The 72,089-nt window shown below is 34.9% G+C and overlaps 5 protein-coding genes and 1 long non-coding RNA gene across 6 annotated transcripts; 4 read left to right on the forward strand and 2 right to left on the reverse strand.

Annotated features, from left to right (window-relative positions):
• Window positions 1–5,508: 5,508 nt before the first annotated feature.
• LOC111394817 (protein UPSTREAM OF FLC-like) lies at window positions 5,509–8,172 on the reverse strand. Its single transcript, XM_023020829.1, has 5 exons — window positions 7,802–8,172; window positions 7,612–7,681; window positions 6,823–6,935; window positions 5,936–6,716; window positions 5,509–5,811 (listed from the first exon to the last, which is right to left on the reverse strand). Exons 1-5 carry the CDS (start codon window positions 7,989–7,991, stop codon window positions 5,691–5,693), a joined length of 1,275 nt encoding a protein of 424 aa, XP_022876597.1. The 5' UTR covers window positions 7,992–8,172; the 3' UTR covers window positions 5,509–5,690.
• A 15,915-nt stretch (window positions 8,173–24,087) lies between these two features.
• Window positions 24,088–26,806, forward strand: LOC111394818. The gene is made up of 2 exons (XR_002702742.1): window positions 24,088–24,437; window positions 25,251–26,806. It is a non-coding gene; the product is annotated as an uncharacterized LOC111394818 (long non-coding RNA).
• Window positions 26,807–28,744: 1,938 nt separating this feature from the next.
• Window positions 28,745–29,849, forward strand: LOC111394304. The gene is made up of 2 exons (XM_023020053.1): window positions 28,745–28,922; window positions 29,155–29,849. Exons 1-2 carry the CDS (start codon window positions 28,745–28,747, stop codon window positions 29,847–29,849), a joined length of 873 nt encoding a protein of 290 aa, XP_022875821.1.
• Window positions 29,850–29,858: 9 nt separating this feature from the next.
• On the forward strand, window positions 29,859–32,809 carry LOC111394305. Its single transcript, XM_023020054.1, has 2 exons — window positions 29,859–30,105; window positions 31,989–32,809. Exons 1-2 carry the CDS (start codon window positions 29,859–29,861, stop codon window positions 32,807–32,809), a joined length of 1,068 nt encoding a protein of 355 aa, XP_022875822.1.
• Window positions 32,810–34,284: 1,475 nt separating this feature from the next.
• On the reverse strand, window positions 34,285–35,828 carry LOC111394975 (putative ETHYLENE INSENSITIVE 3-like 4 protein). The gene has a single exon (XM_023021012.1). It carries the CDS (start codon window positions 35,825–35,827, stop codon window positions 34,418–34,420), a length of 1,410 nt encoding a protein of 469 aa, XP_022876780.1. The 5' UTR covers window position 35,828; the 3' UTR covers window positions 34,285–34,417.
• A 28,684-nt stretch (window positions 35,829–64,512) lies between these two features.
• Window positions 64,513–70,090, forward strand: LOC111394819 (nitrate regulatory gene2 protein-like). Its single transcript, XM_023020830.1, has 5 exons — window positions 64,513–66,413; window positions 66,543–66,620; window positions 67,038–67,243; window positions 68,716–68,939; window positions 69,245–70,090. The coding sequence occupies exons 1-5, from the start codon at window positions 65,396–65,398 to the stop codon at window positions 69,921–69,923; spliced, it is 2,205 nt and encodes a 734-aa protein (XP_022876598.1). The 5' UTR covers window positions 64,513–65,395; the 3' UTR covers window positions 69,924–70,090.
• Window positions 70,091–72,089: the final 1,999 nt, after the last annotated feature.

Here is a 72,089-nt window from a genome sequence, read left to right on the forward strand (position 1 = left end):
ATGAAATGGGAGAATGTGCTCAGGAACTTCCCACTTGGCTTCATTCGGCAAAGAAAATATAGTCTCGGCATATGTTGTTCTCCAAGATTCAGTCGTATAATACAAAGAGCATAACGTTCTCGCAGCAAAGTCTCGATATATGACCACCGCAACTGCATGCTCACATGGAAAACTCTCCAACTGAAATCTCGTACAAGTGCATATCTCGTACAAGTGCATGTGTTATCAGTCGAGTCCACCATATATGCCATATTACATGCACATTGCACGGAGAAGCGAAACTCATATAGTGCTTCCACATTCAACTTCCTCGCAACCTCTACCGCCTTAAACAGTTTCTCCTCTTGAGCTGAGGCTAACACGCTAGTGCAACTCTGTGATGCCACACGTCGGTCACGAAACCACTGTTATAACTTGTTACGAATGTTTTCAATCATTGCGAGAATTGGTAACTCTCGATCCTTCTTAAATAATGCATTGAGAGACTCCGCGTTATTCGACGTCATCATGTTGTATCGACGTCCTGGAAAGTATGACCGCGCCCAATGTTGGATCCCCATCTTCATAAGATACTCCAACGCTGGTAATGATTTACTTCCTATCTCGAGCATGAACTTATTACACTCTTCAGCACTGTAAGTTTCGATTGCTCTCCTGAACAATGAAACGATGCATGTACGTCGATACCTAGTCTTCAAATTACCTTGTATATGGTACATGCAATACCCGTGATGTGCCTCGGGAAAAACTTCAGCGATACCGTTTATTATAGACTGTCCTCGATTTGTTACAAAGGCAAGGTCTTCGACTTCCTCGATCACTTCCCTCAGTTTAGAAAACAACCAACGCATGGACAAATCATTCTCGCTGTCGACTATGTCGAATGCAATACGGTAAATTTGGATGTTGGTATCTTGACATGTAGCAATAATTAATTTGCCTTGATATTTAGCTTTCAGAGTTGTACCATCAACTAGAATTGCGGGTCGCATTGCATTTCAAAAACCCCGAATACATTGTCCGAGAGCCATAAAGAAATACTTAAAACAATTATCGCCCCCCGTCTCAATAAAAAATACCGTACCAGGATTAGTTGTCCCCATGTTATGGCAATACCTAGCCAATTTAGCATAGCTCTCTTCAACCGATCCCATTAAATCCTCCAACGCACATTCTTTGACCTTCCACGCTTTCTGGTAGCTCATGACCACTCCGTACTCTCGACGGACGTCGTTAACGATGTCCGAAGGTCTGTAGATCGTCCGTGAATCCTGATACTTGTGCATTATCTGTCGACCAATAAACCATGCTCGAGTTTGCCTGTGATCGTTTCGAAGAAATCCCACTTCGCAAGTATGTTCCCGTGAATACTTGCGAATTACGAAGCACTCATTCGTGTTCATCTTAGTTGCTCTCAAGCGCCAATTGCAACTGTCTTCGATGCAAGCAACTGTCAACAATGACTTGTTTAATTTCTTTACCTTGAACTCAAAGTTATATTTTAATATCAGTCGGTGCACAGCTTCCTGCAAATCTTTCTTGGTTTCAAACAGTTGCTCGACCTGCAAGTCCTCATCATCGGGAGCCACACGGGAAGAATTGGAGGACGGTCCACTTGTTCCAACCTGTGAGCTCCCACCCGGCTCGTGTCTCTGTCGGGATAAAGCAATCGAATTCTCATTTGTAAACTCGTTTATATTCTCATTGTCTTCAACTGTCTACGGAATTTTGCGCATAACAGTGACATTACGATCAGAAGCAACTGTCTCAGGAATACCCACATCATCCGTAGGAACTATCTCCACTGTCTCCCAAAAACCTCAATCATTGTTATCTGCCCTATCTGAATCTTCGCGTTCACCTTCGATAACATCCTTCGTAATTAAAGTCACACCAAGAATAGTCGGAGTCCGATGCATTTTATTCAATTCTAATAGATAATTCAATTCAGCATCATTAGTAACGAATACCGGTGGCATCGGAATGGATGAATCTCCATAACCGTTGAATAGATATCTCAATTGCATATCATATTGAGATTGATCGACATTCAGCTTATTTTGCAAATCGTGGTACATTTTTAAGTATGGTGTACTCTCTGTTATGGGAATTGCAATACAACCACGTATGTCACTCGTCCATCTCCATTCCTACCGATTATTTTCATTCAATTCGAAATCATCGAAATAACACACGGGGATTATCATATCTACATGAGGAAATGGTTTTAATCAACTTCATTTATTAATTATAAGAAAAAGGCCAACAAATATCAGTGCAGAGTCGGTTAATTGGCTGTTTAACAGCCGAACAGTCGGCTGTTTACAACCAAGTAGTCGGACTATTTTCAACTGTTTGGCTGTTTGTTAAGCCAAAACACCCAGTTTGGCTCTTTTTGCGCATGAGATTACGGTTCTAAAGTTATACATCTGTTCAATTTTTTTTGATAGATAAGATCTGTTAAAAAAAATCAATGCTAACTACTTTGTCGACATAAAATTTCTCTATTTAAACGTATACTAATTTATTGAAAACGAAATTAAACATGCGTAAATGTACTTACCGATTTGAAGTAATTGATATAAAAAAAATTTCCGGCTTCAACGTTCCAAAGTTTTTCTAGATTTTGAGGTTCAAGCAGATGAAAAGATGAGAGTTTTTCCTGTGTTGGAAGCTCGTTTTGAAGTTTTTATAAGTGGGGAAGTGTTTGATTTTCAATTATTAACTAAAAGGGTAGTATAGTCCTTTCAACAATATATTGTTTTGTAATCGTACAAAATATTTAAGGGCATCTTTGTCTTTTACCATATAAAAGGCCAATGTCATAATATTTATGATTTTGGAAGTCAAAGTGGAATTTAGGTCTTTTGACTGGGTCAAACTTAAAAGTATCCCCTTTGACAGAAAGGGTTTGGGAGGTTATTTACGTTGGGTAATGGCCTCAAAAGTCAAAAGTTGGAAGACTTCTATTACAAATAATAAAAGATAGTTATTGTATGAAAGAATTCTAATTAAAGTTCAGAGCAGAATCCTTGCAGAATTTAGTCTCCAATTTACATTCGATTTTGGAGTCTTGCACATGGAGAAATCCTTGTTGAGATAAAGGAGTCTTGCTTGAGTTTAAATTAAACTCTTCTACTTGGTTATTGATCCTATAAATAGTGGATGTATTTCATTATCTTGGGTTTGGCCAGAGAGTTAATTTGAGAGAAAAATATTGTGAGCCTAGTATCTTGAGGCTTTTCGTACAAATGGTAAAAAAGTATGTGTGGCAAAGTTCGAGTTTATTTTATCTTCGTAATACATGGGGATTGAGTTGGTGAATGAAATTCTATATGATTGTAACAATTTTTCATATAGTGAAAAGTTTTGACGATCCGTTTAATTTATGTGTTATATTCTTTATTTTTCTTATTTGCTAATATTCTTCTAAACAACAAAAGATTCTAAGGGTAAATAGAAATAAAGAAAATTGGCGTAAAATTCTCAACAAGTGGTATCAGAGCGTAAGGCGATTCGGAATATTGGAGTAACTAGAAAATATGTCGACGTTTAAATATGACGTAGAGAAATTTGATGGGAAAATCAATTTTGACTTGTGACAAGTACCTTGAAAGGAAAACCAGCCAAGAGTTCTGGCAAGGAAGCTGAATCCAGTATGAGCAATGAAGATTGGCAAGAATTGGCTTTGAAGGCTGCAATCATGATACTTCTTTGTCTAGCTAAAAACATTCTTGTAAATATTTATGGAATATCTGCTACAAAGGAACTATGGGAGATGCTAGAAGAACTATATCAAACGAAGAGCCTCTTAAATTGGTTGTACCTGAAGGAGCAATTTCATTCATTGTGCATGGAGGTATGTATGAAAATCTCAAACCATCTGTGTGTTCTCAACGTGATTGTTTCACAACTGGAGTTTATTAGAATGAAGATAGATTATGAGGATAAGGCACTACGCTTATCTGGTCTCTTCCATCTACCTATGAACATCGCAAGCCAATCTTGATGTATGGGAAGGAAACTGTGAGTTTTCCAGAAGTGACAAGCAACTTGATCTCAGAAGAAAAAAGATTAGGGGGATAGAATACTCCATCTGACAAATGCAGTGCTTGTGATTGAAAATGAGAAGAATGGCAACTCAATAAAGAAGAAAGTAACTTGTTGGAACTGCGGTCAGATTGGCCACCTGAAGAAAAATTGTCCAAAAGGTAGAGCAGGATTGGCTAACTGCTTGGGGTTAAACAATACGTCTTTCCTAACAAAGGAGAATGTGGATGTGGTGTTGTAAAGTAAAATGAGAACATCCTTATAGCATGTTATCAGCTGCCATGATAAAGGATGTGCTCTTACTGGCGCGATTAGCATATCTGTTCATAGCATTGACTGACATTTGATGCAAGGTGTATAGGTATGTGGTGGTGTTGTGATGTCGATGACTGATGAGCTCTATGGAAAAGTCAATTGGAGAGTTGCACCACAACTATCAGTAGGGTTGTTTCAACATGTATCCAACGAAATGCTCGGAGTTCACAAATAATTATGAGTAGTTATACTCATTAGGTGGAGTATTGGACCGTTAAAGTGTGTCAAATGCTTATCTTTTTTTTCTAAGTACTGGAAAAGATGACAAGATTTTGACTCGTTTTCGACAAGGTGGAGATTGTTGGATAATTGCCTCAAAAAGTCAAAAGTTGAAGGATTTCTATTGCAAATAATAAAATGTAATTATTATATGGAAGATTTCTAATTAAAGTTGAGAGCATAATCTTTGTAGAATTTGATATCTAATTATAGCCAATTTTGAAATCTTGCACATGAGGTAATTCTTGTTGAGTTAAAAGAGCCTTGCTTGAGTTTAATTTAAACTCTTCTACTTGATTATTGATCCTATAACTAGTGGATGTATTTCATTATTTTGGGTGTGGCCATGGAGTTAATCTGAGAGAAAAATATTGCGAGCCTAACATCTTGAGACTTTTCGTACAAATGGTAGAAAAGTAAGTATGGCAAAGTTCAAGTTTATTTTTTCTTTTTAATACTTAAAAATTGGATTGGTAAGTGAAATTCTATATAATTGTAACAATTTTTCATATATTGAAAAGTTTTGATGGTTCGTTTAATTTTTACATCATATTGTTTATTTTTCTTATTCGCTAATATTCTTATAAATAACAAAAGATCTTGTAGGTAAATATAAATATAGGGAATTGACATAAAATTCCCAACTATTTAAGGGTTTATCTAAGTGATACCTCCATATTAATTATATATATATATAGTACCCTGCCTATGAGGCAAAATTTGAACCACCGAAAAATAGGAAAATATAGATATAGAGCTCGCAAACACAAATTACTTCTAAATCTCACACGAAGAAACAAGCATTTCACCTTTTTGGTCCTTGCATATTTTCCGATTTAGGACACTATTCTTTAATTTCCACGGTATTTCAAGTTATAAGAGAATGAATGAATTATGATTATCATACGTAATCAACCACAATAATTTCATTTTAGCTCTTATAAAACAACTCATATAAGCATCTAAAATCAGACTTCATTCTCTCCACACATGACGATTTCGACATTTACCAAGGTTTTTTTGCTTCTCAAATATTGCAAAAAGTGGAACAGTTTAATAAATTTGACATTAACTCTTCATAACTCTGTTCGGTGTTGAGTTGTTGGTTACTTCTTGGACTGTTTGCCGGATGATTTCTTCCTTGGAATACATTTTCCTTTCACTGAATTCTCTTTTTTCACTTCCTCCACCGCTGCTTCTCCACCTCCAAGTCCTACCTTTTTGCACCTGATCCATGGAAAGGTTTCCAAGTTTTAAAGTAAATAGCTTTTTTATTGATAAAAGTAGAAAATAAGTAACTTACTTTAAACTTTTCTTGATCAAGATGTAATTGAGACTAGTAGTTATTCACCTTTCTTCATTGAAGGATGATGATTTCTTGAACTGAGGCTGAACCTCTACTCTTTCCTCTTTAATCATGGACTCAACAATGCTCCCACTGAAGTAATCTTTCTCCTCAGATTGCAAATTCCAGAAACGTGGATTCTCCGACATACAGCCAATCATTTCATTGTCCTCCACTGCCACTTTCACTGCCTTGCACACCACTCCTCTATGTAGATTGCCACCGCAAGTACTCTTCCTAGCCACCACATTTTCCGGTGGCTGTTTCGCATTGGGTGATGGAGCAGTTTTTCTGAATGAGGTTGAGCCCCCACATGCAATCAAATTGAATAGCATAGAATTTCTACTCAATAATGGCTCATTCGCAACAGGATCCCCATCTTCAAACCTCTTTGAAGTTTCATTGTTTCCCTCATTACCGTTGTCCAAAAATTTAGCTGATTGAATTTGTTGTGATGAAAATGAATTTCTACCAATCTTTAATTCAGTGGTAACAGATTTTTGTGTTTCTTGTTGTAACTCATAAATTTCATCTGTAGAGACTCCTCTAGAGCATTTAGACTGGGGTGTGTTTGAGTTTGTGTAGCTCGTTTTCTCCTCGTAGTCTTCTTCTTCCTCGTCTTCTGCATTAATATCTTCTTCTTTATTCACATGGTACTGGTTGTACACGACTTCCTCGGGCTCAGGGTATCGTTTTAGAGCTATAGATTTGCGTTTTGGCTGGAAGTTCAGGTCCTGTACCGGTTGAAAATGTTGAACATTTCCAAGTTGAAGGTGTTGCAGTTTCTCTAAGTACATGGATTCAAATTACAATTATGTAATTATACATAGACATTTCTAAGTTAAAATTAAATTAGATCATTAAATATAGGTGCAATGGTGAAAAGAACTAACCAGTGCAACCCTCAATTAGTTCAGAACCTTTGAGTACATACTCAGCTCCTTCTGATGGATAAATGATATCATTCTCTGATAAGTCATTCCATACATAGCCATTCTTGTAGCTCCTAAAACACACAGAAATAATTAATCGAGTGCTGAAACCACGTTAAGTGTTATCATAACATCCACATTACAGTGTGTTGAGAATTAAACCATAATTTTATTCCACCAATCAATTCGTAGAAGAAATAAACACACAAAAGATTTAGCCCGTGTTTGATGGCTAATATAAAGAGAAATTGGGAGGAGAATGATGTTTTTAAAAGTGATTTTTTGGAGTTAATTGTTCCATTGGTCACTGAAGTTTAAAATATCGAGTTTTGTTCACTGAACTTAGGTCAACGTCGTCTCACTGAACTTAGATTCATATTTTAAATTCCTCGTTGAAATTTAAAATGTCGAATTTTAGCCATTAAACTTTGAAATATGCCTTACATTAGTCACTAGCATAACTCTTGAAATTTGAAAAATATCAAGCTCGCAATGAGTAATTACATTTTTCAAAGATATGTGACTAATGTACCAAAACTCGACTTTTTAAACTTAAATCACGCATGGATCTAAGTTCAGTAACCATTTAAACAATTAACTCGATTTTTGTTCGAGGATGTATGATTAAAAAGTATCGAAAAGAAACCATATATAAAATTCCACATTTCATACAAAATGAACTCGACTAAACTAATAGGAGTGGACATGTCGAAGATAATAATTCATACGAAGGCCGACGCAGGGACATACCTTTTGCAAGACCAAGAATAGAGTGAAGGCATGCCGTTACCTCTGAGGCCAGTAAGCCGGTCCATAACATCTGATTTAAGTGTTTCAAATAGTTAATAGATTAAATGTTAGATTTTTCATTGGCTATGTTATGCGACGGGCTGTTAGAATTTACAAAGAGAAGAGGAGAAAAAAGGGAAAAAATTGATACCTTTCAAGCGAAGGTGTTGATGAGCTAAATGGGTTACTTCCATGTAATGTGGGTGCTCCAGGTGCCCATTTCTTGACAGATAGTAAACAACTTGAACTTTCTTGAATTTGGGTCGGATCATTCTGGGATGAACGCACATTTTACCTCTTTCTGGGCTTAATTTTTTACAGTTCCTCCCAGAAACCTCCATGGCTAAGATTCTCTCTCTTGTTTCTCTTTCTACAGCTCAAAGTGAAAACCCATTACCCCTTTCTTATGATATGTTTATATATATGGAGCGCGTGCGTGGGCGTGTGAGGTCAAGGTCACACAGATTTGACTTTAATTTGGATAAATTTGCTTATGAGGTGAAAAAATGTAAAAGGCAGATCTTTTTGCAAGAAAATTTACTCTAAGGCACTGTTCATTACATAGCCATAGGCAACAGCTCCGCAGAATCTTAGGACACGAAAAGATCTGCTCACTAATTAATGCGATTTACTTTTTGCATGTTTATGTCAACACTTTTCTATGCATATTTGTCCCCTTTGACAATGAAGGTCATGTCATATTCAAAACAATAATAAATTTACAACCAAGAGCTTTAATCCTGCAAAACGAACCCGCCAAGAATTTGATCGTTCCATAAATTGTCATCAAAATTTGTCTCTATTCATTCTAGAATAAGTCTACTCCTACAAAATTGGTGTACAAAAGTGAAGTGCCAAAATATGTTGGCAAAATTTGGATCCTTGATTTCAAATGATTTAAAAATCCGTTTTTAAAATGATTGGTGTAGATTTGATTTTGTAACCTAACTTTGTCAACCCCTTTGTCTTGTAGCATAGCTCATTCATTCTATCAATTTATTTTATTTTTTTTAAAACTCATTTTTGGCTATAAATTTTTTACAAAATATATTTTCTAAAAAAATGGGGAATGAACACAGAGTTACGAGAAACAGAAACCTAAGAAAAAAAAAATTACGAGAAACATGTTTATTATTAATATTAACGTTCAAAGACTCGATTCCATTTGTTGTTAAAATATACCTAAAACGAGTTTTTTAGATGAGTCAAATGACTAAGTTGTAGTATAACAAGGACAAAATCTAATTTTGCACTATTTTGTCGTATTTTGGTGAAACTTCGTTCAATCATGTTACATGTACACGTTCTTTCACATTATTTTTTACATTGTGTCACGACGATACATGATTTGACAGTTTAAAAATAGCACTTTCCTATCCAACACTTTCTGAATTTCTACAGAATGTACACTAAGACATAACACATACACTAAGTATAATTCAATTTCATTTAACCTAGGGACGGGGGACCTAGCTGTGCGGACTGGTAGCAATTGTAATGGGTGAAATTTTGGTTGGTCACGAAACTAATGATTCCCAATTATTCATATCTGTAAAAGTTTGCATATATATAATGATTCAGAAATTGTATTATTGCAAATCATTCAGGTTTAAATTAGCTCAACAGCCAATACATATATTTGATATTGAGACGAATTGACTCAATTATTATCTATTAATCTATAAATGAATATGGTTGAAACTATGGTAAATTTAGGAGTGTCAAAGGAGTTGAGTTGCTTGTAGGTTTGGTGCATCCCAACTTGACTCGTGAATGGTTCGAACTAATATTGAAATGAGTTATGTATTGTGTCGAGCCAAAATCAATTTTTATTTACAAACTCACAGTCAGATCATTTATTAATTTCTTCAAAATGACTAGGCTCGTGGATAGCTTAACTTGGGTCCATGAATCCCACAAGCCAAAGGATCAAGTCGAGCTTAATTTATGAACACAAGTCGAACATTGGTGTCTAAGAACTGAGTCAAGCTCGACTTGATCCATTACCACTCCTAGGTAATTTAATATTCCATACAATTTATTTGAAAAATTGAATTAGTATTCGAAACAATTTAATATTCGATACAATTTAATACGAAATAATAGTTTTGACAATTTGACCTAGCCTTTTATTATTATCCCTTTGCTAATGATACTCTTTGGATGCCTTGTAATTATTTACCTTTGCTTTAAGCTTTAATTTACCTTTTCTTAATTATTCATTATGACTTCTAGTAATGGTGCTTCTTTTCCCCATTGATAGTGATGGATTACCTAGTGAGATTCTGGCATATCCGAAAAACAAAATGCACTTCTCTGTCAAAATATTTCAAAGAAACGAGCTTCAATATTGTAGGTCACTTAGCCCCTATTTTAACTCATCTTTTTGAAAATTCACTGTCAATTATATATATATATATATATATTATTTTTTAATTACACATTTTTCAAAAGGGGCTTATGGCCCGTTTGATAGGAATTTTGAGAATTGATTTTTTGACCGTTAGAATAAAAGTGGGGTCCACATGTGAGAGAAGAAGTCAAAAATTACGGCTTGAATAGTAAAATAACGGTCAAAAAATCAATTTTTTGGGGCAAAAAATCCCTACCAAACGGGGCCTCATTCAAATAGTTATCAGTAGGAGGAATAGAAAATATCTTATTTCCCTTTTTTTCCTTTCCTTTTCTCCAAAGTAGCAAGCTATATTGAGATATTAATTTGATGAGGATAACTTTACTTGTGATAAAGGTGAGGGCACAAATGTCACATAATTGAACAATGTTCGAATTCGTTGTTGGAGAAACTTTTGGTAGAAAGTATTGGGGTTCGGTTGCTTGTGCTCTTTCAGAAGAGTACATGATTAACTACCACAAAGACATCCAATCCCGTGGCAAAGATAGCGAGTTTGACATGAAATCACCAACACTTGTTGGTAAGCTTTCACCCAAAGTTATTAAGTGAAAAGCATACATCTACACGGTTTCCAAATATCTTGATCATTTCACATTGCATCTTTCATTTCAATTTATTTTAGGAGCATTTTTAAAAATATCCAATTTTAAGGGAATGAGATGAAAAGTGTCCACTCAATTGAATTTAGTGTCAACTTGTCTATTATGCCCTTAGTGACAAGCTACATTTTAAAATGGTATTCTCTACATTTTAAATGTCGTTCTCAACATTTGATTTTTTTTATTAATTTGTCACGAATTTTGAGAAGTGGCTTCTATGAAAAACTACATTAAAATAATGTTTCTCAACATTTCATATGTCATTCTCGACATTTGAACACCGTTTCATTTGTCTAGAATAACATTTTATTTTGAACATGACATTTCTCTACATTTAAAAATATCGTTCTAGACATTTCTGAATCAATGAAAAATATAGTATTTATTGTGATTTGACATGTATACTTTTTGAAATAAATATGGCAGGTTATATGTCAAAATTTTATTGGCTAATAACAATATTGCAAAAAGGTCCATTTTTTTATCTTAGTATGGAATTATAAATTGTTAATAAGGGTATTTTGGTCTAAATTTTTCCAAATTAGACATTTTTGCAATGATGGATATTTTTGCAAATGACTAAGTAAAAATGGACATTTTATGAAATTTCCTCTTTATTTTATAAATGTGAGAATTAGATACCCTAGTTTTATAATCAAGAGCAAAAATTGTAGAAAGAAAATAAAAAAACAAGAACATACAAAATTTATAGAAGTTCTTGTCTCAATAAAAGACTCCGTCATCTTTCATCGTCACAATAATTCACTTGATGAAAAGAAATTTACAAGAGAAAACTCGATCTCTTTTCAACTTTAACTTCTCTCTCTTTTGATGATTATACAGAATTCTAATGACGACTCCATATTTATAAGCCAAATTAAGGTAAAATCAAAATTACGCATATTATCTGTGTAGAACAATAATAATTAGAATACACATTTTAACAATAAAGCTATAAAAAAAAATATGCATATTAAGCTTGTATTTTCATTTCCTATGACGAGTATGACAGCAAAGAAAAGTCGAACGTGCCTTTTTTTTCCCTCGTCATAAAACATAATTATGATGTATATATCTGGAATATAAAATATATAATACTTTATCAAGTGTATCTGCTCAAAGCTAATTTAAGATTGGCAAAGTGATCACATTGTTCCTCAGTAGACTGGATTTTGTAACTAAATTCAGGGCTTGAGTTTTGAAACTGCTACACAATCACTACCTTCTCTCTTAAGAGAATCTCGATATCCTCACTAAACACAAAAAAATTGGAAATTGAAAGCCGCTTCACATCACAAGTGAGGAATGGTTTTTAGCCAACGGTGACCGGTTTTCAAAAAGCACCTTTGGGCGATTTTGCTGTGGAATAGAAAGAATTGCCTAAAAAACCGAAGCCTTTACTGAAAGTGGAAGATCGGCGGCATTGGGATTCTCAGCTGGATCCGGGCCTCTTGTTATTGTTCGGCCTGAAACAACTATATTTAGTAGAGAGAGAGGGCTTTTTCGAAAGGCTATCAACTGAAACGGCCAATGCAAGACACTTTTCGCTTGACGCGGATCTGGTTTTGCATCTTTTGATAAATCTGTAGAAGTTGGACTGCAAAAATATTAGAATAGAATCCTTCCCAGTTTTGAATATGAATCAGTCAATATACATGTGTGTGTGTAAAAACGTCCAACTATTTTTCCAATTCTCCACATTTGGTTGTCCTTCGCTCTCTCTAAGTTCTGATTCTTAAGGCTCGTGAATATAGTCCAATGCAACAAATTATAGAAAAATTCCTTGTTCCCGTTTCTCTCTAAATTTAGCCCCTAATTGATAATCATTATTTTCAAAATTCTTTATTCTACATACACATTTTTAACCACACATTCACGTAATAAAATATTTTGTATATAAACTCAAAAATTTTGTTTATTCTTTATTTACACATTCTATAAAATTCACTTTTCAAAATTTTATTTTTGCGCATAATGGCTATCGAACAGGGCTTAATTATGTTTTCCTCTGTTTTTTTTTTTTTTTAATTTCCTTTTCTAATTTTTTCCCCTGATAAGTCTAAACTCCAAAAAGGACTCGACGTTTTCATGATATGTAAAATTATATAGAAATAACAATATTAGGTGTTGACATCCGAACTCTGACTCATAATAGTCGTTTGCAGGCCCCATCTCAGACATATTTAAGTTCGGTCAAAAAATTCAAATCTGCATAATACCGCCATAATTTCAGGAAACATCATGATTATCTCCTATTACATCACCCTATTAATCACATACACTTGTAGAGGGTGACGTCCCCACCGGCCAAAACCACCAATTCGAGGCCTCAAATCTTCAAATCACTTGTAGGTCATCATTACTTGAGAAAATATTGATACATGACCACCGACGTCGTCGACCAATCATAGGAGAATTCGACGACCCGACTTCCGAGCTCGGTCCTGTAACTTATTTGATTGATTTGATGTAATTTCGGCTGGACTCATGTATAAATAGTAGAGAAATAGTTTTCTTAAACACAAGTTAACTTTCATACAAGTACATTACACAATTGAATCTTCTCAAGATACATTTATAATCTTTTTCATAATAAAGAAAAGTCGTCCTCTTTTCTTAAAGTTGACTCGAGATTAATCCTTACAAATTTTGACGTCGACACTAGGAGATTAGAATTTTACAAGTTGGCTTGAACAACGAAATTATAAAATCACAAAATCAATCAAAATCGTTTTTTTGATACCGTTAATTTTGGTCCACGTGAATCCATCAACATTTTGGTTGTTTGGTTTAGATTTAAATTTTTGCAAACAATTTCAAATCGTTTAAAACAAATCTGAAACTAAATTAATTTAAATTTTATTCAAAATAATTAAAATTTAACACATCCAAATTTAAAAGACAGGTCAATATTAGACGCATTTAATTAAATTTAGTATCCACATCAATTAAACTCAATACTTAATTAGAAAATTATTCATCACAATTAATTAATTAATCATACCTAATTACAAACCAATCGTCACAATTGAGAATTGAAAATGCCCCTCAAAAAGACTGAAGTGCTGGACGAGTGCTCCTGAATCATTCATATTTATCGATTGTCCATTACAATTGTGTAGACAATTAAATCTAGATTTTAATTTAAATTCGTGTCATTTCTTATCATTCTATTTATATTTTTCTCGAATTTCGGTCAATTTGCAAGTCAGTAATATTTGATCTTTCGAAGAAATACATTAATTGCTATTTTCTTATCTTTATACAATATACATAGAATGAATCAAGTGTTATAATTGGAGATGTTGCGTCGATTAGTATTGAGTAAGATGTTAGAATTATACTATTTTATAATGTTCTTGTATTGTAATAATTAGAAGTGTATAATTTTGATTGGTAATATTTGTAATGATATATCTATATTTTAATATGAGATATCAGACTAATATTTATGATTTAACATATTCGATATATTTTATTTGTTTACTAAATCATAATTGTAAATCAAACCAAAACGAAAAAGGTTGTTTTACTTGGTTTAGTTTGATTTAAAAAGTTTTGTTTTTTTTTTCCCTTTCTGCAAATCGCTTAAAGTGATTTGATTTAAAAATTTGTCATAAATAGTTCAAATCAAATCATATTTACCTCTAGCTGTGAGCACATAAGTGTTCAATTCATTTAGGATACGACTTGGGAGGATGTAAGCATAGACATAATTCACAAGGGTATCGGCACAAGCATTTCTTTGAAGATGAAAGTCATTTGATGAATTTGAATTCAGTTTGTCCAAAGCAATGAAAATGTAGACGAGCAAAAAAATCAGATTATTAAGAACGAGATTTAATGATAATATTGAATTATACTAGATCACACAACAAAAACACAAGATTGAATTTGTAAAGAAAGAACAAAAAGGATAAACGCAGAGGAACGATGTTTATTAATTCAACAGTATGGAGAATACAAGACTGTCTAACAATACTGCTTCTATGTTACTCTTTCTACAAACTGACTAGAGGAGTCTCGTATTTATAGACCAACCCTAGAAGAGTCCTAAAAGATAAGAAAATATATTACAGTTAGGAGACTCAATTTCAACAGGATTTTGTTTCCTTATTCAACTTAGTTTCCTTAAACCCTAGGTTAATATTTTTCTAATCCAAGTCGAATACACCTTTTTAAAAGACTCATATTTGAGTCATACTCCTAACAATCTCCACCTTGACTCAAATTTCGATGCTATGAACGAAACTCCTAGATTTCAAATTCATCTGCGTCGAAATTAACTGGCCGAATTTTCTCAATACAGTAACCACTCCTTATAAGCCAAACACTCGCCCTCTACCCAGCGTTCACAATCGACACCTGAACCTAATCCCCAAGGTTCCCAATTCCACTAAGGAGTTAATGTTGATAACACAAGGTCGAAGCACACCCTGTAGCAAGAACTAAACCAGATGCTTGATGAGAAGGCTCCTTATTGGAACTGTCGCCTTCAACATCCCTAAAAGCATCCTAGATATTGCTGACACCACGGTACCTACGCTCAATGAGTCCTACCCCAACAATTGAACATAGTGTACTCGTTGAAATAGGTGGCAAAGCGGAATCACCAACATTTTCTCTAGTAGTGTTCTGAATCAACTCAGAGCCCAATACAATAGGTACTTTACCAAGTTGAACTTCCACCACGGTACTAAACTTTTCCAAATGTTTCATCTTAACTGGTTCTGCACTCCCTTGCAAAATGTGCAATTGGGATCTTTTCCGTCCTTTCAATACAACTTGGACTCCCTTTCGAACCTTCAAAATTCCACCTCCACTAGAGAATTTATACCCTTTTGCTCCAAGGTACTCAGCAATATGAGATTCTTTGTCAAGTCTGGAACATGGCGAATCTGATCAAGTGTCCTCACTGTCCCATCTTGTAGCCTCAATTTGATCCGACCGATCCTAACAATATGGCAAGATTGGTTGTTTCCCATTACAACTCTACATTACTGAACATCCTCATATATCTGAAATAAACTCCTATCGAAACATATATGGTACGAACATGCTGAATCAAGAATCCACTCCTTGTCAGGGCTAGATTCCACATCAGATACCACGGTCAACATCACCTCTTCGCCATCTGAACAATTCTCAACTACATTGGTTTCGTCTGAATTCAAAGATTTCACCCCACGATTTACAGCTAAATCACATTTAGCCTGCAACATATCGCAATCCTTCCGCATATGTCCCTTCCTTTTGCAGTAGTAACAGGTAATATTGCTAAATCTAACTTTTGATCTGCCTCTTCATCGACCACCTTGAGATGCAAGAGCTTCCCCATCCCTTGATGTAGCTCCAACCAAATGCTTCATTTTCTCCTTTGAGTGCAAAGCATCATAAACATCTTCTATAGTCAAAGTATCTTGACTATACCAGATGGTATCCTGAAACGACTCATAAGATCCAGGCAGCGAACATAACAGGATCAAGGCAAGATCCTCTTCGTTGTACTTAACCTCCAACGTCTCCAGATCTGCAACTATTTCCTTAAATACGGCAACATGGTCTTCCAACGACTCTCTTTCTGCCATGCGATGTGAATACAACTTCTACTTGAGAGCCAGTTTATTTGTAAGACTCTTAGTCATACACAACTGCTCCAACTTCAACCACAAAGCAACCGCCGTTTTCTCCTTCAAGATATCCTGTAGATATTATTGGATAAATGAAGATAAATCAATGAAATAGCCTTCCGATCCTTCAGTTGTTTCTCCTCCGTTGTCCAATCAACTATCATCCTTTAAATACCTAGCAACGCATCATCCAAATCCAACTGCACCAAACTAGCCCTCATCTTTACTTGCCACAACGAGAACCTTGTATTGTGATCTAACAGTGGAACATCATACTTTAACCTAGCCATCTCGAAAGAATCTCAACCAATCCACAGAAAATCAACAACCTCGCTCTGATACCGCTTGTTGGGGCGCGAAAGCTCCAATAACACACGTTGATTCCAAACCGAATTATAAAGAACATGATTTAATGACAATATTGAAATATACTAGATCACACCACGAAAACACAAGATTGGATTTGTAAAGAAAGAACACAAAGGGTAAACGCAGATGAACGATATTTATTAATTCAACAATATGGAGAATACAAGATAGACTAGTAATACTGCTTCTATATTACTTTCTCTCCAAACTAATTAGAGGGGCCTCATATTTATAGGCCAACCCTAGAAGAGTCCTAAAATGCAAGAAAATATATTACAATTAGGAGAACCAATTTGAACAGAATTTTGTTTCCTTATTAAACTTAGTTTACTTAAACCCTAGGTTAATATTCTCCTAGTTCAAATCTAGTACACCTCTTCAAAAGACTCATATTTGAGTCATACTCTAACAACAAGTTGACACGAGTGAAACAACTATTTGGAATTGTTTCAAACGAGCTTAATTGGGAAAAATTAAAACAAACAGGAGAAATGAGTCTCATGTAATGTATAAATAATAAATGGACAATAGTAGTAAATATGTTATTAAAATTGATGTTTGACTTTGACTTTAAATTTATAAGAAAATTATTATGAAACCTAAACAAGCTTTAGCTTAAGCATTTGAGTGTGATCTGTGATCCACACACCTTCTTCTTCTTCTTCTTCTTCTTCTTCTTCTTCTTCTTCTTCTTCTTCTTCTTCTTCTTCTTCTTCTTCTTATTATTATTATTATTATTATTATTATTATTATTATTATTATTATTATTATATTATTGTTTTGTTTTGTGAGAGGAGAGTGGATAGAAGGAAGATACTAATTCTTGAACCATGGATTTCTATAATGAAAACAAAATTTGTTAACCAACTAGTGCCAAGTTCATTCGTAACTCGTTCTCCAAATTTGTTCCTAAATAATGTTAGGAAGAAATTTGAGAGGTCAACAATTAAATGGAGTTTAAAAAATTTACATTCAAGCAACTTGATCTATTGACTCGTACTTGATCTTGTTTACTGTTAAAATGTGCCTCACTTATTGAGCAGAATTAAAGAAAAACGTTTTTGTGAAAGGGATTTTAGGCATTGTAAAATACTTTATTTGGACCCTAAGTGTGGCTGAGTCATGGTTATTAGAAAGATAACTTTTGGGCTGTCTCTTTTATAAGGGCTCACCCTTATTTCTCACATATTAGTGTGTGCACAACATTTTGCCTTTTCTTTAATTTTCTTATAAGTGCGTTTTCGTAGTTATTCAAGCCTATTTACTAAGCTTTTGTGGCATTTAAGTATTGAATTTTACTTAACTTGGGTTAATTTTATTTTGTTTCAATTTTGGTTTCATTTTTAAGCAATTGAAAAAGAAAGAAGAATCAATTGGCCAATGGATGAAAGTTTGGGGACTAATATGCATTTGAATAAAAGTTGAAGGATCAAAATTAAAGTAATTTAAATTAGAGGACCGAGATGGAAGAAAGAATGAAGAAAATGGCTAAAAAGAAATTTTAGAAGTTTTTGTAACTGGGCATCGGCCCAGTTATATAGGTCGAGCGGCCGCTGGCCCTTAACTACAAAAAAGGGGCCACCTAGTATGCCTGGACGGCCTTCCCATTTCCTACCAGGCACTTTCCAAGGCCAATTCGACCAGAAGATTCTGCTTCCTTCAAAATATAATGCTAATAAGGAAACTTCCGTTTGAGTCATGATATGTACAATTTTCAGAGATATTTTGGGACTCTTTAGAGTGACTATAAGTACCAATTCTCAAAACATAATTAGGGCGAAAGAATCGATTGCAAAAAAAGGTGAAGAATACATCAAGATTGAATTCAAGAATTCTGAGTGATGAATAACTTCTAATTCTTTTTCTTTCTTTTTCAAAACATATTAGGCTAAACAAATATAGTGTTAGGATTATATGATGAATCTTATATCATGAACCTTTAATTCTTATTTTTTATTATTATTATTATTATTATTATTATTATTATTATTATTATTATTATTATTATTATTATTATTTATTTATTTATTTTTGACATTCGAACATGTTTTCAATTATTGAATGGTTTTCTTGAAATTATCTTCTTTACAATTATATGTACAATGATTGTATGAATATTGTAGTATGTTTTACCCTTGAAAGATGGAAAATAAGTTAGACATGGAGCTAATCATTGTAGAGTCCGATAAAGGATAAAAAGATATCGCTATACTCTACGTGATTTTTAAGTATTCATAAAGCTTTAATGTGTTTTTGTATGTTTGCATCCATCGTAGAAATATAGTTGGGTCACGTGTTAAAATATGTTTAATTCTACTCAAGAAAGATTGTTAAATAACTTAGAAATATTGATCTTCATAATTGAATCGTGTTTTCAAATAGTAATGTTAGGATTAAAAAGGATTGACACAAAGAAATTCCAGATCCTAATATATTTTTTATCATTATATATTAATTATATTTGCAGTCATCATAATTTTGTATTGATTTTAGTTAATTTAGGTCCTTCTTACATGAGTAGATTAATTAATTAAAATTTAGTTCTAGAGAAACTACAAAATTTCACGGTTTCAGTTAAGGCTAAGTTATTTTGAATTCAAATCAATACAATCTCTGTGATACAATACTTGGACTCAAGTATATTTTCCTACTTGTTAACAAATTGTGCACTTGCAGTATTTCAAACAAAAAAATATTTTCGTGACAAATTTTTGGCGTAGATGTCGAGGATTGTATTTTAATTTCATTTCATTTCATTTACCTTGACACTAATTCGAACTTTTTGATTTTATTTTTATCTTGTTTTAGTTTTTTATATCAATTTATTTTTGTGCTTCTATTTTCTCTCTTTCAGGCATTTTCTGCTAAATTTGAGAAATGATGAGTTGATACAAGTTGAAATGGAATTTGAATGTACTTTTCACTGTAGGCAATTAGAAACAAGAGAATCACAGCTCATAGAGATGGCTAATGCAAGAAGTAATCCGGTTATTGAAGTGAATGAAAAGGTAGTGGTCGATTAAGGAAATATGCTAGTTAGGGACTTCATGACTCCACAAATTATTCAGAATCAATCTAGCATCGTTTATCCTCATTTTGGGTAGTCGAATTGTCAATTGAAAACCAATGTCATCTAATTATTTCAGAACTGATATCAATTTTATTGCAGAGTTGATGAGAATCCACATACACATGTCTCTCAATTTTTGGAGATGGGTAAAAGCAGTTGCATTGTCGACTAACACTTTTATTGTAAGTTTCTTGAAAATGTACGGTTTCACTTGTTATGGTACACCCCGTGCAATTATTAGTGATGGGGGTAAACACTTTTACAATCGTCAATTTGAGTCCTTGTTGGCTAAATATGGCATTCGACATTGTATAGCTATCCTCTATCATCTATCCTTGAGGTGATGGTGAGTTCTTCAAGAAAAGATTTATCTAAAAAACTTGATAATGCCTTATGAACTTATAAAACAACTTTCAAGACCCCTATAAGCATGTCTCCTTATTGTTTGATTTTTAGGAAAGCATGTTATTTGCTAGTTGAATTGGAGCATCGAGCTTATTGAGCAGTTAAGAACCTAAATTTTAATTTGAAAGTAACCGATGAAAAGAGACTGCTTCAACTAAATGAGATGGATGAGTTTCGATTGAAAGCTTATGAGAACGCGAAATTGCATAAGGAATGCACAAAACAGTAGCATGCTATTCATATTTAAATAAGAAAGTTTGAAGTTGGACAACAAGTTTTGCTATACAATTTACGACTCAACCTTTTCCCGGGCCAGTTGAGATTACGGTAATTGGGACCGTACACAATTACTCAAGTTTTTCCATATAGGGCTGTTGAGATTACTTATGAAAGCAAATGAACATTTTAAGTTAATGGACAATAGTCAAAGTTATATTGGAGCGGTGGATCCTCGAAAGAAAAGTCTACGGTTCATCTTGTAACACCAAAGTAAATAAACCACAAGTAGAGCTCTAGACTATAAATCGAGCTCTTGATGGGAGACAACCCATTTTCTCATCCCTCATCTTTTATTTCTATTGCTCATTGCATTGCATATAGTTTTAGGATTTGTCTTAGTATTTTCGGACCCTATTTAGAAAGTCAGCATTTACATGATTTTTAACTCGTTTTAGGTAGTTTCAAATTCATTATATGTGCACAAGCACTAAATTTAGGCTTAAATGTATAATTTTAATCATAAAAGCACTTAAACATAACACACACAACATATAGTTTCAAAAAAAATCAGCTTCTGGTTAACTGGACGGGTCCCAGCTTTAACAACCACATGCTCGCCCAGCCAAGTTAAAGGCCAGCAGGCCCTTAACAGCCAAATTGGGCGGCTACCCACAAGAGAGAGAAAAATTTAAAAAATCGATTTTAAAAAGGAAAAACTAGGAGTGGATGTGGTATAGTTCATTTCGATTCCAAAAAGAACCGAACTTCGAACCAAACTGAGGTGAGTACGATTGTGGATCTTATTAATGGAACCATTGGCTCTGTATCTAACTATGGAACTGAATCGGACCCATACCAATAGGTTTTGGTTTGGTCCAGTCTGGTTCTTTACATTGAAATTATATAAACAAAGTGTTCACTAATAAAAAATTTGAAAGTTGTTGCTTGCTATTAAACGAAATCGAATAAGTGGTTTAAGCCACATATTTATCAACATTGTCAAATACATAATTCTACACACTATTAATAGAATTCAACTATTAAACGAGCATGCTATTAATCAAGAATTCCAATTAAGTCTACTTCGAAGTTGCAAATTCTCAGTAAAATTGCTTTCAAATTGCAAATTTCCAAGTGACCAATGCAGCTTGGATTCTAAATTCAAAGCAATAAGTTAACAATTAAATGTTTAAATCCTATATTGCAATAAAATTAACAATCCACCATAACAAAATTAAACTTAAGAACTCTTCAATGTCTTCTCCAACTATTTGCATCCATAGTTATCAGACTCAACCTTATCATTGACTTGGATAAGTCATTGGGTCACTAGGTTACTGGTTCAACTGTATCATTGCTTATTTATAGATCCGAACAAAAAATATTTCTTAAGTGAAAATTTTATATTTTTAAGGGTATTTTTATAAAAATGTTGTATACTTATTATATGTTATTATTACTCTTAAATTACACAAAAGTTAAAATGGCATAGTGACTAGCAAGAGGATCAATTATAAAGTTTGTACAGGTTTGAATCCAAAACTTGCATATTTTTGTATATGCTATATAGTGTTTGCAATATGGGCTTGATCGGGCCGTGCTGATGTCTAAATTTTATTAAAGGGAAAAATTCATAACTAAGAGGTTAAGAATCATCCATTTCAAAACTAAGAACAAAAGTTACAAATTTCAAAAATCAGATATTTATTAAATTTTATTTATGATTTAATTAATCAATTATGCCCCAGTTTAGCCCCCATTCCCATTCTCATTCTTTTTATTTCTTTTATTTTCAACCACATAAATTTTCATAAAATAATATTATACACAGATAAAAAAAATTTCATTCTTTTTCAACCACACATTTTTCAAAAAAATACTATTCCAATCATTAAAATTTGACAATAATGGGGGCCAAACAGGGACTATATATTTTATTGATTAAATATATTAAGGTCACAGATTTATGTAATTTGGTCACAAATTAACGATTTAGTTAGTCACATATTATTTTTGGTCACAAATCAAAATTTTTATAAGTCACAAATTATTTTATGGTCACGATTCAAAAATTTTATAGGTCACAATTTGTTCATCGATTGCAAGTCAAAAATTTATAAGTCACGATTTATTTATTGGTCACAAATCACGAACGTAATAACTGAACTTATTATACAATTACAAATTATCAAATTATCGATCACAAATTAACAATTTTTTAAGTAGAGGCGGTGGTGGTTGCCCGCGGCGGCGGCGGCGGGTGCTGATCGCTTCTCACGACTATAGCACTCGACTGCTCCTTCAATAGAGAAAATGGAGAAGGGAGGAGGGAGAAAGAAAGGAAAGAGAATTTTAGGTTTTGATATTATTATTATAATATTATTATTAATATTTAAAATATATAATATCATCCGATTCTTGAATAAAAATACATTAAACTTGATTTTTGAAATTGATACTTAAAAAACATGGTTGAGTGTAATTTCCACTTTATTAAAACTGGCCACTTCAGACGATCTTTGATTGGTTCTTGACCGGTTCATATGCTTTTAGATCAAAATGTGCAAATTGGCCTGATTCTCTATCTGATTTGGTGTGTTCCAAGCCTGTTTAATAACCATGTCTAGATCAATCCTTTTAAAGAGTCGGTCCATCCCTTGCTTTGATTCTACATCACAAAAGTTAAGGTTCAAATGTTGACAAAAAATTTACATGTGTGAAATTACATATAAAATATAATTTTAACTATACTTACAGTTAGATCATCAGTCAAGTTCCACAACCATTAAATCATTCTTTTTGTGAGTACGTTTCCTAATAAGCTCTACATTACATTGAAACTTACAAAATCTCAATTAAAATAAGTATAAACAAAAATAAATATATAATAAAATAAGCTAGAAAAAAATATATTCTAATTACCAGTTTCCAATTGGACCAATTCGTCATGAAACTCTATCTCTTCAATGCCCACTCCATATAATCGGTCTCCAATTGCTTCCCCTCTATGGTTTGGTACCAACAAAAAATTCAATATCCTTTTATGCAACACCCAATTTTTGTCAATAAAATGAGTGGTGATAACCATGTAACTAATATTTTATACTGATGTCCAGCAATATGTTGTAAGGCACACCCTTTGCTTGCTAGACATGAGTTTACCTTTCAATAACTCCTCCTCCTCACTTTAGAGTTTCAATATATCCCTAGTAACTGTTCTACGAGATGGAATATCAAGTTTAGGGCAAGCATTTCCCATGAAATTTCTAAACTCGATGCGCATAGCTAAACGACAATTTATCCACAATAATCATTTTCACCTTCACCCTCCTACATGCTTATTTGTTAAACACCATAGCAGCAATATTGACAATACCACTGTCACTACCATCATTATCATTTAATTGTCTAGTTAATACCTTTTGTTTTTCATCCATTTTGGTACTCTTATATGTTTGACAATTTCTAAAGTATTTCCACAAGCCAGAGGTACTAATCCATGATCATGGTTAAAAAATTGAAGAGAAAAGGGAATTGGAAGAGTGAAAAAGGAAAAGGGATGTGATTACGGTTAAAAAATTCATATAATATTGATGCTTTATATTTTACCAAAAAAGAAAAAAAAATGAAAGGAAAAAACTTATGTCTTGCAAAGCACCAAGAAATGGACCGAAACCGAACAGTTCTCGATTATATATCCCAAAACCGAATTGTTCTTTAGACGAACCAAACAGGACCAGATTTCGATAAACTCACTACTTCATAATTCCCACTACTATGAAGAAAAACACACAATTCCTCGCTACTTAACGCGCGCGCGCTCTTCCCTTCTACACGGCACTCACACAAATACAAAACACACGGTGCTTATCTCTCAAACTCACGGCATATACTGGGTCACGGCACCTTCAATCGGCTTCATACTTCACACAGCAGTTTCCCAGCATTCACGGCACTCGTCTATATTCACAGTCATCTTCAAAACTCATCAAGAAGGCACTCAATCGACAATAGGCATTGAGTTTAAGAATACACCCTTCAATTTCATTCTCCAATCATCCTCTAAGCAAATAACATTCAAGGTATGTGTAATCCTACTTCTCTTTCTTTTGCTTCAAAACATGGTGATTATTGTGTCTTTTTTCTTCTTCTTCTTCTTCTTCTTCTTCTTCTTCTTCTTCTTCTTTTTCGTTCCCCCCAAAACAATTGAATGATTAAGAAGGATTATGGGATTAGGTAGATGTGGAGAATTTGATTGTGAGTTTACTTTGTGAAAATTGAGGCTTTGATCCAATTCCCAATTTATTTAAATTTTAGGGAAAAATTGGCTGCATTCCATATGTTTGTTAAAATTCCCAAGTACAAATTTATGTCAATTTTGGGCTCATTTATCAATTGAAATCGTTGCTACACATTTGGGCACCTTTTGGGTCGAAAGTCAGTGAAATTGATTTGGAAAACACCTAGGCCTCTTTGCACACCCTGGCATGACACGGCAAGGCACAGCTCACCAACTTCGTCTAACCCAAACAACCTCCGTTTGACCTCAAATTTGAACATGAATAAGATCAATATATAATCTTTCATATGCCCAGAGATTGTTTAGAAAAATTCACTTTTTCTTCACGTTTTTTGATGGTGAAAGTCCTTGGTCGGTCTTGGGTTAAAACGAAAATTTACCTCTTTTATGTTCATTTAGGGAATGTGAGCTGCATTATCTTCGTCCATTGGATACATACCTATATCATGAAATTTCTCGAGCATGGCATGAGTTTTCACACTTTAGTGCATGAAAGTTGACATAGAGTTATGTAGTTTGGGGGTATTCTCCACGTTATTTTACTTTTATGTTTGTTGCCTATTATGCTGATATATTCTGTCTTTTATATCTACAGGTAAAATGCCACCCAAAAGAAAAGCTATCGCTCCAAAAAAAGGGAAATCCATAGTGGGTTAAAACTTCGAACCTTTGTTAGAGAGCCAACAAAAATCTAAATGGAGGAGTGCAGCGATCCCTAAATGAGGAAACACGAGGAAATTTTGAGTCTAGGTGAAAAGACAAGAAGTTCTATCAAGAGATTAGTTGATGATTTTCAGGGAAGTCTATTAGAAAGGATTGTCCACCGCGGTGATCGGCGCAAAGTTGTTGGAACTCCTCATGCAGCTTATCCTACTTTGGTGAGGGAGTTCTTCGCCAACTTCAATGCTGAAATTGATGCCCCAGAGTCATCACACGTGAACCAAACATGGGTAAGAGGATATGGGATTGGTGGCCCGATTCTTATACAGTAGAGGTAATGTATGGCCGCTTCTTACGAATAGATTCATGAATAAACAGTTGACCTCTGAGCTGAGACACCTTTATATCTTCGTCTTCACCAATACTGATCCTACAATCCAGCGAAGTAGGTTCAATGAAGAAAGGGCCTAACTACTCTATCATCTGGCACAGGGACATAAAATTGATTTAGGATCCTACATCTTCAGTTTCGTACGAGAGTTGGCCGCATCGATCCATCCTCAGTGTAGTATCATGTCTCCCTTCCTTATCAGTGGGATTTGTTTGGCTGTCGGGGTACCACTTTTGTCAAATGAAAAAATTGCTCCCTAGATACCCCAATCAGCAGAAGGACAATAGAAAATTCTGAACCTCAGCTCAGAGGGGGCAGAGAGAGTACGTAATCCTGAGCAAGCACATCCACCACTATAGTATGCTCTAGATACCAACACAGCCCTCCTGAGTAGACAGTTGGCTCAGATGCAGGTAACCCAGGTGGAGCTAGGTACATTAGTTGGCCAAATAACAGATGTTTTGGAGGCGATACAGACACAGCTAGACATCCAGAGAGAGCTGCTGAGAGTGAGTGGCCAGCTACAGGGTTTCCAACAAAGTGATGACGGGGCATGATATGACCATAGAACCATCACATCACGTATGCTTACAATCAGGTGCACAAGCAGATGCTACACTTTGAGAGTCAACTGGAGACAATAGACAAAAATGTCATCTAGCTAGCGAGGACCGTTGACTCCTTGAGGCTCACTACTCATACCAGTCAATCGGACAAGCCATATCCTGCTACTCATCCACATATACCCCGAGGAGTATATGATTCCTTACTCATTTATTTATGATTATTTTTACTTCTACATTGGGGCAACGTATTATTCTCGTTTGGGGTGGATGGACAAGTATCATGATATTGATACTAATTATATTTGACATTTCAACTACTAATCAGGTCTGTATAACTATTTAACAGTCTAAAAAATTGTAAAATTCAAAAATAGTATCAAGCTTAGCATTGACTAGCTTGCCGCCTGTGATAATATTTAATTGAATTGAGTATAGCTTTAGTTAGAATACTGGACAACACCATAACATGTGCCTTTACTTGAGTACTTATTATTGTTAAATTTAATTATTTGAGCACATAGTCATATTGACTTATCACTTATGTTGGGGGTATGACTTGATTATATGAATTAACTATTGATACTGTTGAACTATACTTAAGTGAATTCCTGAATTCCTTAGTATAGAAACCAGTTCGGCCACTTCAAAATTTAATTTCAACAAGGTAACTTCCATTTGGGCCATGATATGCACGATTTTTAGAGATTTTTCGTGACTCCTTGGAATATAAATATCAACTCTCAAAACATAATTAGAGTAAAAGGATTGATTGCTAAAAAAGGTAAAGAACACATCAATATTGAATTTCAAGAACCTCAAGATTGAATTTAAGAATTCTCGGGTGATGAATAACTTTTATTTCTTTTACTTTCTTTTTTACTACATGTTAGGCTAAACAAATATAGTGCTAGGATTACGATGAATTTTGTATCAGGAACCTCTAATTTTTCTTTTTGACATTCAAATACGTTTTCAATTATTGAATGATTTTCATGAAATTATCTTCTTTATAATTATGTGCACAATGATTGTATAAATATTGTGGCTTGTTTTATCCTCGAAAGATGAAAAATAAGTTAAACATGGAAATCGTCGTAGAGTCTGATAGGGGATAGAAATATACCTCTATACTCTACGTGATCTTTAAGTATTCATAAAATTTTAATACATTCTTATATATTCACATCCGTTAGGTCACATGTGAAAATATGTTTAATTCTACTCGAGAACGATTGTTAAACAATTTAGGAAAGTTGATCTTCATAATTGAATCTTGTTCCCAAATTGTAAAGTTAGGGTTAAAGAAGATTGAACAACAGGGATTCGGGATCTTAGTGCATTTTTTTTAATCATTATATATGAATTAAATTTGTCTTCATCATAATTTTGCATTGATTTTAGTTAAATTAGGTCTTTCATTTATAAGTGGATTACTTGATCACAATTTAGTTTTAGAAAAATTACAAAATTTCATAGTTTCGGTTAAGGCTGAGTTATTTTGAATTTGAACCAATACAGTCTTTGTGAGTACAATACTTGGACTCAAAATTCAATTTACTCATTGTTAACGAATCGTAACTTAAAGTATTTCAAAAGAAACAAATATTTTTGTGACATTTTTTCTTAATCTTAACGTGGTTCTTCTCTGTAAATTTTTAGTGTATTTTATGATGTAAAGAGTTTTGCATATTTGACAACCACTAAAAATTGCGTTGATGTTATAAAAACTTGTGAGCATTTGGATGTCAATCTGGTAGATCAAAGAGGTGTGGGTAATGTTGAGGAGGGTGTTGAAATGAGGTTAGATGAGCAGCAATGTGAAGATCAGCCTATGGATAATGTTAAGGAGAGTGTGCAAATGATGGATGAGCCATTAGTTGAGGATCAGATTGTTCATGGATCCTATGTCGATGTGCAGACTGAGGAAATGACACATGTTAATGAGAAAATTGTAGTACAAGGTGGAGAGTATAGAAAAGTGGATGGGGACGGTACGGAAGAACCTAAGAGAGACAAGAGTGGAGAGTGTATAAGGGTTGAAGGGAGTGTTTATTCTGTTGATGTGGATGTGGTAGACCAGGAAAGTATGGATATAGTTGATGATGGTGTTCAAAAGAGGTCAAATGAGCAGGCCATTGAAATTGTTGTTGAAGATGCTGTTGAGAACGATGAAGAGCAGGCTACTAACATCGTTCTCGAACATGCGGGTGACAGTGTTGATGAATATGTTGCTGACAATTTTGAGAAACATGCTACTGACAATCTTGATGAGCTGCCTACTGATAATGTTGAAGGGGTACATGTTGATGATGGTTTATTAGAACACTTCACTGATCCAGAGTATGAGCAGAATGAAGAAGAACATGGGGACAATGATGATGACGACACATTTTTCAGGCTAAGTGAGGGATTTGACATCGAGGGTGGTAACACAAGCAACGTACAGGATAAAGAAAGAAAGGGATGGAAGTGATGTTGGAACGGATTATCTCGACTCAGATGATCTTAGAAGTTTGCCCAGTGATGAGGAACATTAAGGTTCATCCACAAGGAACAAAAATGAAAGCTGGTTCAATCCTGCTGCAGATATGGAGGATCCCAAATTTAAGATTGGTAATCATGCTAAAGCTTTTTAATAGGTGTATCATAGGTTCCTAACCTTTGCAATTAGTTGCATCACACTTCCAAAACCTTTTGACGTAGTTATGTACAAGCCCCTAAACATACTTTTAGTTCCATTTAAAGTACCATTCCTTTTTCCAAACTTGCATAGTAGGTCCCTAACCTTTTGAATTAGGTGTATCATTCTAATCCATATCATATGCAGTCCTACAGTTGATGTTAACAATAATGCTAAGATTTTGTTTTCATTCCTGTTACAGGTCTAAAGTTTGATAATGTGAAGATTTTGAGATCAGCCATTCTACAATACTCAATCAAAAATGCTAGGGACATACATTATGTGAAGAATGAGGGAAGCAGGGTTAGGGTACGGTGCCAGAATGGATGTCCATGGGAGTTGTATGCTTATCAACAGGCTGATAAAAGTTTAAGGATAAACACATTTAGGGATGAGCATACATGTACTATGGTATGGCAAAACAAAAAAGTACATGCTGGGTACATGGCTAAGAAATATGTACACAAGTTTAGGTCTGACCTGAAGATGTCAATGGGCAGTTTCGTAGAGACAGTTAAAAAGGATTGCATGTATGAGATATCAAAGTACCAGTTCTATAGGACTAGGGCAAAGTGTGCCGAAGTGGTTATTGGTATTGTTGCTGAGCAATACAAAATATTATGGGACTACGGTGAAGAGTTAAAGCGGACAAACCCTGGGAGTACAGTACAAGTGGAGGGAGAAGGGAATACTTTCAAAAGAATTTATATCTGCATAGGGGCATGTAAAGAGGGGTTTAAGGCTGGGTGTAGGCATGTAATTGGACTGGATGGGTGTTTTTTGAAAACTGGACATGGGGGCCAACTTTTGGCGGCTGTAGGTATTGATGCAGAAAATTCTATGTTCCCGTTAGCATGGGCTGTGGTTGATGCTGAAAATAGGACCAATTGGACCTAGTTTCTTGAGATGCTAGTGTTTGATGTAGGGATGCACAACCCAAGAGCATGGACATTTATTTCAGACAAACAAAAGGGGCTAGTTGAATCTATACACACGGTATGCGAGGGAGCAGAACACAGATGTTGTGCAAGACATTTGTACAGTAATTTCACTCTTAGCCATAAGGGTTTGACTCTAAAAGTTGCAGCCAGGGCGACCACAGTGCCTGAATGGAGAACTGTGATGAATGATATAAAAGATGCCAGTGAAGAATGTGACGCCCCGAACTTAAGTTTCGAGGGTCACGTACTAAACATAATAACTTCTGCCTTTGGTACATGTAAATATTCTTAAATAGAAGTATTTCATGTTAAGAACTTATTTTCAACTCGGTAAAATAATTCTTATAAAATTTGATAGCCGACAAAAGTGCATATCAACAATAAATTATACTTTACATATACGGCCTCGGCATTATCAAGATTAGTTGAGGCAGCAAGTTTGACAATTTTTATAAAATTCATCCCAACTCCATTTTCTATGAAATTTGCGGCATTAGAAAGATAATTTCAAGTAGTTTTCTAGGTTAAAATATGAAGATTTTCCAAGATCATATGATATAGACGTTTTACTGAAAACAGTGAAGTATTACACAGGAAATCCAGATTGACCCCTTGACGTTAAAACCTTGATAACTCAGGCCATAGATATCCAAATTGAGTGATTCCTTCGGCCATATTTGGAAAACTCAAAGAGGAAAACAGAAATATTTTTAGAGTCTCAAATGGAAGTTTATAGAGTTAGAAACATCGTTTTGAAAATGACTCCAGAAACTGTCCCGTTTCTACCTTTTATCACTTGCAAGGAAAATAAACTATAAAAACGTCTCTTAACATAACATGAAAGATATAATTACAAAATTTACTATTAATACCATATTACATCATGTCATGTACATATTTTTACATAGTACCATAAGAAAAATAAATGGAAAAACAGTCATCGAGCAAAACATACAAAAGAAAACTTTCGGTACAAAACATCTGTCCTTAATCCATCATCGCTTAAGCCAACTAACTTCCATCAATTCAATGATCATGGATCTGAAAATTTAGCATAACATACTATGAGTATAAGAAATACTCAGTAAGATACTATGCTTGGATTTTTATCATGATAATACTACACAAAAGAATGCAATCAAACCCATACTTGCACATTCCGGCTTGCCGGTGCCCTTTGGACTTGTCCTAAGGCATAAATAGATATCTAACTTTGTAGACTTGTCCACCATAATCATATTATGGTTTTTCATGCATAGTTTAAGCATAAATATTACCATGAAGATCATACCCCTTAAGCATAGAAAGTATCTTACCGTAAAACTTGAAGATATTCGGTTGAGATGTAAATTGGAAGTGTTAGGTTTACTTCCTTCTCCTTTCCTTCTTATTTTCAGTTTTTGCTCTCTTTTTAAGTGTAAAAGTGTTTTGTAAAATGAAGAAAAACTCTCTATGGCAATGGATATGGATGTATTTATATATATATAAAGATAAGGATAAGGCTTGATATTTTTTTATTTTTTTCTTCTTTTCTTCACTCCACCGCCTCACCCCTTTTTTTTCCATTTTTTTTCTTGTTTCTACACATGTTTAGTCTATTGTCTAAGTGTATGGTGATGATGGATGACAAGTGGGTTGATTATAGAGTAATAAGTGGCCTTCAAACCTATATTTACAAAGGAAGCCTCTTATCTTTTCAACTAATATAATCTAAACCCGCTAACTTTCATTGTTAGCAAAGTGTATCCCAAATTTAAACTTATGTCTAACTTACATATTCAAAAATTGTAGATTATAGAATAATTTAATCATTTGGTCAATTGAAGTCCCAACAAAATAATCCACTTCATTCAAATTCAAACTTGACTTAAGTTTCGACAAACTAATGATCACTTCATACATACACAACCTTTGACACTTCATGTCTACATTCATTAACTACCTCTAACATTAACCACTACAAAGGTGGTGTCCCCTTTTTCCTTATGGCCAAAAATAGTATTAAAAGTTAAATCGCTATCTCAAAGAAATTTAAACGAGCATAAAATTTCGGAGTATTACAAAGAAGCATTTAATTGGTTTAGTGAAAAATCAGCTGCCCAATGGAGTAGATCACACTTCCAGGACCACTCAAAATGTGATATATTGCTGAATAACTTGTGTGAGGCATTCAACTCATCTATTTTGGTTGCTAGAGAGAAGCCTATATTATCAATGCTTGAGAAGATTAGACATCAGCATATGCTCAAAATGAATGCTAAAAGAGAGGCGGCTGAAAAATGGGATCATCGTTTTGGTCCAAGAATTATGAATATCATTGAACAAGCTAAATCAAATGCAAGATTTCTTAAAGCGGACTATGCAGGACCTGAGAAATTTGAGGTCAGTAGTAGGGATGGAATGAGATTGGGTGTGGACTCGATGAAGAATGAGTGTGCTTGTAGAAGATGGCAGTTAACAAGCATTCCATGTCAACATGCAATTGCAGGAATGCTATCTAGAAACATTGGCATACTAGATTATGTTGATGTATGTTATCAAAAAATGGGTTATTTGAGGTCATACACTCCAGTTATTCAGCCGATGTCAGGACCAGAACTATGGCGAGAATTGGGGAAGCATCCTTTGAATCCACCTGCGAATAGAAAGCAAGCTCGGAGGCCAAAAAAGTTGAGAAAAAGATCACAAATTGAACTCCTTGCTGGAGTGAAGATGGGTAGGAGTGGTATGAAGACGACTTGTAGGAGATGTGGGGATGCTGGCCATAACAAGAGGACGTGCAGAGATAATCTTCCTACAGATCAGCCTTCGCAAGCACAGTCACAGCCTTCACAGCCGCAGTCACAGCCACAACTTTCGCATCAAAAGAAAAGGGAGTCTACATCCAAGAAGTCCAAGGAAAAAGGCACAAATTGATGAAAGTGAAGTGAAATAGTACTAGTACTAATAGATAAATTTACTGTTTGTTTTTGGGAAATGGCTGAAAAAACTAATGTAATTTCTCAAATTTCTCAATGTGATTTTTGTTTGGTGTTTGATACCGTATGATTCAATGTGTTTTGTTTTTGGGAAATGGTTGAAAATATCTTTTCGTTGCCAATGACAATGGTTTTTGGGTATATATTGTAGTGTTGATACGTGTTTATTGCTTGTATTGTATTCTTTGTTGGTCATCACTATTATATTCGGAAGTCAACAATTGGGACCTCTGTTGCATTTTGTACAAATGTTTGGGACCTATGTTGAGTAATTCTACATAAGTTTGTGACCTATGCTAACGTAGTTACAAAACGTTTGAGACCAATGTTATGTCAAGTATAGAATGTTTGGTACTTATATTGCACCATCAACAAATGTTTTGGGATTTTTGCTGCATTTATAATTAATTCGAACCAAGCATACCACTGGCGAACCAAATTATTAACTTAACCACGTACTTTATTACGTACTTAATATTGGGCTCCCAAATATGGGAAATATAGCCATCAAAACAGCAAATCCAAAATTCCAAACAACCATTCTTCTACTACAGACATCATACAAGAAATCTAACAGTAACACAAGCACAAACATAGACCTAGTTGCAGATCCAGGTTACTACAATCTCTATCACAAATCCTAATATCCGATTTCTCCACACAGAAGTTGCCGTTGATCGAAGGGTCTGGATTTCAGCTTCCATCTCATTTCGTACTCGAAGAAAATTAGGAATCAACTCCTTCGACCTCTCGCACATTGGTGGGTCGAACCAAGCAAAGAAGTTACATCCCTCCACATCTTGACTGCGTGAAAAAGTCAGAAATCACCTTCCTGGGTTCAAGTTGGTCCAGGAGGTCTTCATCTGGAGAGGGTTTCCACATCTACACATGTTCAATTCCATAGTTGTAATTTGAATGAAATGTAAAAGAGAGACAGAGAGAGACAGTAGGGCTAGGATATAAAAAGAAGGGAGGGAAATGCGTTTTGTTGTTTGCGTAGTGGAAAAGATTTGCAATTTCCCATTTTACTCGTGAAGTAACGTTCCATTGGAGTCAAAATGCAGATTTTCGTGTTGACTGACGGGAATTTGGACGGAATGCGTGAAATGGACCAACGCTGCAATTACATATAAAGGTTTGGGACTTCGGCCGCAACAATTAAAGGTTTGGGTATAATCTATAGCGAAATGAAAGGTTTGGGACCGGCGCTGCAATTTCCCTTAAATAAATGGTGAAAATTAATTGTTGACTTTTACTTAAATTAAAATCCAAATTTTAATTCCTATCAAAACTAAAAGAAACTATAAACAAGACAAAGGTATACATCAAGATATTTCGACTGCAGGTGCATGTATAATAGTACCCAAAAAAAAAAAAGAAAAAAAGAAAAAAGCACCAAAGATCTGAAAGAAACAAAAAAGCGATGGAAAAAATACAAATGTCGTGCAACAAATCCTATTACCTGAGCTTTATTCCCATGTTCAAGCAACTCAAAAGAAACATGAAACTCCGAAACTGTAAGAGCAAGATATTATTTAGGTCACCATTATTCTTCAGTTTTCTGATATGCTAAATCCCAAATAGAGATTGCACCTTCTTCGTGTAAGATCTGCTCCAATTGTTTAGCATCCAAATCCACATTGCCATAGATAGGATCCAAATGAAGCTGTTCAACAATATTTTCTCCTCGGTAATTTCCATAATTTTCAATTGCACTAGAAATCGCCTCTCCAACAAATTCATTATTCTGCTCATCCAAATTAGCCTTTCCCTTCTCCAAGATCCTATAAATCCAGTCATGTAGGCTAGCTTCCTGCTGTGTAATTACCCATTCTTGATTCTCATCAACAATTTCTTGATTAATTACCGCAAATGAATCATCTTTACTGTAACTACATGTAGCCTCGTGATCAGCCCTGGATTTCTTGTATTCAGAACCGAACTCCAATTCACTCTGTGGGCATTCTGAGTTATGAGAAGCATAGAGAGTAGCCACTGGCGCCACACTTTCGGACTCGGACTTCCTTTTGTGACTGCTTCCATCTAACAATTCTGCAATGTCTTTGTTTCCTTCTCGTTCTTCTTCTTTGGAGGGTGAGATTTTAAGTGCTTTCTCAATAAGTTTCGAAAGGGCTTCTTCTTGATTAACAACTTTGAACCAGGTTGTGGTTTCCTTAACTGTCATCTTATGTTGTAAGGACCTGGACTGATTCACTAGCCTTCTCAATCTGTCCATGTTGGGGTACATGTGCTTAATAATTGCCGCCAAAACACTAACTTTCCAAGCCTTTTTAAGGTCATGAGGCTTTTTATAAGGTGGTACACCTTGTTCTTGTGCTACCAGCCCTTGATCCCCCCACCAAACTTCATTTCCTTTAGGCCACCAAGGGGGAGGTAACCCTCTTTCCAAAGGGAACCTCCTTTGTGGAGGGACACAGTGTTGCATTAGGGCAGAAAGAATTGAACCTAAAGTAGTGTCTTGCAATTCTTGAAGTAGATGCATGTAAGAAATTGGATCCAAATTGACTTGCTCTACAATCTTAGGCAAGAATTCAGCAATGGCTACCGGAGCATGTTTCTCAAATAACACTTTTTCTTTCCACCACTCCTTTAAACTATCCAATGAGCCACTGACCGGCTTCCCTTTCTCCGGTAAAATCCCATAAACAAAGCCTTGTGCATTACAAACCTCCATAATTTTCACCATGTACTTGAGAAGTACGTGCTGGGCTCGAGACATTTTTTTGTTTCTTAACTGTTCTTGATTGGGCTTTGATTCTGGCTCCAAACTTTCTCTCTGGGCGATGATCTTTTCCAGACGCAACCGGTCCTTCCACATGCGTTTCTTGAGATCATTGTAGCTAATTTCTTCTTCTTCTTCTTCATTTTCTCCCTCTGACTGATCAATAGAACTACTAGGACTAGAGGGTTCAATTTCACCATTAAACTTCACCATCCTTCTTAATAATGTGTGTGTAATATGTAAACTTTTGTGTGTGTATATAGGCAAGGAGAAATCTGTAGTGCGGCTGGGGCACAGTGAACAATTTACGAGATGGAAAGAGGATTTTGTATTTACGTATATACCCGATACCACTACAGATAGGGTGGTCCGTGAGTGTGGTGGGCTTGTGTTGAATTTGAGGAATTAGTTGCAGGAGTTTACATCATGTTTTGGCCAAGTGTTGACTTTAAAGGCTTTATTATTATTATTATTTTTTAATTCAAACGAGTTATGAGCAGAGTACTTATTAATAATTGGTACAGAAAAGAATATGCAATTTTGGAAGCTGAACATAAAGCTTGACCTTCATCTGTGAAGGGAAAAATAATAATAATAATAATAATAATAATATTATTATTATTAGCTGAACATAAAGCTTGACCTTCATCTGTGAAGGGAAAAAAAAAAAAAGATAATAATAATCCTAGACAATAAAAATTATAGGACTACATGGAAAAAGTCCTAGCTAGTTATGCTTCCCACTTCTTATTGTCATAACCCTTGGAGCTAAAGAAGTTACTTATTTTAATTCATTTTTATATTTTTAAAATTGAAATAAAATAAATGAAAATGATCAGAAGTGCAAATTGTCTAAACGAAGTCCGAAAACAACCCGCAGAACAACGACTAGCACTCGAAATTTTGAGCGTGAAGTACAATTATGCAATGTGGCAAAGACGTGCATCTCTTGAAGGGGCCAACAACCCTTGAGCCACTTAACATATTTAATAAAAAACACGCCCTTCGGGACATATTCCAGTGGTGCAAAAGACAAAAATGAGATAGTTTTAACTTTGCTGGCGGTCGCAATGTGAGGGTTCGATTCCTAATATATGAAATTGGACTCTTTGTGGGTACCAGTATACAGACAAACTCTTGTTTCATGACTTGTTGGAATACATCCCATGATTTACCTCCCTCACGATTCTCCAGGGACGGGGTGGTGGGGACCCTCAAGATTGGGGTTCAACCTTTAAAAAACACTTCTAAAACGAGTAACTTATTTTTAACATTAATCAAGAAAAGAAATTTAAAGCTTTTCTTATTTACTTGCTCATTAAGTGTAGCCAAACATGACTAGTATGCTTATTAAGTAGTGATGCAACATACTGAGGTTGCATGCATGTGAGACACATGGTTCGATGGTGGCCTTAAATTTAATGTTTCAAAAGAAATATCCACATCTAGGGTTGTAAATGTGTACAACAATGGTGTGTGTATTTCCATTTTTTTTTAACAGGCTTTAAAAATAAATTTGAATATTTTTAGTATAAAATATTTTGAAAAGATAAATGTAAAATATTGAAATAAATTGAGGAAAATAAGGTATTCCAATAAGAATATATAAGTCGTATCTCTGGGAAAGGTGCGGGATAAATATAATGATTAAATACCATTAAAATCTAATGCTGCAGAAGAAATTAATAACATTGCAAAATGGATAGCTTTATTTCATTGATTGGGTTCAGTTTAAGTTTGATCTACGATTTATCATTCATGAATATTGAAAATTTATATTTTATATTCATCGAGTAATTAATTGATGCTATGACGTGGTATAGTAATATTAGGAGTAAGGGGTTTATTTTGCAATTTCATTAAAGTGTGTGTTAAGATTGTAGGGTTTTCATTAAAAATCAACTCTAGAGTTTTTGTTACCTAAGTTGGTTGAAAAAACAAATATTGCATAACTTGAAAATTTTCAATTCTTATATGCATCTTTAGTATCATATGGTATCAAGTTACTTGTTTACAAATAGGTTAGCTTAGAAATGGTTATCCTAAAAGGATTGCATAATAGTTTCCTAAATCGAGTTTTCTTGTGTCAAACCTCTTCCCCCACCCAAAAAAAATAAAATAAAATAAAAAAAATGAATGGATTAATTTCAGTAACAATCACTCAAGTTTGTTAAATATTTCAAAATGGTCATTTAAATATTTTTCTTACAGTTATGAACATTCAAGGTCCTAATCAATAATCACTCGGTTGAAAACATTAATAGAAAATCCAATTTTTTGACCAAAAATAAAAATTTAAAAAAAAAAGTTTAGAAGATTATTTTAGTCTATAGAGAAGCTCAAATTTCGAGATTCTCATTTAAAGAAGTCCTAGAAAATAATAAAAATCGGAGAAATTTACAATAAGATGTATCACTAGATTTTAAATATATCTAAAACTCGAGTAGTTAGGTTAGCATCAATCTTAAATTGGTGTTAGGGAGATATTATTTTCAAAGTTTAAGAGCACTTTCTAGAGACACAAAGCTCGTTTGTTTAAAATATCGGCTGCTTAGTTCAAGTCAAAAAAAAAAAAAAAAAAAAAAAAAAAAAAAAAAAAAAAAAAAAAAAAAAAAAAAAAAAAAAAAAAAAAAAAAAAAAAAAAAAAAAACGAAAAACGAAAAAAAAAAGAAAAAAAAAAGGAAACAAAACTTTATGACAAAAAAAGCATTAAAAAGTAATTTTAGAGAATCCCAAATTATAAAAGCTCTTAATACTCTGTATGTGAAGTTGTATCTTTACATTTAAAGAAGTTTTAAAATCGACAAAATACATATTAATATTTCAAAAAACTTTTTAACTTCTAATTCAATTAAATAAATATAAAATTTATACCGAAATACTTTATAATTATGTTACTAAACAATTAATTTAATATTCAAAAGTACTTCTTCAATATAGTAACTAGTACTAGTCCCACATTAAGTTAGTTTCTACAATACCAAAAAAATGCATGTTCATAATCAACGAAGCATGTGTCTAGAAGATCAATTCTAGAAACCATTGGGAGTCCTTTTCTCCCATGAAGAGTGAGTGTAATTCTTACAACTCCAAAATGAATATGGGCAAAACCCTCAAATAACCATACTTTTGGAAGATTGGATGATAGAACCAAAGTAACAAACTCTTCTTTTTCAGTGGTAGGTAGAAGATGTTGATCAAACTTTGATGCTTGAACGTACTCTTTGATCTAGAAATTTGAAGGTGAAATAAGGCTTCGAACGACTTTAGTGAAGGAGCGACATGGTTTGTTATAAGGAAGATATGGATTTACAAGATATGGATTTTTTTCAAAATTAGGGAGGTACGAGATTTCATAAAGGAAATCTATTTTAGAAGATTAGATTATTGAAGAAATGTAGAAGGAGATAATATGGACGCATTAGAAGACTCAACAGACATGATTAACAAGGTGTTTTTCCCAGTTTCTATCCGATGGATAACCAAAATTAGAGATAGTAAGACCTTTTTATCATCATGGCTCTCACACCAACAGTGTGGGCAGTGTGATTTTCTTGTGTAGTACCTAGTGTCTAGCCCTTGAACAGCCTCTTTTATGCATAACATAAGGCGGGCCTTAAACAAATAACAAAGATAATAAGATTTTTTAATTGGTAGTGCCATTTTTTGATGCAGAGGATCTTCAAAGAGGTAACTGCAAAGCACACTTATGATGCTACTTAGATCGTATTTTTACTACTCATCCTAAGATTATTAGGGTCATCTAAAAAATAAGGAAGAAAGAAAAAAAGTTTAGAAACTCATGAAAATAAGAAATAAACTTCTTTATTTAATAAAAAGCTAGATTCAAGATGTTCTATAATGAAGGAGAGAAACTACTTATACAGATGAGGAGACCTTTCATGTATACCACTTAAAACACTTTCCTAATAATACAATCGACACAAAGACAATAATTTTACAAGAAGACAATTGACTTATCACTACTTTTAATAAAGTATGGCAATAATTCGACTAACATAGGTACAATAATTTTATATGATGACAAATTTAAAAGGCGTCTTTTGAGAGGCAAGGAATCTGCTTTTTTAAAAGTGTGATTATTACAAATGACAAACACTTTATATAAAACTGATTTTTCATTTATGCTGAGTCATCAAGGTGTTCCAAGATTTATGGCTTGACCTGGTTTGTCTGGGTCATCTGAATCAAAGAAAATTCCTTGTTGTTTCCACTAGGTTCAGTTGTTAGGATCAAGTTTTTTTTTTTTTTTTTTTTTCAAAAGTTTTTTCTTCCAATTTTTCAAAATGATCTAAATTTGTTGGATCAAAATCATCTGGCTGTGGTTTATACTCCTATGAGACTTGAGAGTCCTGGAAAACACTATAATCATAATTTATCTCGATGTTTGAATAAATCGATTTTGGATTGTTTAGATTACTTGGTCTTAGTTTATCTATGTCCATTGATTTAGCATTATTTTTCAATTTTCTTTTAATTCATTCTAAAGTTCTTCATGAAGTTGTTGCCCTTTTGGTGTTGTCTCTGGGTATCTGGATGTTTCTCCAAGACACTGATGTGGTTACCCAAGAAAAAGATAATTCCAATACGGCATGTCAATTTCCCAAGAGTTAGATTGACGGTATTGAAAAACTGTTCAAAGGATTGATGTGTGCTTTCTCTGAATGCTTTAATATCTTGTTGAATTTTGAAAGCATAATCAAAGGCAGATTTCCCAAGAAGCATCATCTTCTATGTCCGACCAAATGTGAGGAGAAATAGTCTAATTGATTTTAGCCATTCTTCTTTGAAATTCTCAAAACTCTTTTGGATACATTTTCAATATTGATGTAAATTGAAAGTTTGAACTGTTTACTCTTAAACATTGGAAAATGCTCATACGAACTTGTATCTATAAAATATCCCTGTCTCTAAAAGATCGGGATTACAAAAATATTTTGTGGGAAAGTTATGAGGTCTTTAAACTTTGAAGAGGACGCTTCAAACTTTTTCATACGAGCATTTTCCAATGAGAAATAGGATAAAACCGTTCAAAATTTTTTTTTGCCTAAAAAGTGCATCTTGAAATGGATATATTTTGTTGAAACTTCGAAAACTGATTTCTTTAAATCATTCAAGAGAATTGCTGACACTAAAATAAATTTTAATTTGATAAAGTTCCAATAGATACCATAACAAGCAAACCAATTCTTTAGAAGATTTTGAAACTGCTTGTTGTGGAATCATATGGAACAAAGTGGAAAAAGGATAGCTTGGATGAAATCGAAGATCACCAATTGTTTCAATCCCTTTTTGTGTTATTACTATGGACCGGTATTTGAACATGAGTTCTTTAGCTCTAAAGTGAAGGGTTTTGCCTCTAATGAATGTATTGAGTACTAGAGGGATAGACTGAATCTGAGGAAACGAGTATAGTAGTAAAGAAAATGAAGGACTCATTTTGCAAATTAAGAGAATGTTTTGGATAAGAGAAATCTTTTGTCTGGTGAGTAACTCTGGAAGGAGATTGATTTTTCCTTTTATATATTTGACATCAAAGTCAAAATGTGAAAACCATTCTGTCCACTTGAGCAATTGAGAATTTGAGAATTGTTTGCATTTAAATGAGGCATTTTAGGGAATGCTAACATGTTCATTTCAACCAAAAAATTTTGTGACCAATGAGTTGCAACTAGAATTTTTCAATACATCGTTTGACTGCCAAAATTTTTATGAAAGTAGAATGGTAATGTATTTCTGCTTTCCAAAATGATCCACATTTGTACCCACAAATATTTATTTTCTCATCCCTTTCTTCCAAGAGAACTCTGCCCAATATGGATCACTTGCATGAGTTTGCAAGATTCACTTCGCATTAGTGGGAATAGATAGAGATTGAAGTCCTTTCACTTTCTGCTCAATCTTTCGAATTTCTCTCGTTTGTTCTGAACACCATGGTGATGCATCTGTCTTCAGCATGTTTTGCAACGGCCTGATAATAGGAAATAGAGGATCAACAAAGTTTACTGACCATTTTTAAAATGCATTCCCAATAAATCAATTTCAAAAATTCCAATAACCATTTTCTTTTAGGAAAGGATGACTTCAAGTTGTTTTGTCAAATTTGTAAACTAAGAAAATAACTATGAATACGAATTTGCTTATTTAAATAACAAGAGAATATCATCAATATAGATTAATGCTAACTCTATTATTGGATGATAAATTCTTGTAATGGCCTTTTGAAACAATAAAGGGGCCATATTTAAACCAAATGGCATAATCGTCTATTGGTAGTCATGGTTTGGAATCCAAAATCTTATCCCTCTTCTGATTTAGTTTTAAGTTGTCAAAATGCTATCTTTGGATCAACTTTTGATAATACCTTTGCTTTGGATAAACTGGCAAATTAGACATTCTTTTTTGAAGAGGAAAATTGTCATCAGCGAGAGAGTGATTCATCGATTTATAATCAATAACAAGTCTCATTTTTTCATGAACTTGTTCACTCCTTTTATTGACATAAAAGGCTTGACATGCCCATTGGAAAGTGGTGGGCTTAATGAAACCTTCAACTTGTAGCTGGGCTAACTCTTTGGTTGCTAACTGGAGGTGTTCTGGACTCATTTCAATATGGTTGGCTTTGGTAGGGTTGATGTCTTCATTTCTTTTGAAGGGTAAAGTTATGAAGAAGTCTTAAGTTTTTCCACAAAGCGTGAGTGTATTCAGTGACAAAATATGTATGAGAATTCTACACATCATTTTCAAATTAATAAGTTTGTTATATTGACAAGATTGGTTATAGAGAAGAATGTGGTAGGCTATATATATGACAAGAAGTAGGACTTGTATTTGAGGCCCTTTGGTAGATGAATAACTCATTTTGCCCATAATTGCTGATTGATATGGTATGGATAAACCAAGTAACTTGTGAGAGATATTGCATTCAGGGAAAAATTGGAGTGCCACCACCTGACTAATCAATTCTATTGAAAAATATTCATTTTTGGCTGCCTAGAAAATTTGTAGATGCTCTATCCACATACTTTTAGGGAAAATGGCTGACTTAGAATTGAACAAGCTACTCCTGTATCAAAGAATCATGTGACAGTTATTGCCCTTTCATATTTTTCTAGGAATATTTTAACTTCTATCATCGAAACTAGAAGACTAAGATTGATAACCTGCATTCCACAACATTCTTCTATGCTGTCATAACCATTAACGTTGTCATCGTCAGAGTCAGGTTCCAATATAAAGACTCTCAGGGGACTACTCATTTTCTTAAGAAAATATTGATATAAGATTTGCTTTATCAATATCTATCTTTGTTGCTACATAGATTTGATGAAGTATTTTTCCCTTCTTTTAGTTGGTACAGTCATTTACAAAGTGACCCTTTTTTCCACAAAAAAACACATCCGTTTTCCTTTTTCTTGAATTATCATCTCCTTCGAGGAAAAAATTTTTAAAATTTTTTGTTTTGTAACTTAAATTTTTTCATGTGGTGCCTTGTTTTCCTAGACAATCACAATGGAGTGGCTTCTAATGACTGTCCTTTTATTTCAACCATTCTAATTGTCTCGTGGCTGAAAGGCTACAGTATAGACTCCAAATAAGTTTGGGTTATGTTGGTATCATCCATTTCTCTAATGAAATAATGACTAGCAGCATTCTGGAAGTGTTTATCCAATCATTAGGATTATAAGAACAACATTTCAATTTGAAAAATTCTTCTCCTACAACATCTTTTGAATATTTGTTTTTTCACAAAATTCCTATTACAATGATTCTATAAAAGCATCAATTGTCTGGGTACTCAAATATTGGATTTGACGATATTCGCCAAGAGCATTGTACCAATCTTTAAGAAAACCAGTAATCTCTACCAAAAAGGATTTTATAATAGAGGCATGTGTCATGTTGGGCTTTCGTAATTCTGTGGAACACCGTGCTTTCATCTCTTGAATCTTGCCTTCCATAATGATGGATGGATATCATCAAAGGTAAAGTTTATTGAGGAAGTTTGCTTTGTGAATAATAATTATTCACAACATGGATATCATAAGAATCAACACTATCCTCATCAACAATTTTTCTAGATTCGTCGAGAATAGGATATCTTTGTTAAGTTTGACTTGTTTTACGATTTGTTAGCCATATATAAAAGAGGATGATCTTCTAGAGAATCATTCGAGGACTCTTCAAGTTAGGAACTGATTTCATTTATGATAGATATGACATAAGGGGTACGGTTTTGGGCTTTTTGTAGGAAAGTGGTAATGGGGGTTTTTTTAATCATCATTTGTGGTTGCTTTTCAGTTTGGTGGAGATAGGGCCTATGGGTTTTGAAGTTATAGGTTTGGTTTTCCTTATAATCAGAGAAGGAAGCGATTTCAGCTTCTTTTCCATTCTTTAGGGGTAAAAAGTGAGGCTATGGCAAAAGCTTCAATTGAATACATAGGACCCGAGGTGTATGAAATAGAGATATTCGAGGTAAGATGGTATTAAATAGAGGATAGAATCATAGCATAGAATCAATAGAACCTGTTTCGCGCAGGTAGTCGCTAACAATTAAAAAGGGATAAGACGATTGTGTAAGGAACAAACCTCTTGAGACAAAGTCCCAAAAATGGGTGTTTTATTGGTGATGACTTTACAATTGGAACTAAACAGAATGCCTCCAAGGGACGCAAGCACACGAGTACTGAAAAGAAATGTTTAAGTCTAAACTAAGGAATTGAAATTACATATTCTCTGTTTGAGAGTGTTTGATTCGGGGTCTTTTGCTCTATCTTTTCTTCCTTTTATATTCTCTTGATGATCTCTTCGTGATCAACCGCTTAGAAACTGCTTAATTGCATTATAACTGCCAACTTTCTTTATGGTGGCCAACTTATCGTGGAACTGCCGTCTCTAACTGCTGCCACTACTTCTTTGTCGTTCAACCGTCTTCAACCGAGCTCCTTAAATCGTGGAACGTGATAAGATTACTCAATAATTGCTTCGATAATTGCACTTTTGGATAACCATAACATCTTATGTTTGCTAAGATTCTGGGCGATTCGAAGGTTTGGGCAAGAACAGGGTCATAACTCTGGGAGACTGTGTGGCACTTCATTCGCTCAGATCTTGGGCGTCTTGCAAGTTTGGGTGATGGTGTTACCACGTTCGTGGGCTTCCACTGCATTCATTAATAACCCTATTTGGGCCTTTATCCTGAATTGCTCGGTTGGGCTTCATTCTTTGGGCTATTCGATTTGGGCTGCATTTTTAGCGTGTCAACAATTACCTCCCAATATGGCCGAATTAATACCAATTATTAATTTTTGCCATATTCACTTTGTGTTTTCCAGCAACATTTGAAATTTTCAAGAATTTCAATCATTATTTCCTTCCATAGCCTGAAAAGGCGCGACGTTGCAAACCCTTATAACCCCCAAATACACGTCATTTCATCGCACCACAAATCACGTCTCATTGTTTTGCGCTTCTCTCTCGTAATATTACTGTTCATCTTCTTGCTTCTTTGCTACGTTTCTCAAGCAAATTTCAACAAAACTTTATTTCGTTCCCAATGGCTACTTCACAAACCCAATATGGTGACTCTTTCAATTTCAAAGACTTCCAGAAAATCCTCACTCGACCATATATAACTCCGAACTTCCTTGCACCAGCCAATGCCGAACTCAATGAGTTCTATCTAGGTCCTTCATTCAACAACGCCGAGGCCGTCGAACAAGTGACGGTGGGCCAGCTGTTCCCTTATACTCAAGACCCTCCGTTTCTGAACTCTTTGCCACTGATGCCGCTTTGTGAAAAAGGTATTCGCACTTGGCCTGCTCGCCTTATGGGCCATGGTCTTACCAAGACAATTTTTTATAGTGCTAGGATTTCTGATTTGTTAGAAATCTCTCTTCAACCCCCTATTTTCGATCCATCGCTTTTCCCTATTGCTTTAAGTTTTTGGTCCTCTGAGTATAATACTTTTGTTTTCCCTCTTGGTCCCATGTCCATTAATTTAAGAGATGTTAGGGCCCTAGTAAATCTGCCACCTTTGGGCGATACCATTTTCTCTGGCATTTTGATTTCTGGTGTCGTCCCAAAATTTGACAAAAAACTCACCGAGTCCTATTTAAGACTACAAAGCTGTTATAATCACTCGAGCGCTGAGCCTTCTCATGCTGAGCCTTCTCATGCTGAGCGTGTGGCCTTTCTTCAGATTGGGCTTTGTAAATATATTTTGTGTGTGCCAAGCATGAAGCCTTCTATGAGCTATTTACCCATAGCGCACGAATTGGCACGTGGTAGGCCTCTGAATTTGTGTTCTTTCTTTTTGGCTGCCCTCTATAGAGGCATGACTTCTCTTCAATTCCAATTGAAGAATGGTGCATCTCCACTGGCAGTGGGCCTCTTTGGTTCACTCAAATGTGGTTGAGAGCCTATTTTCCATCACTTGGTGCTCTATCATTGTCTTTTCATTCTGGTAGCTGCTATGGGCTATCTATTGACCCATTGAGCCCTGTAAATATGTCTGGAAGGGACATCTTTTCATTCTTTTATATTTTGAATTCAATTCATTCTTTCTTTCCTTTTCCTCCCCATTTAACTCCATATTATGTGCAACCCCCATCCACCCTAGACAGTGCGAGTACCTCTCTGCTCGTTTGGGTTCAGTTTTTGACCAGGAGGAAGTTGTTCCATGATATTTTGACTAGAACTAATGCCAAAGTTGGGGTTGAAATATATGCTTCCCAATTTTTTGCTCTTCAACTTGGTTTTGGACAAACTTGGTCTGTTCTCCCTTGTTATTCAAGAAATTTGATAGATCACTTCCACACCATTAATAAAGCAGAGGCAGAAGCTATAGATGCTCGCAATATTCTTTTGACGAGTAACTTTTCATTAGCCCCCTTCAATCCTAGCTGTGCCATCCATCCCCTTTTTGAACAACTCTGGCCATCAGTGAAGCGCAGATTGTTTGCAACTGATGCCAATCGTGCTTTCCATTCACTGGACCAGCCAAACATTTCTTCCACTTCTTTTGTTTTGGTCACCCCTGCGTCCATTAGGAGTCCCTCCTCCCCTGCTCATGCTAAACAATTTGTTCGTCCATCTACTTCTCTTCCTGCCAAGCCCACTGCAACTAAGAGTGCCCCAAGCCGCAAACAGCTAGTCTCAACATCTCCCATTTTAGAGGATGATGATGATGACACTCCTCTCATCGTCAGGAGAAAGGTAATTAAATTAGTTTACTCACAAGCACACATTTCTATACTTGAAACTTTTCTATGTACTGATGATTTATTTGAATTTCTCAGAAAAGTTCAGCCTTTCCTTTGAAGGCTTTGGTGTTAGCAGCTTCTGCTCCATCATCCTCTGCTAAGGCTGCTTCATCCAAACCAGCTGATGACGGGACTACGCTTAAAGAGAAACCTTCAGTCCCGGATCCTCATCACAGCTAATGGATGAGCCACCTTCTTCCCAGGGCATCAATCCCCCAAACGTCGAACCAGAAGGTAGTACTTTTTTTGATATTTTACCTTTGCTTGTGCTATTGGTTTTTGATTTGTTATTTTTTGAGTTCTGTAGATGCTCCCATGGGTTTGCCCATTGTGGCAAAGTCTTCTCACCCAGACAAGGGGAAGTCCTCACAAGTGGTGGAGCCACAGGTGGTAGATTTGGCTGGGGATATGCCACCTCCTAAGATTGCTGATAAGGTAATCTTTGCTTCACTTTTACTTCCATTTTGTTTATTGTAGTAAAAACCTTCAATGTTGACAATTTTCTTTATAGGATGCTGATAAGATTGCGCGTTCCATCCAAAACTTGTTCACTTCCTGGGGGCAAGTCAAAACGTCTCGCCTTACTTCAACTGGTCGTCCTTCCGCTTCTTCAGAGGAAGATATGAAGTTCCTCAAGTAGTCGATATTTGAGTATGTGTCCTTTATGGATATGGACATCGGTCAGGCTAGTGCTGCTAAACATAAGGATAAGCTCGAGCATTTGAGTGCGAAGTTGGCGCAAGCACTGACACTTCCGTCGCTCAATCTTTCTGCTGATTTTAAAGTGACGTTAAAAGTTGTCCATTCCGAGATTCTCTCCTTGCTAGCCAAAAATGTTGAACTGAAGGCCAAGAGTACTCAATATCTTCGTACTGTATCTGAAAGAGAGTCTTTGCTTTTGGAGATCAACAAAGCTGAGGACGAATTGAAAGAAATCTCTTCCGAAGTTATGATTGAAGACTCTGTGATGACCAGTTTGGCTGCACAGATGAAGGAGCTTCAAGCAAGGATGGACGACTGCAAGGCGAGAATGGCTACTAAAAAGCGTAATGCCTCCTAAGGAATTGAGCGAACCAAGTCTTTGGTCAAGCAGTACAAGAAGCTGGAAGTTGATGATGATTTTGTAGCTGAATTGGATATCACTTCTTCTCGGCAGAGCAAGGATTGGGGGAGACTTAGGGAAAGAATTCGTTTGGTCTGGGGTGAATTGTAATTAAGACATATAATGCCTTAACTTTTTCTTTTTGTAACTTCGTATTAACTTTCTCCTTGTAACCTTATACTGATGTCCATTGGTAATTCTGAACGTACCAGCTACCATTATCATTAATGAACGATTAATTTGTCTTCTTGTGTATTTATTGACATTGTCTTCTTTAATCGTCAACCCCTAAGCATTTAACTGCTTTATGCTAAGATTTACGCACATTTTCTCTTGGTATTTCTGTCTCTTTTCCTAAGACTTCGGGCCATTTGATTCCAGTTACTAGGCACGAATGTGGCTATTCATATTCTGTCACTTCACCTTCACGCCCCTATAAATGCACTTATATTCCACACTTGTCATTTTCATTTCCATTTCCATTCTCTTCTTCAAAACCAATTTGCTGCCATTGTTTGGCATTTTGACAATCGATCCAAAACCTTTGTCTTCCATGGAAATGGATCATTTGATCTGCCCATTTTGCCATCTTTTTTTATGTCACCTTTGGTATGGGAGATATAGGAAATATTCTTTGGCCAGCAAAGTTCTTCCTATCGTCTCCATGTTCTTTACAAGGAGTTCGATGATGGAAGAAAATTTTTGAGGATACTTGCAAGCCACCTTGCTTGCTGAGAGTGCTTCTCAGCCTCCTTGCTCGTTATTGAAGCGATGCATTTAGGAAGGTGATGTGAGGGTGCTTCTTCTTCCCTTCTGCTTGCCGAGAGTGCTTCTCGGCCTCTCTGCTTGTCTTTGCAACAGTGCGATCAGGATAGCAATCAAGGCCAGTTCACCCTCTTACTTGGCGATCGACCTAGAAATTAGTTTGCTCTCAATTGTAACTTATAGAGCATTTAGTATTTTGTATTTTGCAACTTTGTAATGAACATTTTATAACGAAGGAATTTATTTGAGCGTATTTCGCTCTAGCCCTTTTTTATTTACGATCGTTCAACCCGATTTGATTACACTTTTATTTGTTCACTTTCTCATAAAGAAGGAATATATTTTTTTAAATATTTGCCATTAATGAACTTCATGCGCTTGGTGCCATCTAAATCTTCCAAATGATAGGCTCCATTAGGCAACACACTATTTACTTTATATGGTCCTTCCCAATTGGGCTACCACTTGCCAAACTTTGGATCTTTGCTATCCAAAGGGAGTATTGTTTTCCAAACCAATTCGCCCAGGTTGAACGACTTGGCTATAACTTTTTTATTATAAAATTTAGTCATCCTTCGTTTTTGAACTTGCAATCTATTTAGGACGTTCAACTTTAATTCGTCCAACTCCAATAAGTTTTAAACTAGTGATTCGGTATACTCATCACCACTTAACTTATGTTGCAAACACACTCTGATCGATTGCACGTTGATTTTCATAGGCAAAACGGTCTCCTGTCCATAAGTAAGTTAGAAATGAGTAATTTTAGTACTTGACCAAGGCGACGTCCTATAAGCCCATAAGGCCTTGTTAAGACATTCGTGTCAATTTCTGGCATTTTCATCTATCATTTTCCTTATGATATTTTTTAGAATCTTATTAGAAGATTCTGCTTGTCCGTTGGATTGAGCGTAATATGGTGTGGAGTTTACTAATTTAACTCCAAACTCGCTCAAGAATTCATTCACTTGATCTCTATTTAAAGAAGTTTCGTGATCTACCATCAAAGTTTGTGGAATTCCAAATCTATAAATAATATGATCATGGATAAATTTTATGACATTCTTTTGGGTGATCTCCTTTAAAGGTATCGCTTCTACCCACTTAGTGAAATAATCAATTGCAACTATAACAAAGGTATGTTGCTTGGACGATGTGGGATAAATCTTCCCTATCAGGTCTATCGCCCAACCCTTAAACGGCCAAGATTTGGTAATAGGTAACATCTCTCGTGCTGGCGCCCTTTGTATTGGACCATGCTTTTGGCATGCTAGGCAACTCTTTGCATACTGAACGCATGATTCTCCCATTTTTGGCCAAAAATATCCATTCCTAATAATTAACCATCTCATCCTTTGGCCTACTTGATGAGCTCCACATATTCCTTCATGCACTTCAGCCATGATCATCCTGGCTTCTTGCAAACTTATACATTTTACCAATATACCATCAGAGCGTTTTTTAAACAACTCTTCATCTATTAGTGTATAGTTTAGCAAACGCAACTTCATTTTTCTACTCTCTCCTTTATTAGGTTCTTTAAGGAACCTTTTAATCTCTACCCTCCAATCTATTGCATCTCTATCTTGTATGCAATGAATTTCAATCGTTCTCGCCCTTCTTTGGATCACAGACAATAATGTTCCATATTCACAAGTAGACTTCCAATTTAAAAACTTTGAGTACCTTGAGGCCATTTGGGCCAATTCGTTTGCTACGTCATTATATATCCTATTAACACATTAAAGCTCTATTTGGTCGAATTCTTCCAACAACTTTTGGGCGATTTCATACTTACTTATAATAGAATCACTTTGGCATTTAAAATCATCAATCAATTGGTGAATTACCAATTAAGAATCGCCTCTAACGATCACATTCTTCACCCCCATATCTATCATTAATTCTAGGCCCACGATTAAGGATTCGTATTTAGCCTGATTGTTGGTGTACATCCTGTCCAAAGTGAATGCGAACTTGTAACAAATCCCTAAAGGATTTATCAATGCTACTCCTATTCCTGTACCTTTAGAGGTTTTCGATCCATCGAAATATAAAACCTAAGGTTTTAATTCGAATGAATTGATCTCTAACTCAATTTCTTCAGGCATATCAAGGCATGGATGATCGGCCAAAAAGTTACCAAAGCCTGATTTTTTACTGCCTTTTGGGGTATGTATTGTATTTCGAATTCTAATAAAGCTAATGTCCAAAGGCCTACCCTTTGGTGCAAAATCGGACGAGAGAACATATACTTAACCAAATTTACTTTAGAAATTAAATAAACAGTTACGGGTCGTAAATAAGCCCTTAATTTTGTACATGTGAAATACAATGCGAGATATAATTTTTCAATGGCAAAATAATTACATTCACATTTTGTTAACCGTCTACTCAAGTAGTAAATCACCCTTTCTTCACCAAATTGGTCTTCCTGTGCGACCATTCTAGCTATTGATCCTTTTTTCAGCCGATACATACACTTTCATTGGCCGTCCTTGGATTGGTGACACCAACACTGGTGGACTTGATAAATATGTCTTTAGGATTTCAAAAGCCTTTTGATGCTCTTCTTTTCAGACGAATTTGTCCTGATTTTTCAACTTTAAAAGCGGCGAAAAAGCTTTAGTTCGCCCTGCACAGTTAGAAATAAAGCGTTTTAAAAAGTTTACTTGGCCTAGAAACCTTTGCAATTCTTTTTTGTTGCTAGATGGTTTGGCCTCAAGAATGGCCTTCGCTTTATTTTTATCAAATTCAATCCCCCTTTTATGTACTAAGAAACCAAGAAAATTCCCTGCATTAACACCAAATGCACATTTCAAGGGATTCAACTTTAGTTTATATTGCTTCATTCGCTGAAATGAACATCTTAATTGTTCAAAATGGTCCTCTTCTTTAATGGATTTGACCACTATATCATCTACATACACTTCAACAAACTTGTCTATCATATCATGAAAAATCAAATTCATTGCTCTTTGATAAGTTGCTCCTGCATTTTTCAGGTTGAAAGACATAACTACCCATTCAAAACATCCTAGAGACCCAGGGCATCTAAAGGCAGTTTTGTGTATATCTTCCTCAACTATATAAATTTAATTGTATCCTGAATACCCATTCATGAAGGAATACATTACGTGTCCAACAGTCGAGTCTACTAAAGAATCTATCGTGGGCATTGGATATTCATCTTTAGGTGTGACTATGTTTAGATTCCTAAAGTCTATGCACACCCTTAGTTTACCATTCTTTTTTAATACTGGCACGATATTGGACAACCATTCAACATATCTGGCCGTTCTAATAAAGCCTACTTTTAATAATCGCTCTATCTCTTCCTTAATTTCAAGGAGTACATTAGGAGCGAAATGCCTAGGAGGTTGCCAATGAGGTTTAAAATTAGGCTTGGTTGATAATCTATGTTCCACCAAATCTCTATCTAAACCAGGCATATGTTCATATTTCCAAGCAAAAAATTTTTTGTACTCCTTTAATAAAGCGATTAATTTATCACTAACCTCTTAATCGAGGATTTGGCTGATGAACGTTGGGCGATCTTCTTCTTCATTGTCAATATTCACTTTAATCAGGGGGTCTTGTGTTTGAGCGTATCCAGGCTTGGTGATCCTTATCACTTCGTCGTCCAGTTCCCTTGTAGGCACTTTTTCTTCTAAACAATCCACCTTGTTGACTTCTCGGCCAACACTTTGTTCCAACTCGAATACTGCTAATTTGTCTCTTAATGTTCCCAAGGCTTCTTCTTGATTCGTCTTGTCCTTACGTTCTTTATTAAAAGCCATTAGTTTGGCTTTGAAGGCCTGCCTTTGTTGCTTAGAACTCATTCAAAACTCCTTGATTACTCTTTTACAAATTACTGGCTCCTTTAGCGCCACTATGTTTGGCCTCATTTGACTGAACATTTCAGTGAGTGCATCCACCGAAAACGGCTCTTCACTCTGCACGACAATTTGAGTTTCTTCTCCATCTTGGACTACTCTGATAGGTCCATAATTTCCTTCGTACATGAAACTTTTCACTATGTTTGCTTCTACGACAAAAGGCCTATGATCGACCTGCACCACCTCTGCTTCGCCCCTGTCATTCCAAAAAACTAGGCATTGATGGAGCGATGAGGGTATACAGTGACTTCCGTGTATCCAATCTCTTCCTAATAACACATTGTAACTAGTGGGACCATCTATTACAAAGAAGACTGTGGTCATAGTAGTTGTTCCTATAGTTATGTCCAATGGCATAACCCCTTTAGCTGAAGTTGCTCCTCCATTGAAACTTGTTAGGATGACTTCTGTTGGGATCATATCACTTTCTATCTTTGCTAATTTCCTCATCATCCTAGATGGAATGATGTTTATAGCTGCTCCATTATCGACAAGCACTTTTGTCATAGGTATGCCATTAACTAGAGCTTTAACGTACAATGGCCTCAAGTATTTGGTCAATTTCATGGCTGGTCGCTTAAAAATAACCTTTTCGGCAGCATCTATTTCCACTTCCTGCTTGTCCTCTGTCGAGTTACCCTTTTGTGATAAGTTAACGTGCAACATATCGCACTGAGCCTCTGTCTCCTGAATTTTCTTTTTACTGTTTTCTAATGCTTCTTCTTCAGTTACCCAACCTGTGAGAGGAGGCATTATTCTTGAAGGTGATCATACTTTTCGGAGTGAGGCACTCTCTTTTTCCTTTTGGGCATCCCGTACAGCATGTAATAATCGAAAGAACGCCCAGATGGTTCTCCCAATAAGTCTACTTCACAAACTCCCTCTCGATGTAGTTGCTTCAACAGAGTATTGTACGATACTCCTCTTCTTCTCTTTTCTGCTTCCAGATCGATTTTCTCTTCGATGTCTGTCATACCATCATCTTCTTCACCATTGTAGGCCTCTATAGAAGTTTGGCCTTCTTCATATTCCAGCATGCATGCTTCCTCTTCATTATCCTCCTTTTCTTCTTCTCATTTCTCTTTATTCTTGAATTCATTGGCTAGTAAATAGTTATTAGCCACGACAGGAGGTAACGGACCAAACTAAATAGTAAGGGGCTGATCTGGATCTTTTTCATCCCTCTGTCTCGCTCAAACTTTGACCTACCAGAAGAAGACTCTGGCAATTCTTCCATAGGTTCGCCTGTACCAGTCTCTTCACTGTCTTTGAGAACATTCTGATCGGCTGCCTCGAGTAGTCTAAGTGCCTTAGGATGCAGCATTCCCTATTGTTGCCTCATCATTCGCCCATAGTTCCGTTGAAAATGCTTTTGTTGGGTTCTAGTCATCTCGTTGAAAGGTATCACCCTTCCAGCCTTATACTGGAACGAATGTCATACATTTGGTTGGCGAGGTTGTGATCTGAATGTTCTCCCATTATTTATTGGCTTAAACTGCCTCTCAAAAGGAGGTCCCTTATAAAACGATATACCCCGCCCTCTACCAGGCTGAGCGTTTGGGAAAAAACTAGGGCGATGGTGATGCTGCCATATCCCTGGTTTCTCTGCATTTGCACTCACTTTTTTTTTTGCATCTTGCACATAGGATGTCTTCGTCCTTTTTGGGCTCCTTCCCTTTGACACGTTCAAAGACACTAGGATGTAGTCCAAGGTCTTTTTCTCCATCATCTATAATCAACTTGAATTTTGGCAACTTGTTTTTGAAACCAGACGTCACCATGTTCACTCCAAGTGGCTGTGAAAAAAGATTTTCATCCACTGCCCTCTTCCTCTTATCCTCGAACGTAATTCGTCCTTTTTCAATGGCATCCTGTAACACATGGTGAAAAACCAAATAGTTGTTAGTCAAATGTGACCATGCATTATACCACTTACAATATTTTTTACCCTTAACTTGTTCAGGGCATGGTAATTTATGCTTATCGCTCAACTTTATCTACTTATCCTTATATAATTTATCAAATATAAGATCAGCTTTGGTTACATCGAACGAGAACATCCTAGCCTTTATGTTTTCATCTTTTATAGGCTCATCCTTGCCCGACGGTCTAGGCTTAGCCATAATAGGACAAGTATACGTGTCTCCTTTAATTACTTCGCCCAAACACATTTCGGTTTAATCATAATACTTGTCATTAATGGTATGAACATCAAAATTTAGGTCTCTATAATAAGTCCCCTTGCTAGAATTTTTCATTTGCTCTTCTTCTCTAATTAATCATTCATACCTAATCACGTTCGCGCTCAATTGGAAAAAATCAGGAAATTCCTTGTCTTGGAATTTCTTTTTCAAATCAAAGTTTAAGCAACCTTGAGTGATTTTGACAAACTCCTTTTCGGGCAAAGGTATAAAACATTTACTTCTTGCCGTCTTGAACCTTTGAAGGAAACCTTCTGCCCATTCGTTTGGCATTTGACGTAGATTTACCAAATCGGCCAAAGTAACTTCAAACTCAGTCTTATAAAACTGAGCGTGGATCAATTGCTCCAATTGTTGCCATGTTTGGACAGAGTTTGCTAGCAAATTGATGAACCAAGAGAAGGCTACACCTGTCAATGAATTAGGGAACAACCTCATTTTATGGTAATCAGTTACGTCACCACTTTGCAGTGTGAATCGCCCTATGTGTTCTAGAGTAGACACCTCTCCTAAACCGGTAAACAGTGAGAATTCTGGCATTTTATACCCTCTAGGCCATGGATATGCTTGGTCTACCCAATCAGGAAATGGCTCTGTGTAAGTCGACCTAATGACAGGACGTACTCCAAAAGCCATCTGGTCCTATATGATTTCCATAATCTGATTCTTCAACATGACGTTGGGGTCATATGAAATTCCTACAGGTTGGTTAACTGGTTGATTTGCTTGAGGCCTGATGTTTGGTCCTTGGTTGGCAACAAAGTTGCCATGATTTGGGCCATTGTTACCATTAGCCTGAACATTTATTCCATCACTAACACGTGGGGTATTCTGACCATTATTTAGGATATTATCTCTTACATTTAGGTTACCCCCAAGTTAGATGTGTCAATGCTACTATTCTGATTTGGTATTACACCACCCCCCTGGTTTGAAGTAGAGGGATCAAAAGGTGGTTCCACCCCTTGATTTAAACTTAGGACTGGGGGATTATGTCCCACAATTGTCCTAGTTTGAAAGTGGTTTGCAAGAGGCACAACTGACTGACAAATTTGGCCTACTAACTTATTCATTATTTCGTTCAAAGTATTCAGTTGTTTGGCCCTGTTGTCATAATGTGTATTTCCATTTTGGGTAAATCTTTCCATATTATAAATATTTTGTAGATTTACATGTTCAACGACATCTTGTGTGAGTTCTCTGAGTAATGCATGCATGGTTCGAGGACTCAACTCTATCATTGGTTCGTAACGACTATGATTGCTCTGATTCTATCCATCTGTTCGTGGAGAGCTATGCTGCTCCTCATATCGCTTGATCACATACTGGTCTCCTCCCTGACTTGCAGCTTCCTTATCGAATTTCTGAGGCATATTATTTCACTTTTTATATCTTCAATACCAAACACCAGAGTCCCACTGGGCGTGCCAAATTGTTTCGCGCGGGTAGTCGCTAACAATTAAAAAGGGATCAGACGATTGTGTAAGGAACAAACCTCTTGAGACAAAGTCCTAAAAAGGGATGTTTTATTGGCGATGACTTTACAATTGGAACTAAACAAAATGCCTCCAAGGGGCGCAAGCACACGAGTACTGAAAAGAAATTTTTAAGTCTAAACTAAGGAATTGAAATTACATATTTTTTGTTTGAGAGTGTTTGATTCGGGGTCCTTTGCTCTATATCTTTTCTTCCTTTTATATTCCCTTGATGATCTCTTCGTGATCAACCGCTTAGAAACTGCTATATTGCTTTATAACTGCCTACTTTCTTCATGGTGGCCAACTTATGGTGGAGCTGTCGTCTCTAACTGCTGCCACTACTTCTTTGTCGTTCAACTGTCTTCAACCGAACTCCTTGAATCGTGGAACGTGATAAGATTACTCAATAACTGTTTCGATAACTGTACTTTTGGATAACCATAACATCTTATGTTTGCTAAGATCCTGGGCGATTCGAAGGTTTTGGCGAGAACGGGGTCATAACTCTGAGCGACTGCAAGACACTTCATTCGCTCAGATCTTGAGCATCTTACAAGTTTTGACAATGGTGTTACCGCATTCATGGGCTTCCACTGCATTCATTAATAACCCTATTTGAGCCTTTATTCTGAATTGCCCAGTTGGGATTCATTCTTTGGGCTGCACTTTTAGCGTGTCAACAGAACCATATGACTTTCTGGATGTGGGATTCTTGATTTTTCAGGAATGAGTAGACTGTTCTTTGTCAAAAGAAACAAGTGGAGGAAAATCTTCCTGCTGGAGAGGATGAAACACAGCTATAGGCATAACTATTTGTGGAGATGAAGGTGGACTATTATCCTAAACCCATTCTTTATGTAGTTGGTTGTAAACATCATCATCATTGTTATCAACCCAACTAGTGGGAATAATAGGTTTATCATTTCTTCAAAAAATGTAAGATAGTCGATTGAGAAACCCAGTACATTTTTCCACACTTATCTCCATTCCCCACCACAAATTGGACATGAGTTCAAGAGTATACATTGTCGCGTCCTATAGCTCTGTCCCGACGAAGCGAATGTTCCCCTAATAAACCAATTGCCAAAGACTTTTTTTCGTAGGCCATATGCAACTTTTGCTTGCTACTCATCCTTTTTTTTTCTTGGAGGATGATCATCAAATAAATCATCTTCATTCATACATTTTGAACAAAAACAAAACATCCTGGTAAATATATCCTGAATTATCGGATCCAAGATAGATAGGTTAGCCTTCTACATTGAAACCGTATATAGGGACGTCTACATTGGAAAAAAACAAATTGTGTTGAAAAGCAAGGGGCTTCTTCGTTGATGACTCTCTTTTGAACATAATTTCAACTTCACCACTTGATTTTCGTCTGAAATTGTGAGTTGATGACAAGATGGACATAGAATCTCTTGATACCTGATGCTGCTGCTCATAACTAGTAATCCATGTAGGTGGGATTAATTTAATAAATTTAGGGGACGCACAATGTGGGCTCAAGTCTACCCAACCTATTCCACCATGTTAGTTTGCAAGTTAATTTAGGATTATTATTCTCACATTCGTAAAGATTCGTTGTTAAGAAATTAGACCATCTCCAATGGTCAACATCGAATTTGGTGTAATATGTATTTCGGTGGAACCTCTCCAATGGTTACACTAAATTTTACATCAAATTTGGTGTAAACCATTAGATATGATTTTACACTAAATTTTAAACCAAATTTTATTTTGAATTATTTTATACCAAAATTATATTTTAAAAATTATATTTTCTAAAAAATCATTTAATTAGAAATTATATTTAAATAAATTGTTCTAGTTCTAATATATTAATTATCAAATTCGAAACTTGACTTGTTAATGAACAATTTTAATTTATTGTTGAAATAATTAGAATTGAAAAATAAATATTAATCAATTAAAATTTATTAATATTAAAATATTAAATAAGGACATAGATGGAAGAAATAATTTTTATAAAGTGTGAACTAGGACAAAATGAGGTTAAATCAAAATTCTTATATTAGATGTAAATGAATTTGGTGAAACACTATTCATTTACATATTTGAAGTATCATTGGAGGAGACTTTACACTATGGGCCCGTTTGGTAGGGATTTCGAGAATTAATTTTTTGACCGTTAGAAGAAAAGTGGGGTTCACATGTGAAAGAAGAAGTCAAAAATTACGGCTTGAATAATAAAATAACGATCAAAAAATCAATTTTTTGGGGCAAAAAATCCCTACCAAACGGGACCTATATCTGGTAGCGTCCCGTTGAAGATGCCCTTACAACATACTTCCACATAACCATGGCTTGTTTGAAAATATAATTTTTGATTTGATAGCTAATTTTTGTTTTAAATCAGCTGAATAGCTTTAGAAAATGGTCAACACTTTTAAAAAGAGTGGTTCAAACACTTAATATACTTTAATACCAATAAGTTACATTAAATTATACACATAGGATATATCACGAAATGAATATACAATGTAAAAATCATCGTTGGTTTATTATTATGTCAAGAGTTGTGAATTATTTAGCTACGTCTTCAACATTATAATAATTTGTCTTGTTAATCAATTAAAATTTGCACTAGGTCGTGGCGAGTCTTTATTATTTATAATGAAAATGCTAAAAATTGAATAAACTTAAAGAATATTATTTTTTCACGAGAAATTTGAATTACAATTAATTAAAACAATTATAAGACGCATTTTTTTTAAGAGTAAAATCCGAACATAGAAAGTAGGCTTGTCGTACAACTACTTTGCAAGTTTTGGGTTTCATTAATTTTGGTAAGACTTTACTTTTGCATTTTGTAAAAGTGTTTTTTGAGGGAATTACTTTAGTAACTCTTTTAATCAGACAAAATATTTTTTGAAAATATCCAAACATATTGAAAATAATCTTTTAATCTCATAAGTAACTTTTGACTTTTAAAAAACTCAGACATACATTCCTTCGAAATCACAAAGAAAAGGAAGATATCATAATTTATAATATTGAAAATGGAAACTAATGTAAGTTCAACTTTAACTAACCTTGTTTCTCACATAAAATGGGAATAAACTTGGCTATTGGTTTGATGTTAAATGCATTTATGAGTATTAGGACTCATTTAATTTGACTTTTATTTTTACTTTTTGTAGATGGGCTTTTTAAGAAAATTACTTTTTTCACTTTTGTTTGGAACATAATTTTTGAAATAACTTTCTATTTCAAAAATATTTTTGGAGGAGATCACGTTACAAGTGTTTGGAATCTCAAAAACTCCATTTAACTTTTTAAAAGTCATAACATGCTTCTTGAGCAACAGTTAAGTGTAGTGAATCTACATGTGATGATTTCAAATACCATCAATCAAAGGGTAAGGGTTATGCACTAATTATTTTGTTTGATTGCACAATTTGTTATTATTTGTTTCAAAATTGAAGTCCAGACTTCAAAACCTAACTGTCTACTTTGTTATTTTTAAAAAGGGTAATAGGCACAAAATGTCTATACCTTTTAAATTTATCGTGGAAAACGTTCATACCTTTCATTTTTTTGACATTTTTGCCACTACCTTTCATCTTTTTTGCGCTGAACATCGTTTTCCCCAGTTTTTAACATAAAATGATCAATATATTCTCCTATTTAAATATAACAAAAAAATAAAAAATAAATTGCAACTATAATCTCAAACTTTTTAAAAAGTGCAAATAACCCACAAAATAACTTCACCTTCTTCCCGCACCTCACCCCACCATCGCCTGCTGAGCTGAAAATGGCCATTTTCAGCCACCTTTTGGCCATCAAAATCGCTGGATATTGACATTAACGAAAAACCCTTAAACTCCTCCACAATTACCACCCAACAACTCTCCATAACACCAACTAATTTTGCTGGAATTAGCCCTCAAAGTCAGCTACTAGAAAATCTGAAAACTGCCAGAATCTCCTCTTCTGGCCGCCACCTAGATCTCGAACCCCCATCAAACAATTGCTCACACCCAATTGATTATAACCATGGTCTCAATTCACCCAAACGTCACTTTAGCAATATGAATTTATTCTAGAAGTACCGCCAATCACGAACCCGCTTCACCAGTTGAATATTACAGATTCCAGCTCCGTCCAGTCAACACATGGTCTCGGACCACATGGGCTAACCTCGTCTCCCTTTGATTCACCTTGCCCGACCATGGGTCAAAGCCAATTTCGTCTAGAACAAGTTGAATTCGTGGATGAACATCAGACGTTATGCGAAAAATTCGAGACCAAAGAATTTGATGAATCTATGGTGCTCCAAATGTTCAATTCAACAATTAGAACCTCAATTGATGATGGAAAATCCATGGTTCAACAAACAATTGAGCCAATTTACAACCCAAATGCTGGATTCAACTTTAATCACGTTCGGATGCACAACGGGAATTTTTCATCTTTAATTGCTGCTTTGTCTGATGTCTTTGCTCCAATTGTAGGGAGTTGTTGAGTGGTAATTGTGGAGAAGGTAAAGGGCTTTCCATTGATATCAATATCCAATGATTTTAGTGTCTGAAAGGTGGTTGAAAATGACCGGCTGGCTGGCAATGGGGTGGAGTGGGTGTGGGGGTGAGGTGAGGTGCAGGAAGAAGGTGGAGTATTTTTGTGGGTTATTTACACTTTTTAAAAAGTTTGGGCCTATAATTTCAATTTATTTTTTATTTTTCTTTTCTTTTTTTGTTTTATTTAAATAAGAGGGTATGTTGGTCATTTTATGTTAAAATTTGGTGAAAAGGACGTTCAGCACAAAGAAAGGAGAAACGTAGGGACAAAAATACTAAAAAATAAAAGGTAGAGACGTTTTGTGCTAATTACACTTTTTAAAAACTACACTTTTCTATAACTTGGAATGTCCCATTTTCTAATTTTTTTTTTTCTTTTTTACTTCAATCTCTTTTCGATCTCACATTTCATAGAATTCACAATTCTTATCAAAATAATTTTTCAACTATACATTTTATCAACTTTTATAAAAACTACTAAAAATCAAAATTTTGGCTAAATGAAACAGTTAACGGTGACATTTCATGGTAGCATAATGTGGTGCACAATTAGTTCATGTTTGATACAAATTTTTTAACATTAACTTTTTTTTTAAAACTTATTTTTAAACACATATTCTCTTGATATAATAATTTTAAACGTGTATCAATAATAAATTTATTTTCAAACATATGTACTCTCAATAAAATAATTTTAAACGTGTATCAATATTTTTTTCATGAATTTTTAACCACAAATTCTTTGAAAATAACACTTTTCACAAAGCTTGCAAAATCCTCTACGACCGCCATCAAAGACACGTAAAGCCTTGATTAAATTTAAAAGTGGGAGGAAGATATGGTTGAATATTCAAATCGATGAGTGCCAACCTTAAAAGAACAAACAATTTTAAGAATAAAGGGGAATCCTCTATGTTATGACTTTTACATCATCCATTGTCAGCCCCACGTACGCAAGCCACATGGCAAAAATCTGGCCGAACGGACCCCACTTAGAACTAACTTATGTGGTGATTGAACCCACGTTGAGGCTAAGCTCTTAAGGCTGAGCCTCTCAGGCAGAGGACGGGCTTGGCAGGAAATCTTTAGAAACAGATCTATTAAGGTGACTGATGTGACAATTCCCTGTCACCCTGCCATAGCCAACCTTCAAGTCTACTGTCACGGGCTACAAATTATGGAAAAAGAGTTGGTACTAGCAATAATAGTTAGAGATTGATTGATATCCATGATGAGAAGTTATACACACATGGATGAGGCCATGTGTCTTCTCATTTGACGGTTCTTACTCACCATCTTTTACTATAAAAACTCACACTTTGTGTCATTCCAAAGATAATGTAATTTAGACTTTGTACTACAACTTCACTCTTTACATTGTTTATTTACTCCCAATACCGACCATTTTTTACATTGGAAGCTCACGTTAAAAGCTATTCCACACTTTATATTTCTTCTCAAAACTGACTTGATCATTGGAATGCGCGTGATCGGCTCCACCCCACTGGAGAAGGTAACATGTGGCTAACGGTTTGTCCTAGTGTGCAAGAATATGGCTTGCTTGGACGTAAAAGGTCTCGGGATCTGTTGACCCCATTGAAGGTACATTTTTCGATGTCAACACCCTACATTCCGTTGAGTGGTAAACAACGTTTTAAAAATTAGACTAGCTCGATCAATTTAATTAGAAATCGAGACTAAAATTGGTAAGATTAGATTTATAAAATTTATAATTAAAAATTCTCTCCAAATTCCTTAAATCAATCGATTTTTGAAAAATCCGTGTCTCATTTTCGGTTTAGCCGGTTCAACCCATTTAAATGTATATTTTTTTTAAGTTTTTAATGTATATTCTTTAATTTTTGTAAATGTATAAATGTATTTTTTTAATTTTTAGAAAATCACCAGCTTGATCACAATTAGACCATGTATCAATCTTTTGACACCTTCCTTTTTTGGATCAATGATCAGATTGATTTTTGAAACATTGAAGGTAAATAAATTATGAAAAAGATTTTTGCACTTATTTGATTTTCATTATTTTCAAAATACATTTTTCATTCCATTCTTTTCAATCACATATTCTTTAGTTAAATACTACTACACGTAAATCTAATATTTTTACTATAATTTATTCATCGTTCTACTATTTCAAAATACATTATTAGTTAAAAATAGGCTCAAACAGGCACTTAATATTGAATATGATTAAATAGTACTATGTATACCTTTTTTAAGTAATATTATTTAACACAAGTGACGTTTAACACTAATTTATATGATACTAAATTATAAGTTTAATTAAATACAGATTATTTATGACCCATTTAATAGCACCTAAATTGGTGTTTAACACCATTTGTATTATACAGTATTATTCCTTTTTCTTATTTGTGATAGTTTGATATTATATCATAAGAAATGATGCACTAAGCACAATTAGACCTTGTTTCATTCCCGTTGTTTTAAAATTCATTTTTTTTATAGGATCATTTTTAACTACACATTTATACAATAAAATATTCTACGCCCAAATTAATTTTTTTTATTTTCATTTTTTAACCATCCATTCTCCAAAAAAAAAAAAAAAAAAAATTTAAAACTCTTTAAAATGGAAATAATGGCCACCAAACAAGGGTTTATTAAGAAGAAGAATAGTGATACTATTTAGCCTTATTGGGTCGCAACTCCAATTTAGGTAGCACTATGTGATATTAACTGATAAATAAAATTAAATGACTAATTTAATTTCACATTTCATTTAATATATCATCTAGTGACGTGATACATCAATTTATTGATTAATAAATTTATGAATTATTCTAAAATTAAATAGATTTGTTGAATCGAGCAATCTTGTTTAATAGTTTATTTCTTGTCATACAGTCTACCTAGTAAATAAGTAGAAATTCAGAAATTTTCACCATTTTTTTTAGCCAAACATGCTTTACCATTTGATAGCCCAATAAAATATTAATAATGAATTAACTCTTAATAATCCACTTTGCCAAACCCACTCCCCACGACCACAAGGAGCCGTTACGAAACGTTCCTTTTGGAAAACCTGGGGCATTTCTGTCATCTGCACATTTCTCTTAAGGATTGTTAGATTGACCCTACAACTTTTATTTGTTACATTATATTTTAATTACAGTTAATCTCTTCAATCTTTGTTTATTGTAGTAATTGATTTTTCAACTTTTTCCCGTCGAATTCTTATCTTTAACCTTCCATTAATTAGTATACGTCGTTCTAGTTGGTGATTTATATTAAAATATTTTGTTTTCATACTTTGAAACGAGGAAAAAATATTTTCTTCACTTTTTATTTGTTTATCTTTTATAAAAATATGATGAAAAATAAGTTGTTTTACGCTATTTCAATAAGCTTTTGAATATAAAACTGTTATCAAATATAAAATGTATTAACTAATGAAAAGTTTGAGAATAAGAACGATATGAAAATTTTTTAGACACATAAAGTGCTATAATGAAGAAAAATTAATAACTTTAATCACAATTAAAACGTGTTGCCAGGAATAAAAGTTGTGGTCTCATAAATTATGATATTTGTTGATGCTTATAAAAAGAAAATATATTTATTTTCAGGTAATTATCAGAGCAAATTAGATAGAAATTATGGGCAAGAAAATGGTGTGTTTTCTCTCTGATTAAAGAGATTAGAACGGGAGTGAATGTGGAGCATCATTCACACACATTCCGATGCCCTTCCTCAGTGCGAATGAACTGTATGCATATCTTCTTCTCCTTTTTTTTTTTTTGTTTATCATTTCAGCACTGCCCCATTCTTTCTCTTTTTGCGCTAAAAGAAATCGGCTTTTGGACTCTAAACAAGGGACAAGAATTGTGCATGGGTTGACTGTAACCCAATTTTCCAATCGATTCGGGTTTTCTTTTTATTTTTTATTGAGGCGAAGATTTATTTATGACATCCTCAACTACTCATCTGTTTGCATTCTTCTGAATCATCTTTGCCATTTTCATGAAAAAAACAGAGCAGGGTCCTCTAATCTTTATCTGAGTCGAAATAAAACCCGTTAACAAAAGAGTTTGTTGTCATTTGCATCTGTTTTTCTTAGTGTTGAATCTCAGTGCAGTGATAGACTAAACTCAAGTGGGTTTTCTGTTTTCTTCGGAAAACCTCTCCTTTCTCTCGTCTGAAAAGGGTTTTTGCCCTCTTTTTTTTATTTTTTATTTTTTTATTTGGGTTTGCTTTGATTTTGAGAGAGTTTATGATTATTGAAGAAAAGAGATTTTTATTGCATTTATTTATTTATTATTATTAGTTTTTTTTTTTTTTGGCTGAATTATGGGCTGTTAGCTTTTGATTGTGAAATAGAGAGGGGGGTTAATTTCATGAACAGGGTTTTCAAAGGTTTTAGGGGGGGGAAAAATTATTTATACGGTGAGGAATTTTGAATGCAGCTAAGTTCATGAACGCAATAGTGGTTAATTAATGAAGTGGGTTTCTTAATTTTGAGTGTGAAATGGGCGCAACAAATTCAAAATCTGAGAGGAGTGATGCTCTGAGGCTGTGTAGAGAAAGGAAAAGATTCATCAAGCAAGCCATTGATTCAAGATATGGTTTAGCAGCTGCGCAAGTTTCATATGTTCAGTCTCTAAGGAACATAGGCATTGCTCTGAGGCGATATGCTGAGGCTGAAGTCTTGATAGAGTCCGCTCTATCAGCTTCAGCCACTGAAAATGATAAAACTCCATCACACTCGTCATATCTGTCGCACTCCTCATCGCACATTGCTGGTGCTTTAGATTCTCCAGTGCTCAATGGGAGCCCTTTATCACCACCTACAGCTAGAGTTAGTTACATGAGGTCAGGTGGAGCTAGTGCTTTGACTGTTAGAGTGAGTCCACCTCCTAGGAATACTTATATCGAGGAGATTGAATTTTCAATGCCTCCACCTCCACCTCCACCTCCTGAGTTGGGATCATCTTGGGATTTTTTTGATCCTGCTGATGAAAATGAGAGCTTTAGATTAGCGGGGCAGAATGGCTTGAATTTGAACTTTGACGATGTGAGAATGTATGGGGATTTTGGTGAGAAAGGTGTTGATTTGGATAACACCAGTGGGATTCAGGATGGGCCTATGGCACCAAAATCAGAGACTCGGAGAAATGGACATAGTAAATTGGTTGTGAGCAATTCAAATTCCGCTACATGTGAAAAGAATGAAAGCAGTGGTCATCAAAGAGTTGATGGTGAAGTGAAAGATGTGAACAATGAGATAAAAGTATATGGATTAGCGGGAAGTGTGGCGGGGAAGGTTCCATTAGAACAGTATAGTTTGAAGATGAAAAAATTTGCAGTAGAGAAGGATATATGTGCTGAAATAGAAGATCCTTCGGAGTATATAACACATAGGGCTAAAGATTTTCTCTCTAGCATAAAGGATATTGACAACCGGTTCTTTAGAGCATCTGAATCAGGGAAAGAGGTATCAAGGTTGCTTGAGTGCAGCAAAATCAGTATAGGATATGAGGCAAAAGGTAATAATTTCTTGATCTTTATAATGAGAAAATTTTGATAATTTCCTTAGTTCATTGAAATATATTTCTATGTTGTCAACTAATAAGTTCTGGTGTTCTGGTTTGGAACCCTAATGTCATTATTTGCAGGTAATTCATCATCTTCTGTTTATTTAGCCTCTTTTCGAGCTGCTTGTTGCCGAGGAAGACGTACAAATGTTCCTGATGGTATGTAACAGCTTGTACCCTAGCACCATAGGCAATTTTTTAATAATTTCATTGATTCTCATTAGCTTGAACATTTTAGGGAGGGTTTGATTTAGATTTTTACGATTAAATTATATATACAACTTAGCTGTTTTGTCTCGATGAGATGCAGTACTTTTAATTTGTATCTTGATCAACATTTAATTTTATGCATTTGTTCATACATGTTCTGGAAAAGATTGGATATTATCAGTTTTGCTACAACATTTCTTCTACTTGATTTTCTTTTATCTGGAATTTGGAAAACTAACAGGAATTAAAGATAGGACACTGACTCTCACGCAAGTTGCTGAAGTGTTGAGAATTGTTCCATGGAGTTGAAACCTAACATTATAAGCCTTCATTTCTGTCAAATTTTCATATGTAGAAAATGTGCAGGATTGGAACATGTGACCAAGGTTATAACTTGGAAAAGGACAACATCATCAGGGTCATCCTCATCTAGGAATCCTCTTACCACAAAGGATGACAATGATGACAGTGGAAGTGATTTTATTGAAGAGTTCTGCATGATTTCTGGAAGTCACTCTTCTACACTGGAGAGGCTTTATGCGTGGGAGAGAAAGCTATATGATGAAGTGAAGGTACTTGATGCAAATTGTTGCAACAGTGAAATTAAATGCACGTGCTTTTCTATATTTGGTTTATGTTGACATATCTGTGGAGAGTTTGGTGATGAAGGAGATCAGCAGAGAGGGACAAGTGTTTGTATCATTAATATCACTAACTTATAGAGAATCATGAAAATATCAGCAGACATTTCGAGCAAAAGCATCAGCTTGGAAATATAGTGTCTTCCTTACTTTCCACCCTTTCTTCATTTTTTGAGGTTTCTCTTCATTTCTGTAAAAATGGGTGATAGTATTCTGCTTAAATAGTTAAATAGTAGACACAGGTAATAAATAAGACAATACTAAAGATCGGAGCCATAGAATTTTTCAAGCCTGATGCAATGAAAATCTTGCATATAAACCTCAATGAAATGGCATGAAAAATAAGAGTGGTGCATGTCCTTAGGTTGTTATATTATTAGGTTTCTAAAATGAACTAAGATTAAAGAGGTCAAATGCAACATGTAGAATATCACTTAATGTCAATTAATAGATCTTTAATGCCTAGGTCATCCTTTGTATTTATATTGATTGTTCACAAACTTTCATGTTTCCATTCAGAGTTACTTTGAATATTGACCATTCTGGTTCCCAGTACAAAATCAGGAGGGTATAATCATATGAGCTCTTATTTTTTGTCTGGGGGCAGGGGGTAGGTTTCATTTCGCCTAATTAACAACAAATTGGCTTACTCTGAAAAAATTGATGGATGAACTTACACTGTAAGTTGTGAAAACATTTTTGAGATGTTAGAAATCTATTTTTAAGATTCGCTACAGAATTTCAAATGTGAAAAAGATTCATGACTGTTGTGGCAGCTGTGAAATTTATGGTTGTAATGTTGCCAATATGCTGGAGTTGACTACCTAAATCTTAAAGCATTTTCAAGCTGCTTTGCCAACCAAATGGGAAATCACAACGAAGCTGGCAAAATCAGAATAAAATGGAATGGATTATAACGTTATTATCTTAGATGGCACCAATTATGAATAAATTAGAGGAACAATGGCTGTTGAGGAATGTGTTGTGCCTATGGATACATTCCTAGCAGAATAACATAAGTACCATAATTCGATGTGCTGGCAAAACATTTTACTTTTTGGAGCTTTCGGTAGAATTGTGATGGAGCCAGGGAAAATGATTCATGTGGCTGCCTATCCAAGTTATTGGGAATAAGACTTATTTTGTTGTTGGTCATTATCAAGGGGTTACTACTTATTGGATGCTGCTAATAATTATTGGCTTCCTTGATGTGTGTCCATTTTTAAGCCACAACGAATTTTAGTACAGTTACACCTGCAGACTAAATTGGCCATAATTTTACATATGAACTTGATTAGAAGAGTTCTGAACCCTCAATGCTAGTAGCCTTAGTGATGTGTTCCCCTTTTTATTCTACATTATAATGTCAACTAATTTCAGTCTGTTTCTTTTGCCTTATTTAGGCCAGCGAGTCTATCCGGAAGGAATATGATCGCAAGTGCAACCAGCTTCAACACCAATTTGCCAAGGATCTTAGTCCTCAAACAATTGACAAAACTCGGGCAGTGGTGAAAGATCTGCATTCACGAATTAGAGTTGCACTTCATGCTGTTGATTCAATATCAAAGCGAATAGAGAAAATGCGGGATGAAGAGTTGCTCCCTCAAATTATGGAACTTATTCAAGGGTGAGAAAAATTTCTATTTCGTGAAACCCTGAAAACTTTTAGCCTATGTTTGGCCCCCATTTTCCCAAAAAATTCATTTTCAACCGCATATTCTTCTATAAAATAATTTACACGTAAACTAAAAATATTCCTTCCTTTTTAACCACTCATTTAGCTAGGTGGATTGGACTGCACTAGATGGTATTAACAGAGGAAAGAAGTTAAAATCCTTTTTATAGTATTGCTTAATTCTATCAAGTACTTCATACCAAACGCGATCTAGTGTCAATGATCAATCCTGTGTAAATCTACTGAATTTTGTGTAGATTGGCCCGGATGTGGAAAGCCATGCTCAAATGCCATCATAACCAGTATATAACCATCTCGTTAGCTTATCATGCAAAAACTACCGTGGGAATTGTTCATGGGAAAACACACAGGCAGATTATAAATCAGCTGCTGGATGAGGTGGAGTATTTTGGTCTGAGTTTTGCTGATTGGATCAACAGCTATACATCTTACGTGGAAGCACTCAACAGCTGGCTACAGAACTGCATTTTGCAACCACGCGAGCGACAAAAAGGCCGAAGAGCATTCTCCCCTCGCCGAGTTCTGGCCCCACCTATATTTGTCCTCTGTCGGGACTGGTCAGCCGGAATCAAATATTTGCCATCCGAAGAAGTTAGTGATGCAATCAAAGGTTTTCTATCTGATCTGCTACATTCAGTTAGACACCAGCAAGAAGAATCCCAGGAAAAGGCAACCACGGAGGATTTGCAAAACAATGAAGAGTCAGAGAGTAAACACAGTAAAGATGAGGAGCAAAGTGATGATCGAGTGTCAAATTTAAGTGGCATACAAACAAGTTTGACTAAGGTTCTTGACTGGCTGACTAAGTTCTCCGAGGCTTCGGTGAAAATGTGCAACGATATTCAAAAGAAATGTGAGGCAGCTCAGAATGCGTATGACAATTACAGAGCACCACCAAGATCCTTTAACATTTGATATGAGCTACAGTTTCATCTTAATATTAAAGTTGATTGTTGAAGTAGATATTTGTAAATTCAGAACTCTGGAGAGTTTTTTATATTTCTTTTTCCTTATAAAGATCTGGTACGATAACAGAATTTATTTTTGAATGGCGAAAGGATTTGTGAAGTGGTTCTAGTAAATTACAGGGGATGACAGCTTGACTTTCCCATCCTGCTAGGCATTATCTTACCGAGTTTTTCCTATTTCTTTTAAGATAGAGCTTATTTAGACACAACATAGCAAATTTGCTCTTGCATCTATAACCCTGCTAGGCATTATCTTACGAGGAATGCCATAGTCTATTGCTGTACAAAAATTTCATTGAAATCATATATCCTTCTTTATCTGCCTTCGTGTATCAGAGAAAATTTTTGCCACGAGAAACAAATGTTCATCTTTAAGTGACAATATTCATGAGGACTGAGCTATAGTGCCTGTGGGCATGACTGCACACACACAATAAAGGCGGGTCGGATTTTAAATTCAGGTGGGACCTAGGGCCGATCTTATGATTGTCGGGGTCCGAGGCGAAATCCATAAATGAGGCTCCAAAATCAACATAAATGTAAAATATAACGGTGTGTTATATAATCTATTGCTAACTTAGAACTCAACATTAAAACAAAGCAATCGCATTGTTGCTTTGACTTTGAATTAATGCAATTTATTTCATTTCCTTTTTCTCTTTTGAGCACCAGATTCATATTTATGAGGCATAATGTATGAGTCAATATCTAATGTCCAATGATTAATCTAAAAAACAATTACAAAATATCTCAATCATCTTATAATTAGAGTTTTCAATATAGTTATTAAGTGCGCCTGTGCAATTGATCAATACAATAATCAATCATATAAGCCAACCAGACTACAATTATATAAGCCAACTAGGCTTCAAACAGTTTCAATAAATTCAATAACATGTTAGGCAAGCCATTGCTTACCTCGAAAGTAAAATTTTGATAAAAATTATGGAATTCCACCCTTGAGAATTCCACCGTCATAACTCGCAAGTCTGAAATAAAAATTTATGATCAAACACTAATACAATTACAAATTAATAATTATATTGCATAAACATTTAACTCAAATTTCATCTATAACTCTACTCCATAATCCATTCCACGTATCAAATATGCTTCCAGACGTACTTCCTATCCTTCTTTCATTTAACTAGTTTTTATTTCCTCTTTCCTTCATGTTTCCAAATAACTATCATAACTTCGATATAATAAATCAATTACTCAAAGTTGGTAGTAAATAAGAAACTTTGAATTTCGGTAGTAACAATTAACAAAATCTCATTTTACAGCATTGTTAATCAACAAATTTATTGTGATTGACAATTCAAAACCATACTTTTTCATACATATCAACAAGGGTAGTACCCAATTGACAATTCAAAACCATACCTTTCTCAATAACATGAGAATGGACCCAGCGACCCACCCATTTTCCTATACTCAAGTTACCAAGCTCTGCACAAACGGAAAGTACAATCATCACCGTTGTTTCATCCTGCTCAAAATCACTATCCTCTATCTAGCATCTTGACAAAAACCTCAACTGAATAGAAAAACTTTGAGCTCTCTACATAAGTTGAAATAATCGAATTCCAAGAAACAACCGTTTTAAATGACATTTTATAGAACACCTTATACGCATAAACAACCTTCTTACAAGAACCATACATATGAATCAAAGTATTATGAAGAATCTGAATATACAGCCTGCGAGTCGAGCGTTAGGTTTGAAACTGTTTTGTGGTTTGTCGAGATCTCGTGTAATTTGTCAAAGAGTGGAGATTGGAGAAGAGGAAATGAACTTCGAATGAGGCTAGGGAAAAACGATTGAAAGATTCAATTCATCTGATATATATAAATTAATTAATTAAAAAAAATTGGCCCAAAATGAGGCCCCTGTAGTTTTGGGCCTGAGGCACAGACCTCATATGCCTCCTAGCAGGACTGGCTCTGGTGGGACCCACCTTGGTATGTGAGGATGCGGTCCCCCGTTGGGTCAACCGTGCGGGTCGTTTGGCAAAATCCTATTCATGAATCACTTGGCTCATTGAAGAAAATTCACACCTTCAACATCTACTCGATACAGGAAAAAGAACACGTCTAATGTCAAAACTGA

The sequence above is a fragment of the Olea europaea genome, chromosome 5 (genome assembly GCF_002742605.1).
Source record: "Olea europaea var. sylvestris chromosome 5, O_europaea_v1, whole genome shotgun sequence".
Taxonomy (NCBI): domain Eukaryota; kingdom Viridiplantae; phylum Streptophyta; class Magnoliopsida; order Lamiales; family Oleaceae; genus Olea; species Olea europaea.

Coding starts and splice junctions, on each gene's coding strand:
- LOC111394304 (XM_023020053.1), top strand. CDS start 28,745: ATGTTGGAACGGATTATCTCGACTCAGATGATCTTAGAAGTTTGCCCA. Junction 28,923..29,154: donor TTTTAATAGGTGTATCATAG/GTTCCTAACCTT, acceptor TTCCTGTTACAG/GTCTAAAGTTTGATAATGTG.
- LOC111394817 (XM_023020829.1), bottom strand. CDS start 7,991: ATGGAGGTTTCTGGGAGGAACTGTAAAAAATTAAGCCCAGAAAGAGGT. Junction 6,936..7,611: donor TATTCTTGGTCTTGCAAAAG/GTATGTCCCTGC, acceptor TGTGTGTTTTAG/GAGCTACAAGAATGGCTATG. Junction 6,717..6,822: donor ACTAATTGAGGGTTGCACTG/GTTAGTTCTTTT, acceptor CCATGTACTTAG/AGAAACTGCAACACCTTCAA.
- LOC111394305 (XM_023020054.1), top strand. CDS start 29,859: ATGCTAGTGTTTGATGTAGGGATGCACAACCCAAGAGCATGGACATTT. Junction 30,106..31,988: donor AAAAGATGCCAGTGAAGAAT/GTGACGCCCCGA, acceptor GTGAAAAATCAG/CTGCCCAATGGAGTAGATCA.
- LOC111394819 (XM_023020830.1), top strand. CDS start 65,396: ATGGGCGCAACAAATTCAAAATCTGAGAGGAGTGATGCTCTGAGGCTG. Junction 66,621..67,037: donor ACGTACAAATGTTCCTGATG/GTATGTAACAGC, acceptor GAAAATGTGCAG/GATTGGAACATGTGACCAAG. Junction 68,940..69,244: donor ATTATGGAACTTATTCAAGG/GTGAGAAAAATT, acceptor AATTTTGTGTAG/ATTGGCCCGGATGTGGAAAG.
- LOC111394975 (XM_023021012.1), bottom strand. CDS start 35,827: ATGGTGAAGTTTAATGGTGAAATTGAACCCTCTAGTCCTAGTAGTTCT.